Here is a 72,089-nt window from a genome sequence, read left to right on the forward strand (position 1 = left end):
GCTCATCATATACTCAGATGACCTTTGTGAAAGGTTAAAGTTTATTGTTTAGATCTTTTTAATAAACAGTTAATTATTTGACTGTTTATGTATGTCAAATATATGCTATGTATAATAATACAGTGGGTGATTTGTATCTATTTTTATCCCACAATGCTTTTATCCTATCAGTCATATTTAGTTTATTCTAATTAGTTTTTCAATTATGCAACCTTTAATATGAACTAAGATCAAGATAGGTAGAGGTTACAAGATATGAATAAATATGAGTTTGAGTATTGATATTACCTTGTTAACAAAAGTGTTCTAAAACTAAGCTTAATGACAAAGAGGAATGACATGATTTCTACTGCTCATTCAGATAACACTGAAGCTACTATTTAATTCTTTTATTTATAAATTGAACTAAGTGTAACAAATCTCTGAAATTTCACATCTAAAATATTATGGCAAAATAAATCATGGGACAGTTTTTCAAGTTTTGCTCATACTTTCAATTGAGAATACACTATTAACCTATATATTTAATTCATTACTTACCATCATTTTGTCAAAAAACTATTTATTTAGTTTGAAATGGTACACCTCAAATTTGACATAAGGAAACAAAAAAAAATCTGTTCTGGAGAAATTTCAATTTAAAATGAAGTTATTTTTTCTTAACTCCACTTAGCAACACCATCATAAAATATCATCATGTGATTTGCCTTTCTTGTCTTCTTTAATATACAAGTTTGAAGCATTTATTTTGGCAAGATACAATCACAACAAAACTTACAGAGTATAGCAGAGCATTCAAAGAAAAATTTATTTGTGCTTCTTCAATAAGGAAAGGCCAGAACTAAGTTCAAAAGTTCTACTGAAAGTTAGGGTAGCAAAGTTTTTAAAAATTGGAATGGTAGTATGATAGACCATCTCTGTTTACTAATTTGGAGTTCAATTAAAGATTGCAGTTACTGTCTCTTGATGACGTATGCTAACATTAATAATAAAAAACTGTATATTAACTTTTATTTCCAGAAATATTTTGGTTATTTTGTTATGTTATCTTTTTCGTCATTGTGACCCAAACACCTGAGAAGAACAATGTGGAGAAGGGAAGGTTTATTTTGGCTCACAGTTTCAGAGTTTTCAATTTATGGTTATCCAACTCTATGACCCTAGGCCTGAAGTGAATCAGCACATCATAGAGGAAGGATGTGATGAAGGAAAGCTACTCAGCTTATGGTAATGGAGAAGTCAAGAAGCAGAAAGAAGGACAGAGAGAAAGAAAGAGAAAGAGAGAAATGACCAGGGACAGATAGAATTCCCAAGGCTAGGTCCCAGTTGTATGTTTTCTTCAGTCTTGCCCTACCTGCTTACAGTTACCACCAAGTAGTTCATTCAAATTTTTAATCTATTAAATGAATTAATCCACTGAAGAGGTTGGCAGGTCTCATGAAGCATTAATTTCACTTTGGAACATGGCTGAATTGTCTAATACTGTGAACTTTTGTGGGGACTTTACAGATCCAAATTATAATATCCATATAGCTTTAATTTATATTTTTTTAACACATCCCAAACATAAAATCAATAATAACTTGAAATTGCTGGTGAACTTAAGTTCAGTAATGCAGGTATTAAAAAAAAGCATGACTCATATGCTGAGTCACATTACTCTTGAGTGTTGACCTTTCTTAATGGAAAACTTTCAAAAATGTTTGTGCTTGGCGTTATCTTTAGTACATGGTCAAACTGTGCATTGTATATGTTCAAAGAGATCTCCTCAGTGTGTATCAGACATTTCACATACATACAACTATACTTATTTTCTCCTAAGCACAAGTGCAATGCAAGAGGCAAAAGTATATGGAATTTACATTTGGATTTAATCTATAAAAAATGTCTATTTTTCTTGTTTATTCTTAACCAGAAATGAATCATATCAAAGTTTATAATTGCTGATTGTTCATAGCCTTATTCAGCCAATGTGGAGTGGAGATGAGATATTGATAAAAAGACAACTTACAAAAGAATTCTCAAAATTAATTGTAAAGGAGGTAAACATAACAGTAAAGACAAACACTTTAATAAAGACATAAAGTGCATGAGAATTGTTTTAAACATATGGGCAAATATAAAACATGTAAGGAAAACAATCTAAATATAACAATAGAATAGGAAAATGTAAATCAAATAAATTAACAAATAAAATAGCTGGTAGTTAAATTTCATTTCTTAAATTTTAGTAATATGATAAATAAAAGATAATAACAAAATCATAAAAAGTATAAAAAATGAAAATAACTAATGGAAGAAATATGTCAGATATGTTTTAACTGGAAAAGCTAAGCCACAAACAAAACTAATCCAGATAGACTGCAAAGAAAAATAAATTTGAGATAAATAGCAGTATTATGTAGAGTATATATTGATTACTACATGGTAATTATTTTTAAAAGAGATGTGTAGCACCAATTTCAATCACTCTCTCTCTTCCTTTCCCTATAACTATTCATAAAATAATAAATAATTAAAATATCAAATAAAAAATAATAAGAATTGATGGTTTGAATCACACAATGTGATTCAAACAAAATGTGATTTAATAGTCATTCATACAATGGTCATTCATAGAATACTATATGCAATTTTTTAAAAATGTAACTCTTTAGATCACATCTAGAATACTTGTGAATTAAGTAAATATTCTTAAAAAGGATATGTTATCTTTAATTATATCTGAAATACTTATGAAAAAAGAAATCATCTTAGCTCAAACACTAAGGCCTTTCAAAATTTCAAATACCAATTTATACAGCCGAACTGTTCTGAGCACAAAAACATAAAACATAATTCCTAGAAAATAATTCAAACTCTCCTGAAATGTAGAAATTTTAATAAATAATGATCTTGACAAAAGGAGGCTACAATGAAAATAAAAACTCATTGGAATTAACAACAATAAAACCGTATATAAATTTTAGAAACAGTCTATGTACTGTAGAAATGTGGATGTAAATACAAACAAGAGAAAAACCTAACTTTTAAACATACTGCAGAGTCCAGCTAGAAGAGTAAAGAAAGATTAAATAAATAGTAAAATAATAATAATAATAATTGGGAGAAATTGTCGAAGGAAATCACAAACCCATGATAAAAAGATGAAAGAATTACTTATTCTTTAAAAAATAAATATTTGGAATTTTAATGGAGAAAGAAAAGGAATGAAATGACACCAAGTGACAGTAGTATAGTAGTATTCACTTATTGGATAAAATAAAAGTAATAGTTATACTAAGAAAGTCATATATTCAATTATGTTGAAAATTTCAATATTTAAATAAAATATTTTATATAATATAAAACTTAAAAAACTCAAAAAGAAGTAAAATTCATATTTTCCTTGAATATTAATAAAACTAAAATAGTAAAAACTATGCTCATTAACCCATATCTTATAAAATCAAATCAAATGTATCATCAGATCTAAATAAATTTTAAGAAAAAAAGTAATTGAGATGTATACATTGTTAAGACTTGATGAAATTTCCCTTTTATCATAATGAAATATCCATCTTTACTTATGATATACTTTGACTGGAAGCCAGTTTTATGTGATATTAATAAAATTTTTGGCTTAAATTTTTAACTATGCATTTTCCTCATATTTACTTTCAACCCTTCAAATCATTATATTTAAAGGATACTTCTCTCAGGCAGCAAACTCTGATATAAAAATGGATTTTTAAAATAGGATGATTATGCACATAAATCTGAAGCTCAGTGGAGAATTTCAAACTAAAAAAAATCAATCTGGGACTCATATTTTCACAAATGATAAGTAAAAGCAACATAGAATAACTGAAAGAGAAGAAATAAAATAAAATAAAAGGTCAGGAACTGAGGACTCGGGGAAATTAAAGTGGGAGTGTTTTCGTGTAACTCTTGAGAATAAAGAGAGAAAATGACTGGCAATGTGGAGTGGTACTCCTTTGTTGCACAGGTCAGAAACATTACTTCCCATTTAAACAACATGAAATTAACTAATGACCATGTGATCAGCAGGTGCAGTGAAATGAACAGTGGAAACAGTGATTAGAAAGAAATAAAGTATGGCCAATATGTGTAAAAGTCACAAAATAAGTTGGCGCATTAAAAAAAAAAATGGAGGAAAAGACAAGTAGGATCTAAAAAACAGTAAACATCTCCAGGTTATGGCTTCAATTTCCTTGCCCATTTCTTATTTCTTAGTACTCTCTTGGCGACACTAAACTTCTCTACTTGCTTTGTGGCTTCCCTCGATCTGAATATTTCTAGATAAACACATACAGCTATATTGACTTGGCTAACTTTTAATTCTTAATCACTAGGCCCAAATGGACACTTAATGTCACTGGAAATTGCTGATAGTCTCCTATTCCATTTACTCACCCATGTTTCAAATAGAAATATATATATTATCTTTGCCAACTGATTTTTTTGTGGTGCTATTCATTCTCCCATGCTGCCTCTCATTCTGTGTGTGAGAGCTCTAGCTGCTTTGGGCTTTCCTGAAAAACAGCTCTATTCATCACCTCACCACTCTCTGACTCTGCACTGCAGCCTGGAAATTCAAGGCAGTCAACAGGAGCAGGAGTATGGCTTATCTCATTTGTTCCCCTTCTTTAAGGAAGTATTGTCTTCCATTCCCTCTTGTCCAGTGTCTTGCACTTCATTGTTTTATGTATTTTCTCTGTTTTCCAATTACTTCAAGTGGGAAATAAATCTAGTTTCTGTTTTTCCATCTTGTTTCAAAATGAAAGTGAAGGGAGCATGAATTTCTTGGCAAAGAATATTAATGCCTCTAAAACCCATGTGGATATGATGACTAATCTATTATTTAGAAGTAGAGAATAACCCCCTGTACTACATGGTACTCTGTACTACCTAATGAAGTAAAAAAAAAAAAAAAAAAAGAATGCCTGTTACCTAGTCCTACTTCAAACACTCTGGAATCCCAGGAAGATTTTTGGTTAATAGAGATCAATAAAAGTGGACAGGATCATTACCAGCACCACACAGCAATGCAGAAATTGACTTTCACTTATGAAAACTATGCTCTACTGTATTTTTAAAGAGTTTCCCAAATCAAAGAAAAAATTTTCTCTGCACCATTGTTTATAAATTATTATTTCTCATCATTATATTTAGTATAAGGTTTTGTTTATTAATTTAATTTTATATTTTTTTACTGGAGATTCAATATAAGGTAGCTTTACCATTGAGCTACATCCCAGACCTTCTGATTTATTTTTTATTTTATTTTATTTTAATTTTGAGATGGGGTATTGTTAAGTGGAATTACTGGGCTGAGCCACTATGCCCAGCCTAAAGTTTTCAAATGGATAAAATGTTGGAGCTGTATCAGAAAACTGAATGCATGAAGTTGAATTCAGCCATTAGTCAACTTCAGCGTTCCCTTCTACTTTTTTTTTTACTTTCTTTCCCACTTATTTTTATTTCTTTCCTGAATTTCTTCATAATACTAATAGAGAAAAGTTTTATCTAGTAAAACAGAGCATGGTCAATTAGAATTTAATTTCAACAGTTGTGGAAAGAAAAGAAGCCTGCATTGTAGAATATTAAATTGACAAAATCTCCAGAAAACTCTGTTCTGGGCTCACCTAGGTTACATAGTAATTAGTACTCTAGAATGACCATATGTGTAGAATTAATTTGTTTCAGTGTATGAAATCAAACTCAGTATAATGTCTGGTGGATCCTAGTCTAACATGTGTAAAGAGTCACATGGTAGAAATAAGGAAAACCTACATCACAATGATATGGTCAAGATAAATACCATTTACTAACTAATATCTATTAAATTCTATTAAACATACATATTACTTGGAATATATTAATGTTATTATATACCATCATGTTCTTTTGTTGTTGTTATTTTTGTTTACTACAATGGAATATGAAAAATGTTCATAGCAAAAAGTTATCTTTTATATAGCAATTTTCAAAGGTTTGGGAACTATTCAAAATTTTCCCTTTTAAAAAAAATATTTTGTATTGGGATTCAAACACAGGATCTCATCCCTGGTAGGCTAAAATGTTCCTTTTAAAATATATATACTATTTAGCCAAACTATACCCCATATGAATATCTTTGAGGCTTAAAAAATGAATGCTACAATGTATGTAAGATCCCACAGAAATTTTCTTCTCTTGGACACACTATTATGAACTTTTTCCATAGGTACTCCAAATTAATTTTTTTTTATTGACATCTCATCACTAACTATTGTATTTAGCTAATTTTAATATATTTTAAAATTAAATAATTTGTATGAAAATGTTTTTAAAAAAGAAAAAGTAACCAGAATGTTTAAGTACCCACACCAAAAATGAATTTTAAATAGTATCTCCAAATGTGCTCATGGATATTTGAATGCATACATATGAACCATAAATAAATGATAAGAATATCAGTTGTATAAGAATCATAAACCTAGTTTCTTGGTTGTATTATAATAGAAAAATACCGTATATAAAATAATTTTAATATAATGTACTTTAAAATGACAATTCTTTGTGTGTATGTATATCAACAGATTTAAAATTTTATCATTTTTTAATTTTTAAAAAGGTAAAATTATATATATATTGCATATTAGTAAAATATGAACAAAGTGAATATGCTTTTTTAAATATAACAGTCAATTCACAAGCATATATTTTAGCAACCACTATTTTTTCATATTAAAATAGGATTCAAGTCCATTGAGCCAACGTGTGTTGAGATATGGATGAATGTGTGATTGAATGTTGAGAAAGAGCCACATCCTGTAATGTAGCTCTGTCAGGCTGTGATAGGCTGATGGCAGGACAGGAGAAGTGAGGCAAAAGTGCTGTTTCTCTCATTAACTATAAATTGTTCACCTCATCCTCTATGTCAAGCAATAGTATCATCAAAAATAAGTATGACATAATGACATTTCAGACAGATCAAAGAATTCATTGTTAATAAATTTGAATGCCTTCAAGAGGTGTTCAAAAATAATTCTTGGAATGAAGCAAAACTATCCAGAGAGAAAACCATGGGAATCAGAAAAATCAGAGAGGGTGTTATATGAGTAAATATAAAGGTCTTTATAAGATTGAGATGTCACAGCTCTATAAAGGAGTATTGATTTATGAGATAAAATAATAATGCATTGTAGTTTCTATTTCAATCAATATATGAAAGTAAAATACTGGAAAACAGAGGCCAATGAACGTTAGAGATAACTGAAAGTGTATCTATAAAGTTCTTATATTATATGTAAGGTGGTAGAACATTTCTGAAGGTAGCACCACATATTGTGGTGCTGGGGATTTAACTCATGGGCAGCATTTGCCAATCACTCACTAAGCCCTAGGTTCAATCTTTGGTCCTGGGTGAGGGGAGCGAATGGGGAAGATGCATACTGTGATATTGAGAAACAATAAACAAAAATACAGATTTAGGCATAACTAAGTGAAAAGAGAAAAATGGATAAACAAATGATTACTTCATCAAAAAGAAGAAAGGGCATGAAAAGAGAGAAAGAAAGAGCATATGAGAATATTAAACTAAAAGTAACGTAAAGTTAAGCCCATGTGTTTCTATAAAGACATTAAATGCAATTCTGTTCTACACACCAATTGAAAAGCATATAAGTTAAAACTAGCTATATGATCTTGAATAGAAACCACTTTGTACATACAGGCAAACACAATGAGTGCAAATATGACAACAAAATGTATACAATGTAAAAGTGAATGATTTGAAAATTGTTTCTAATATTTATGTGATGCAAAATCAAACACCATTAAAAGAGATAAAGGCCATATCATCAAAAACAAACACCATTAAAAGAGATAAAGGCCATATTATGATATGAAAATGCTCCATATATTATAATCTTAAATGTGCAACCAATAACAAGACTTTCAAAGTTTAGACTCAGTATATTTCAGTTGTCTATATTACCAGTAAGAAAAGTACATAAAGATGAAAAAAATCTCATATTTCTCTCATTCACTAAAATTCAAATTTATTATCCACTCTGTTCTGGACTTAATGCCACCTAATCTTTTAGAGAAATAGATACTCAACTCTATAAAAATACATTATTCCCAATAGTGTACATGTAACATTTTCATTCCAGTTAATGGTATTTTTACAATTTTTCCAAGAAAACTTAATTTGAGGTATGTTTGGGAATCTATTAAATCCATTTTGAACATTTTACTATAAGAAAAAAAATTAAATAATATCTATTATCAAATGTTAATGAAGTCTTCATCATTAGACTCAGAAAACGTAATTAATTTATACCAAAGTCATCAGCCTCTTCTAGCTTTTACTTTATTCATTTTCATAATTTTTAAGATCTAATCAAAGGAAAAAAGTGTATTGTTATATATTTTCTACTTTCTTATCAATTTTTATATGTAATCTCTACCATATTTCCCATACTTGAGTATCATAATCTGATAATTTTGTTAATAGTCTGAGCTTCACCCCCCCACATTCAGATTTATCTGGTTTCTGATGGAATTTAAAACTGGTGTTTTTAAGAGTTTTCCTTGGAATTTGGTGCAAGTTAGCAAAAGCCATATTTTGAGAAATACTCTTCTAGTCTGTCTTTTCTAGACTAGAAATACTATATTACTCTACCATTTCCCATATTGCATATTCTCCAGAATTAATATCACTCTTCACCTTTCATTATCACCTCAATGTCTAGAGGCTCTGTATCTTTAAATAATAATTGCCTTTACTTTTCACTGGAAGAAGTTTTTATCCTATGTCTCAAATGTGACCCTTGTAGTAGTTCAGAAGAGAATTCTATAACCCTGAGGACATATAAGAGGAAAGGAGGGGTAAGACAAGATAATACAAATCGAAGAAATGATTTACAGTAGAAGGGGTAGAGAGAGAAAAGGGGAGGGGAGGGGAGGGGAGGGGAGGGGGGATAGTAGAGAATAGGACAGACAGCAGAATACATCAGACACTAGAAAGGCAATTTGTCAATCAATGGAAGGGTAACTGATGTGATTCAGCAATCTGTATATGGGGTATAATTGGGAGTTCATAACCCACTTGAATCAAATTGTGAAATATGATGTATTAAGAACTATGTAATGTTTTGAACGACCAACAATAAAAAAAATATCTGATAGCATCTCATTAGGAACAATATAATCAGAAGATAATGGAATAAAAAAAAAGAAGAGAATTCTAGAAAGTTCTAGAAAGGAAAAATATGATCAGATAACCATATCAATATACAGATTGTATAAAGATAATCATTACAGTTAGGCCATGCTTTAGAGTATTTGAATGCTATGTTAGAAGTAGCGAGAGATACTGAATTATGTGTAAGGAATCTATGAGAGATGTGTATATAGAGGATGAAAAGGAGAAGAAAGAGAGATCTCTTGCCTTTGTAGATGAGACTTCTTGAGGAAACACTGGGGTTAAAAATAGTATAGTTTATTTTCGTGATAATTTTATAGATGTTTATCCTAACTAAAAACTGTTGTGACTTGCTATCCTCATTAGTTATCTTGCTTTTGTGAACATCAGGGTCAAATTTTTCTATATGAGTAAAAGAGTCAGGACGGGGCACAAAGTATTCAATCATTCAAGTGTTTAATGGACTATGAATCTTAACTCTACTGTAGACTAGCTCAGAGGATCTGAATTTTAAAGTTGTATACTGTTCCTTAAACAAAATTCTAAATATTCATTTATTCTAGCTTATTTATAACCAATTAAGAAAACTTGGTTATATTAGACAGATTATTACCTTGAGTTTGTAACAGTACCATCAATATTTACTCTACACTCTCTTTTCACATTTACAAGAATGGAACTCTATAAAAAATTGATTTAGCAGGCCAGGAAAGCAATGTGGTATTATTTATTATCCACTCTGCTCTGGACTTAATGCCACCTAATCTTAAAGTGTTTTAAAACAGTTTTGCTAATGGTGGAAACATCAACTACACTCAAGGAAACACCCAGGATTGCGGCAGATGCAGTCCTTTTAATTCAAGGAGAATGGTCTCTATACCTTAATTATTTTGTAAGAAAAATTCATTAATTTTGATTAACTAATTCCATTTTGTCTTATATTATTTTTTCTTTCAATGTGTTTCTGTTAGTGTCCACATTCTTCTATCCTATAGGAAGATAGCCAGACACTTGCCTTTGCTTGAGCACTATTCATGAAATTTTGAAGTTTTTCCAAGAAGTCATATCATAAAATAGATATATGCAAAAAGGGAAATGCTATTTTAAATTGACTGATAAAATAATTATTGAAGTACATTCAATCAAAATGAAACTTTAAAGAGTATATTTGAATGCATTAAGAAACAAATGAGTAGGTAAGTTCAAGAAGGTAAAACAAAATTTTAGAAGTGATAATTTCAGAAGACCTACTATATACCACATGGGGACTATAGCATATATTAATGTATTGCACGCTTGAAAATTGTGTATAAAGTAGTTTTTAAATATCCTCATCTCTCATCTCTCTCTCTCTCTCACACACACACAGAAACACACACACACACACACACAAACACACGACAATTATGCGCTATGTTCCCACCAAAACTTAAATGTGAAACTTGGTGTTGAAAGGTACAGCTGCCTTTAAGAAGATAAACTGTGTAAGAAAGATTAATGCTTTTCTAGTGGTGGTGAGGTTTCTTCTGTTGGGAATGGCTTGTTTACCATAAAAATTGATTGTTATAAATAAGCCAGGCTCCCTTAATGAATGATTATTTTGTCTATATGCTTCACTGATGATATGTCCCAGCACCAGGCAATTAACAGAAGCTGAGCAGCTATTGGGCAATGCTCTTGGACAGCCCTGCCTCTAGAAATGTAAGCCAAAATAAACCTCTTTCCTTTTAAATTACTCAGCCTCGGGTATTCAGATACAGCAACATAAAATGGACAAAGACAGTATGTGATGTATTATATCTATTAATTTACTTAATTTAGCCATTGCACTATATATATATATATATATATATATATATATATAAACATATTGTACAGAATAAATACATACAGTTTTTATTTGTCAACTAAAATAATTTAAATAAATAAAAAAGTAACAAATGAGCAGTTAGTGAAGAAAAAATAAAATCATCATGAGGCAATAACAAAGTCTAACATTCAGCAGATGCATTTTATTGTTTTATAGATGCACCACTGGTTAGTAAAGAAAGAAAATGAATACTGGTATTAAAATGTAGGTTAATAACTGACATAAAAATATTGATATTTCTTTCAATGTTCCTCAAGGTGATTCTTGCTCATTCTGAGACTTACAATTATTTTACAAAGCTTTCAGAATTATTTATTAAAAGTAATTTTAATGCTGAAAAGTAATTTTCCCAGCAAAACAAATATTAAAATGATCAAATACAGTGATGACTTTTCCATTTTACCATTTTATTATTTGAGAAGTAAAACTATATTTACCTATTATGTGCTGTTTACAGAGAAATGGTAATAAATGGAAGCCTGAATCATTTCAGTTATCACAAACTTTTAAACATAAAACATAGAAATTATGAAGTGACACAGGGGACTTGTTAAAAATGCAGCATTCTGCTATTATATATAGTAGGCCCCGTATGCAGTTCATTTGTATTTCTGATGCTACAATTTTATAAGTAAATAGTAGCTCCCAAATGAAATATGACATGTTATGTCTACTTTCATACAAATCATATATTTTCACACATAAAATCATGAAATGGATTAAAACAAAATGGGTCTTTGCATGCAATTACTATAACCAAGTACAATGTTTAAAGGAATTGTATAATGATGTATTTAATAATATGCTGCTAAAATTATTTTCATATTTATAGTGGCCTTTTATTGGTACTGTTACATACAAATATGATTAAATAGCCTTTAAGTGGTTCAGGAAATTATACATTTCTGTGAAAAGGGTCAAAACTGGTCAGGAAAGCTATAGATATGACAATTATATTATGGTAACAAAACATTACCTGGGTATTTTCTGTGTAAATAGTTATGTTTTCCATTGTTGAGGATTTACTGTCAATTCATACAATGTTTTCCCTACCATTAGAAAGACAGAGATTATGAGAAATAGAACCATTGCACTTACTAGCATGTTCACTGATGAGATTGGAAACAGACTTCTCTTTGGAAGTACAGATGCAGAAGAGATGAACAAAATTGTTACATGGACTCTGTAATAAAAAATCATTTGTACCAGTTCTCATATTAATTATTCTACCTAACACATAAGGACATATTTTTTTTCAGTAACATGTCTCTGTAAATGTTCACATCACAAAAATACAACTTTGAACAATATTTTGTGTTTTTATACTTCATGTTAAATCAGAGTACCATTGTTCTGCTGTTTTGACCCTTCCGAGATTCCTCAGAAATAATGGAGAGGTTTGAGAACCAGTTAGGTTTTCAGTAAAAGGGTTTAATGAATGTTGCAAGAGGGTAATTTGCATGGAAATGCCTTTTTTTTTTGAAGTCTGGAAAATATAAAGAGAAAAGCAAGCAGCTTGTCTTAGTCCTGAGGACAATGTTTATAATGAGCTGAAAAATAGAAATTTTACTGTGGAATGGAATATCATAATCTTTTTCAATTTCTATGGGAGATTTTCAAGCAGATACATGTATAATAAAAGATACTTGAGATTCTTCTATTAAACTGAGAATTGGTGGGAAATATTTCATATGTTAATGGTATATGTAACCATTACTAATGACACAAATCTTTTGGTATCATCATATTAAAAAACAATACATTTACTATTAATTGAGACTATTTTCCTCTCATATTCTTACTCTCCATCTATATGTAAATGCACACATGCATGTAAGTATGTATTTTTGCACTGACAGATATGTAGGTAGATGACACAATGCTTCAGTTTAGGAAGAACATGTTTTGGGAAGTATTAGGAAGGCTAATTCATACAAATGAGATGTCTGGGAGAAATGTGAAATATTTCAAGTATTTCCAAAAATTGAAATATTATACAAGCACCTATTTCAAAAATATTATTAAATATTTGCTAGAAACAATAAATTTGTGATGTTCCTTGAATTTTCCAAATTTTAAACTTATGCTTTATTGTTTATCAATTTTTTTAGCCATGATGTATTTTTTGTATATTTTTAGGTTTGTATATTTTTTATTTATAAATGACAGCAGAATGCATTACAATTCTTATTTCATATATAGAGCACATTTTTTCATATCTCTAGTTGTTTACATAGTATATTCACACCAATTCATGTCTTCATACCTGTACTTTGGATAATAATGATCATCACATTCCACCATCATTAATTACCTCATGCCCCCTCCGTTCCCCTCCAACCCCTCTGCCCGATCTAGAATTCATCTATTCCTCCCACGCTCCCTATCCCAGTATGAATCAGCCTCCTTATATCAAAGAAAACATTCAGCTTTTGGGTTTTTTTTGTTTTTTTTTTTTTTGGGGGGGGGAATTTAGCCATGATGTATTTAATAGGTAAACCAAAGTATATTAATCTGTGCTATATATTAAAAGGTATCAATTGACATGATGGTATTCTTTCAATAAACTTTAGCTACTGCACACAAAACATACACACACACATGCACATTTTTGTATACAAACATGAAAAATCATGAATCTTTTTAGCTAAAGATTAAAAGTAAAAATAGAAGAATTGGTCATAAAACCCTTTGTTTTTAAGGTACTTGCCTGTTTATAACATCTGTTCTGAAATTTTACTATTGAAAATCTTCACATGATTTTACAGGCTAAAAAAAAAAGAAAAGAAAATCAGACTATTTGATATTTTTGTCATCTAGTTAGCAGAGGAACATTTGGAAGGATTAGTCCCCTTAGTATGTTGACACTCAGCCTACACTGCTTTTGATGTGACCTGGATGATGTTTTGCCAGCTGTTTGTTTTGTCTGTTAGGGGCATGAATTGAAACAAACTGACCAAGTTGTAGTCCAAACAAAGGACCAAAAAAAAAAAAAAAAAGAAAAAGAACTCAGACTGGCAGGAGGGATCATCTGGAGCATGTATAAAGAGCAGTCTTTCTCAGTTATTTTCAGACTCTGTTACTGAAGCCTATAGTCTAAGAATTCTTTGATCCACAGTACTTATCAGTTAACACCAGTGGTTAAAATCCAGTTTTACATGACTTATCATTTTCATGTATATTTTAAAGAAAATCCAGAGAGAAAACTCCATGGATATTTTGCTCTGCCAATAGAAAAGCCACCAGTAATAAGACAGTTAATGACTTAAGAATTTTATATCCTACTATGTTCTGCTATAAGAGTAAATTAAAAACAATGAAATGGTGAGCCCTTTGAATCACATGGTGCAAAGGATTAATTATTGTCTTCATTTCTTGGGCTTCTTTACCTCTCTCCCATAACCATGACCATGTGAAACTGCAAATACAAAGTCATCCCTGTTGGATCCTTTCTCTTATGAGCTCTAGGAGCCTTACATTCTCATCTGAATTTAGCTGTAATTATAATTGTGACTTGCCATCAATATCTTAAGCTTAAAACTTAGTTTGGACATGTGAAGAAAAAAAAATAGACAAGCTGATGCTCGAGGATCCTTTGTGGAACATTTTAGGGCAATATTTTATTCATTTCTATTTGCTTTCAAAGAATGTGTCTCTGCATAACTTTTTACAAGTAAACTTCTAAGATTTTAAAATTGAAATGAAGTTGTCTGCAGTTCTCCATATCCCACACTCATGAAAAGGATACAGATTAAATTCCAAATTGTTAGCTTTTTAGAATGGCAATGGACTAAACTTCAGGCAGACCTTTTTCTGACTTATGGACCCTTAACCTCTTTCTTAGAGCATTTACTTTAGAAAAGTTACATCATATTTACATATGTCTCTTTGAAATGTACGTAAATCTTTTCTCATCATCTTTCTAGATTTTCAATCCAAGAAATGTGTTTCTCACATACCTGGAAACCATGACTTTGAAGGGTAGCAATCTGGAGATAACACCAATATCTCTCAGTCAATATGGGGACCCCTTGGCAAATACAGATGGATGAATCACAGAGAACATTTACAAAATCAGCAATTACTCAATGCATTTGACACATCTCCTTGATTAACCAACTTCCTCCCTAAATCCTCCACTATTTTTCACTAGCTCGCCCTAAGGCTTACTCTCCCACCCTTCACTTTTGTTTCAACTGAATTGAATTTAATTTCACCTACTGCACTAGCTTCCATGTGAGATGGAAAGTAGAAGTTTCTGTATTTAATATTTTGAGTTAAATTTTGTTAACAGATGTAACTTTCTTCTGACATTAGGAATGTCTGAGGATTTAGCTCTTAGTTGAACCTTCCTGCAACATTCACTCAAGGATTGTTTAATTGTATTAAATCTAAAATAAATGAGGATTCTGCTGTAGTTAAGCACCAATCCAATGAATTTTGCCTGGTTAGAGATAATGCTTATTAAGGAACAGTAATAATACATAATCTGTAAGTGATGAGTTTCATATGTAGCTCTGTCTGAGAATGGGAGTTTTATTGCATACCATTTAGGGAGCACATGACTAGCAGACTAAAAAACTGAAGGAATCCTAGTGCTATGTGCTGCCACCCAAAGTACACTCTTGTGCCTAGTCTCTCATGTGGTTTCCAGTACAGTGTGATGCAGATTTTGGGAGACAAATCTGGGTGGCACAAGGGTTCTACCATGCCTTGCATGCATGTGGTATGACTGGGTGTCCTGTATCCTTGCTCATTAGTAAAACACTGTTTTGGCAGGACCTTTTAATCTCAGGAGTTTGTGAATTCAAATCCAGAGACCCTGCTGTTAAGGCAGTGTGAACATTGCTGGATAGGAACTTTCATCTAGTCCTCTCATTTATGGTATGATAACGCACTGTCACCCTCCATCTTGAACTTTGTGACATTATTTCAATGTTCCTTTCTTTTTCCTTCTTAAGAAAACAAAGCCATAGCTTCATTCAGGGTTGCTGTGAAATAGCCACAGGTTCCATGGAGCAGCAGAAGAGAGAAGCTGGCTCAACCTCTTCTTAAATGCTAACAGTTTTTTTTTTTTTTTTTTTTTCTGTTTAGTTGCATATTCACTCCACTTTTAGGAGCCAGCAACATGATCAATTCCTGAAACTGTGCGGAGAATTTGCTATACAAATTTAGTTTTTTTTCTTTGCTTTTTATTCTGCTGGTTCAGCATTTGGCTTGCTAAAAAGTCTTCTGTATTTGTCCACTAGCTTTCTAGTTTCCAAGATTCTGTTCTTGATATATTTTTACTTTTCTCACATTTTTTTTGAGTTTCAAATTATGTTGGAAGAAAACCTTTACTATTTTGAGTCATTAATCCTCATGCATTTATTTGTTCTGTAAGACTCAATGATAGGCTAGTTAAACCTATGGACTTTTTTTTTTTTTTTTTTTTTTTTTTTGGTAGGGCTACAGATTGAACCCAGGGCATTGTACATGCAAAGCAGGCACTCTATAAACTGAGCCATATCCACAGCTCAAACTATGGACTTTTTAAAATAATGTTTTTACTTATGAACTAAAACAGAGGATTAAGACAGAAAGCCACTGCATTAAACAGTTATAAAAGTACTTAAAATAGTATTTTATATAAGAATAAATGTGTGTCTCCACTCATGCATTGAATAAAAACATTGACTGGCAGATCTAATATCATAATTTCAATGTTGTGATCAATATAACATGAATTTACGTATATATATGTGTGTGTATATATATCCACATATAGAATAAAATGTTATATGAATCTACATATGAATTTTCATACAATATAAGCCAATATTTCTAATATGAGTAGAGTTTCTTTCCTGTGTATATAATTGAAGGAAAGATAATTTTGATTTAGAGCTTCTACGAAAACATATACATAAATGTGAGTTAAAATCTCTTCGAGGTCAGGTTCCCTGGTTATAAGCTTCCAATTAAGGGTGATCACAGATATAGGAATGAAATTGTGTTTCAGTGTTCCACCTTAAACTGGAAATATCCTAATTCTTCTTAAATCCGTGAAAATAAAAAAAAACATTTTCCCACAATATTTGTTGAATATACTCTCAAAACACTGAAAATAATTTGTAGTCACTGCATGAAATGTTTCCCCAGTATTATAAAGAAAAAAAGCTGCAGAATATAAATATATTTAATGGGTAATATGAATTATTTTGAATGTGTTCATGTAGGCAGAAGGCTACCAGAATAAAGATGCAGTGCTGATATTTAAACTGAATTGAAATATATTCTTGTTATTAAAAAAGGTCATGCTCCAGTTATTGAGGTAAGTGGGATGAGAAAAGATAACATGTTTTGAGGTTGTCATTACTCACATTGTGGAACTTCTAATGTAATACATTAGAAGACATGGAGCATGATTTGCTGGTGGATGGGATTTTCCAAATGTGTGGGAAGAGAGGCCTCTCTGAAAATTCTCTTACATTTATTTATTTTTTCTTTCAAACAGAATCATCCTGAACATATATGCTACAGTACTGTATTTATCATTGTCTGTCCCACATTTATATCATTCAAAAGAATATGCATATGTGTTTTAACAAAATATATTTTATTTATACATTTTAATTAAATATATACAGCTAAATATGTTTAATTAAAATAAATGTTTGAAATAATTTATTAAAACCTATAGGAATTTATTAAGAAGAATAAAAATACATAAGGACTTTGATACAGTCAAAATTATTCTTCCTCTATGCCACGTTTATCTAAACCTAGAAAATAATAGAAGAAATGAATGGATAAATTTCAGGCTAGGGTGAGGAAGTCAACTTGGTTTAGCAACATAAAACAGGAAAATGCTCAGTAGGGCCACTTACACCTCTAAGTACTTGGTCAGTGTTCTTGCAGACAACAGCCCAGAAAGCAAAGGCCATCTGGATAAGGTCATTTATCTTCTGGACCAAATGGGAGTTTTCCTAGCAATAGGTAAGTGTGACACAACTGGCCTTACGAAATATATAAAGCTAGGTAAAATGCTTTTCTTGTCTGCTAGTTCTCAAACCACCTTACCTGACTAAAAAAGAAGGCAGTAGCCAGCTGACAGTGGCAAGACTGCTACTCCATAATATTTGGTCCTTGCTTCCATGGATCTGAAGATCCATACACAATCCAGGGCATCCAGGATGGGCAAGAAGCATTGCTGGAGAGGATAACAACACAACAAGCTCCCACCAAGAAAGTGCTTCTCATCCCTTTATAATGACAGGGACTGGATGTGAAAATAAGTGTGGGAGATTGTACCACAGCAAATACCTAGCATGGGAGGTCTCTTTAATACTGAAATTTCTCTCCTCCATCTAGTTTCATATTGCTGCTATAACACAGAGCCATGCATTTAGTGGCTTAAACCATGCAAAATTTTTCTGGAAGTCAGATTTTTTAAGGTGTTGCCTGAACTTCTGTGTTAGTTGACTTTTTTTTTTTTTAATGGCTGTGACCAAATATCTGACAAGAACAATTTAGAAGAAGAAAAATATATTTTAACTTAACATTTAAGGTTTTCAGTTCCTGGTTGGTTGACTAAATTGTTCTGGGCCCAAGTGAGGCAGAACAACATGGCAGAAGGGTGTGATTCAAGAACAGTGTTCCACGTGTGGTGGAAAAGAAGCAGGGAGTTAGTTAGAGTGAGAGAGAAAGAGGAAGGGACCACAGAATAGAGGAACACTTCCAGAATATACTCCCAATGACCTACCTCCTGTAGCCATGACCCACCTGCCTACAGTTACCACCCATTTAACACATTCAAAATAGGATGGACTAATTAGGTTATATGTCTCGTAATCTAATAAATCGAACTCTGAATAGTCCTGTATTGACATGGGATATTTTAGGGGACATCTCATCTCCAAATCATAACAATTACTTTCCTTTGGAGGGTTGTAGAAGAGAAACCTTCACTTAACTTTTCAAGCTTCTTTAGGCTTCCTGAATTTTGTTTACTGTGTTCTCTTCCTTCAACTTCAAATTCCAAACTCTTTCTGTTAGCACATATCCTTTCCTGACATTTCATTGTCTTATAAAGTACCTATATTTATGGTAAATCCACCCAAATAATCCAGGATAATTCATTCATCTCATAATCCTTAACTTATCACATCAACTAAGTCCCTTTTGCTGAGTAATATATTTATAGATTCCTGGGATTAATTCTTGGACACTTTTGGGAGTTTATTGAGCATAGCCAGTTTTACTCTCAATTCTGAACCACAATATTTATGTCCATTTCACATGTAATAAAACATTAACCACATCTAAATATCACCAAAAGTCTTGACTCCAATCCCCAAATCTTAACAGAAAGTTCATCATCCAGAAAATCCTAAATATCATCATCTAATTCAGGTGTAGTGGAAAGTCTGACTGCAGCCCTTTCTCAGGCATGATTTTTCCATATCTATGAACCCACAGAATAGAAGAAACAAGTGAAATGTTCTTAAGATATAACAAAAACTACAAGAACAAAATAATAGTTGAAGGCATTTTCATTCACAAAATATAAAATGTCCATGTCTTTCAAAATATAGGTATCATTTTGCATTCCTATCAGTAATGAAAAACAGTTGCTCTTGCTCTAATTTCTTGCAAGATTTTGCCATTTCCAGGTCTTTTAATTATATTCATTCTAATAGGTATATAGTCACATCTTGTGGTTATAATGTACAGTCCCATAACAACACATGATATAGAGCATCTTTTTATATACTTCTTGACCATCTGCAGGTCTTTTTCTGAGAAGTACCTGGTCAAATGTTTTACATATTTTTAAATTGATTTGATTATTTTTAATTTATTGCTGAGTTAGAACACTATATTGCATTAATTTGTATTATTATTTATATATACAAGATGACTTATTTTCAGAAACCTCGTAATAGGTATTTGCAATTCTATATTTGAAATACTTTTGTGTATGGCAGGCTTCAAGATCAAACACACACACACACACACACACACAAATTAAGAAAACAAATTTTTCCTCCAAGGCTGTGACCATTCAGATTTAAAAAAAAAATCTTACATAATTATTTTTCACACATTATGACTTTGATTTTCTATCTAAAATCATATCACCAAAAAAATACTATAAATCTTCTAGAAGAAGACATAACTAGAAGGAGATACAACATTTTGTTAGTGAAATACTTGCTATATTTTTCATCTTTAATGTCTCCCAAAGAAGCTCATGCATCACACAATGTAGCTAAATGTTCTGGATTCTGAGAATCGTGGATTAATCCATTTGACAGATTAATGATTGGAATGGACTACAAAATGGTAACTATAGGCAGATGGGGCATGACTGGTGGAAGGAGGTCACCTGGGACCTGCGCTTGGGAACTATAATTTGTCTCTGAATCCTCTCTCTCTCTCTCTCTCTCTCTCTCTCTCTCTATCTGTGTGTGTGTGTGTGTGTGTGTGTGTGTGTGTGTGCTTCTTGCTTCCAATAAGCTATGCCCTTCCACCATGATGTTCTACCTCATCTAAGGCCTATATCATTAGAAGCAGCCAGCCATGGAATAAGACTACCAAAACTGTGAGCCCAAAATAAACTCTTCATGCTATGAAGTTTTCCTGTCAGGTATTTTGATCACATTGATGGAAAGCTGACTAACACAATGATAATTTGCAATTAATTCTCATGAAAGGTATAAGCTATATCATTTCTCTCTGGGTTGATTTTTTTTGACATATGATGTCTAATTTTCTGTCTGATTTGTTGGAAAAACTGTCATTTTTCCATCCAAGTATCTGCCTATTTTTTTTGGCCAAAGATCAGTTTACTATATTTGTGTAATTCTACTTGTGAACTTGGTATTTTGCTCCATTAAGCTGTGTGTCTATTCTTTCATTAATACCATGAAAGCTTAGTAATAGTAAGTTTATATAGCTAACCTAGTAGTCAGGTAATTTCAGTCCTTCAGTGTTACTTTCTTCTTGCTTTTCCATACAAACCTTTGAATCAGTGTGTTAGTATCCACAAAAAGTTTGTTTAGATTTTCATAGGAATTATCTTAAATCTATAAAGTAATTTTGGAATAACATTCATCCTATGACTATTGAATTCTTATTCTTCTATCTATAAACACAGAATAAATGACTAGTTTTATTTATTTAGATTTTCTTTGCTTTATTTCATCAGAATTAATACTGTATTCACATATAGATCTTGCAAATATTCTGTGAGAGATATACTTATGCAGTTTTTGATACCATTATAATTTACTGTGCTAATGCTAATTAAAATGTTTTGGAGTAACTATTTTGATTTCAGACAAAAAGACTTCAGAACAAAGAAAATTAGTAGGGATGTAGAGACACATTACAGATGTAGCAGAGTTAAGTCTCCAAAAAGATGCAATTACTTACCTTGAATTTTTTTGTAGTCTGGCTTTCCAATTATAAACTATCATAGATTTTATTCTAGAGTAATAACATGGTATATGAAGGATTACCAAAAGATTGCTGTATTGAGAATTTAATCTAATTTAAATTATTATTTTTATCATGTTATTAATTAAATCACCAGTATGTGTTAGTATATGATATTGTGTGGTTCAAAGCTAATTTTAATAGATCTTCAGAACAATAAATAGAAGATCTTGGATAGAATTTTTAAATTGGCTTGTAACTTAACACGTTGTCCATTGAATAAGTAAAATTTATATAAAATGAGTTGATTTTAAATGTTGTACATATAAGTTAGACATGGTAATTTTAAAGTAATATGTTGTACAGTAACTAAGTCAATTATGTTTAAACAAGCTTTAAGGAGTTTAAACAAGATTTTAGTCATGGCTTTTATTACAGTAGATATTACAAATAAAATGTAATGCTTAAAGATATGGCAATTAGAGATACAAGATGACTTATTTTCAGAAATATGATAATATATATTTGCAACTCTATATTTGCAATACTTTTGTGTGTGGCAGGCTTCAAGATCAAACACACACACACACACACTCACACACACATACACACACATTAAGAAAACAAGATCCATGAGAATGACAAGCATACTATCATCATTTATATCAAGCCAAACATATTATTTCCCCAAAATTCCAACTGAAATTCTTCACAACTTAATTTGAAACATGGAAACTCAGAACTTTGAGTTAAATTTTTACTCTCATCTAGATTTGCAAATACATATATAATTCAAATTTCAGACTTCAAGAAGTCAAAATTAACCAGGCCCGGTGGCATGCTCCTGTAATCCCATTGGGTCTGGAGGCAGAGCTAGGAGGATGGAGAATTCAAAGCCAGCCTCAGCAATTTAGTGAGGCACTAAGCAACTCAGCAAGACCCTATCTCTAAGAAAATACAAAATAGGGCTTGGGATGTGGCTCAGTGATCCAGTGCCCCTGAGATCAATCCCTGGTACATTCCACCCTCCAAAAAAAGAAGTCAAAATAGACAATGATGCTGCCATAATAAATTTAAAAATCCATGTGTAATCCTCTGTAATTTACAGTTAAAGTTCACATCTGTTATTGGAGGAATCCTTCAGATATGTGGACAAATGTTTTCTTTAACATTATTGTTTCTCTAATCAAAGTGAGGATAATCCTCAAAAATATTTTGAAGATTAAATTGCATGATATGTGTCAAATTTGTTAATTTAAATAGACCCACCTTAAAATAGATAGCAACTTTAAACAAAATTGAAAAGGAAGATAAAGAGAATTTAATAGTAATTTCAAAGATAGAAATTAGTGAAAAAAAGAGTAAAAAGAGAGCTGTGGGTTAGCAGTAATGTGACAGTAATAAACAATCTTCTTTCAGAACTAAAAAAAAACACTCTGGAAAATGCTGCATACTTTGAAGATTCTATGGCCATTTGGTGGTAGGTAGGAGCGAGTGGGCGGCTCTCCAGGTTTCTCTACACTGAAGTTGTAAAGGTGGTATATTTTTGGAATATGCAAGAAAATTCTCTTCTTAGCTGTACTGTTCATACTGTTAATCTTCTAAAGAAATCCAACTGTTACTTCTCTTACTGCCAACATACTTGATTATTATTGCATAGAGCAAAACAATGATAAGATCTTAACAAAACAGATGGCTCAGTATTGCCAAAAGAACTTATGTTTTTACCATGAAATTTTATGGTACAGAAAACAATTTTGTTGAAAATGTCCAAAATAAAACAGGAAACTATTATAATGCCTATATGCATTGTTGTGGCTAAAGTACTTTAACATCTTTTAGGACATTAATATCTTTTTATATTTCATAATATCTTTTCATATTTCATAAATATCTTACTTTTATGTTTAGGCAACTATAACAGATTAAATGGATCTTGTAGTTAGCTCTTAATAAAAATCATTTAAAGGATATATAAATCATTTCTAAAGGATGACATCATTAAGAATACTTGCTTAGTAATGGGTGTAGTCAACTTAATTGCATATATTTTCTTTACATGATTGCCTGCTGTATTTGAAAATCAACCTGTAAGCTGGCATTTCTATTCAATTAGTTTGGACTAGTTTGCAGGATTATTTGGGTTTATTGTCTCTATTTGTCATGCCAATTTCTGACATTTGATTAATAATTCAAAGAGAAATGATAATGTTACTCAAGATCATCTTTAGGCAAGATGTTAGCATTAGCAAGATTCAGATTGATAAGGCCTTGTTTTTCAGATTATCACCACCTAATGGGGGAGATTGATGTATTAGTTGAAAATGGAAATTTAATAACATGAGAATGAAGTCAAACATAAAATTTAGGAAGCTCAAAAACTGGGACTTGAAAGTCTAAATAATGGGAATAGAAAAGATTTTCACCTATGTACAGTGACAAATTAATATTTTAGAGAGAAAACTGTTATCAAAGCAGAGATAAGTGGAAAAGGAATTCCAGTCTGTGAGGCTTGCATAAGCAAAAGCACGAATACATTATAATGTGTGGCGAAGCCAGTCAGACACAAACATGCAGTACTTAAGGAGCAGAATGTTGGGAGATAAAATAGAAGAAGTATGTTGTGTTGAGTCACATTAGAACCTTGTTTGACATATAAACTGTTAAATGTTATTATCGGTGAGAGAGGTTAATGGTTGTTTATGGAAGAGTGAAATAAATTCCTTTTCTATAACATAAAACAAGATTTTAAGGGAGATATCATTGGAATCATAATGATTCCATGTTTGTCCATAGTGATATATGCCTGCTTCCATGATCAGTTAATGAAAGAATAATACCATATTAGGCATATGTATGATAAAGGGTTGTTGATAATCTTCATCTTAATTCTTCAAATTTTAAATTATTGCCATTATCTTTTTTTAAATGTAATTGAAAATGAAGCAAACATATTCAGACTTAAAATAAGAAATCTAAAATAAAAGTGTGGGTTATATATGCATCTTTTAATTCTTATTCATGTTATCATATTAGAAATTGCATTCAATTTGTGCTTTATTTTACTCCACACAGTTTTCTAAGATCAGTCATATTGCCAAGAGTCTTATTCAGGACCTATGTGTATGTCACATTTTGCCATCACAGGTGCCCAACTCATTGCTATGAATTTGCTTCAGAGTGAATGGCGGAGGTGTCATGATTTCCCTGGTCATAATTAAGGTCATGATGAAGACCAAGTATATATCCATATGGGAACTTGTGTAAAGTCTTGCTAAAGTAGATACCAAATGGAAGAACTGATTTTTTTAGGTAAGAAACATTGTAAAATTGTCTAAAAAGTATTGCCAGTTTGATCTCCAGATTGGCTGTACAAGCTTGATGAGGCCATAGCCAACTGTATATTTACAGACTTTGACATTATTTTACTTTTATGTTTAGGCAACTATAACAGATTAAATAGATCTTTTAGTTAGTTAGAATTATATTTCCCTTAATGCTACTGAGGCTAAGTGACAAAATTAATATTTGTGTTTGTGTGTGTGTTGTATGTATTTAATGTGTGTAGGCTTAGACACATATGTGCATTAGTCAATGTAAATTTTTTTATTAGTTGCTCAAAACATTACAATGATCATGACATATCATATATTTGATTCAAATAGGGTTTGAATTCTTATTTTTCCACGTGTACAGATTGCAGCATCACATTGGTTATACAGCCACGTTTATACATACAGCAATACTAGTGTCTGTAGTATTCTGCTTCCCTTCCTATCCCCCCTCCCCTCAGCTCCCCTCCCATCACATCTCTCTACCCCATCTATTGTAATACATTTCTCTCTCTCTTTTCCCCCCTCACACCATCTTATATGTAATTTTGTAAAACAATGAGCATCTCCTACATATTCCATGCAATTCCCCTTCTCTCCCATTCCCTCTCACCTCTTGTCCCTGTTTAATGATAATCTTCTTCTCATGCTCTTCCTCCCAGCTCTGTTTTGAGTCACCCCCCTTATATCAAAGAAGACATTCAGCATTTGTTTTTAGGGATTGGCTAACTTCACTTAGCATAATCTGCTCTAATGAAATCCATTTCCCTGCAAATGCCATGATTTTGTAATTTTTTAGTGCTGAGTAATATTCCATTGTGTATAAATGCCACATGTTTTTTATCCATTCATCTATTTTTAAAAAGTCAACCAGATTTTGTTTTGGCATTATTTTTCTGTACTTCTCTTAGTAATGTGTAAAATTACATATGATGCTATGTGGATTTCAGGTTACATATATATCTTTTCTATAATCTATGTTGTTTGTTTGTTAACTCCATCTATATTATTTTATGTTGAGCAGTTATGGTAGCTTTGAATGAATTCAAACCCATAGAATTTTAACTTATGGTTTGGGCTTTAAGTTCTTTTCTACTATGATTCTCCTTAAGATGACAGAAAAAGTTTTCTATTACATTTTAACTTTGTCTTTCCTATTTAGATATCATATTCACCTGAAGGACATGTTTTTACATGGCATAAAAACATTTATTTAATTCTATATAGTAGACCAGTTTTAAAGCAATAAAGTGACCTCTGACTTGTAATGTTTCATTGATCTCATATTTGGTTGTCGTAAGTGACTATATTGTTTGCTGAACACTTAACTGTATTCTTTTTTTAATTTTTTTTTTCAGATTTATTTTCATTTATTTAAAACAAATTGTTTGTTCTTTTAGTTATACATGACAATAGAATGTATTTTGACATCTTATACTTACATGGAGTATAACATCCCATTCTTTTTTATTAGTTGCTCAAGACAATACATTGATCTTGACATATCATACTTTTGATTCAAATGGGGTATGAATTCTCATTTTTCCACATGTACAGATTGCAGGATCACATTGGTTATACAGCCACAGCCACGTATATACATACAGCAATACTAGTGTCTGTGTATTTTGCTGTCCTCCCCATCCCCTCTACCCTGTATTCTAATATTCATTTATCTATTCCTTTCCTAGTATCACCTGTTTGTCAATGTGCTTATTCATGTATATCTATTATGTATGCATGGGTGTATATGTGTGTGTTCATTTATTTTCATTACTATTGGTTTTTAATCTGTTTTATCATATATATGGCAAACTTTCTTTCCTCATTTTTAAAAATTATAAATTGACACAAACTGCAAACTTTTTTCTTGAATCCTAAGTGTGAATTTCTTTAACTAAAATTAATGGACTGAAAATTGTAATTGTATTTCTAGATTACTCAGAAGAGTTGCATCTTTAATATGTTTATTCATTATAAAAATGAGAATACTAGATGTATATATGTATACTACATTTACTTTTTAACCACATTTTAAACCTATCTTCAAAAAGATAAATTTACCTTTAAAAAGACACTCATATTTGAACAATTACATATTCAGAAGATTACCTTTAAGTGAAAGGGATAACACATTGAAATTTTCTATTTCTGTCTCCCCATATCAATAAAAGTAAGTTCAAGTCATAAATTATGTTATTGAAATACTCTATATCATGACATAATTTGTGTATGTTGTGGTGTGGAAATAAAGTATTTCCTGAACAGTTCATGTATTGATAAAATGATCCCTAATGTAGCAATGTTTAGAGGTGAAAATATTAGATTATGAGAGTTATATACTCACCAACAGAGAAATTCATTAGATGGATTAGTAATGTGAATGAAGTACTGATGATAACCGTAGCAGGTAGAGCATGAATGGAGAAGGTGGGTCACTGAAGACATGGAATTGCACTATATCTTGTTCCTTGCTCCTTCTTGTCTCTCTAATTCCTGAAATCCATGAGCTGAACAGGTTTCCTCTATCACACCCTTCTGCTACAATGTTTCTGCCTTGGAGCCAGCCAATCATGCACTGAACCTCTCTGGAAACTTAGCCCCCAAATAGAAATTTCCTTTTCTAAACTGTTCTTTCCAACTATTTTTAACATACTGATGAAAAACTAACTAAAACATAATTTGATATCCAGAGGTGGAACTGTTGCTGTAATATATCTGACCATGGGATTCAGAAGTCTTTGGAACTGGTCTGAAGGAGCAGTTTGGGAATTTTAGAGATGAAAGCTGGGGAATCCTTGTATACTGTAAGCAGGGTTAATGTTTAATTCTGGTGGGAACTCAGAACACCAGAATGAGGACAATTATGTAGACAGTAAAGACTGTGCTCCTGAGGTTTCAGAGCATGAATGACAACTCTATTAGGAATTGGATTTGAGGCCATTCATGTTATATTGAAGCAAAGAAAATGTTAATGTTTATGTTTTCATTTTCCTGAGAATTTGTGTAAGGCTGAAATTAAAATTTAAAATTCTGAATTTAAAATTCTCCATCAATTGATCTGGTGAAGAAAAGGTAAAGGTGGTGTGGAATTCAGGAGATTTCATGGTAGCTTTTTTTTTTTTCCTTTTTTCTATTGGTTGTTCAAAACATTACAAAGCTCTTGACATATCATATTTCATACATTTGATAGCTTTTAATTAAGCCTATTGTGAGAACTGAGAGTAGAAAACACAGAGGAAAACTTTGAAATACTTGCAGTTTCAGCAAAAAAAAAAAAAAAGTATAAAATCTGGGCCCAAGAAATTCTGATTGTTAAAGATATTAGAGTCGCCAAGAAGAAACTAAGTATTTTGCAAAGGTACAATAGGAAAGACCCATGAAGCTATCTCAGGAATCATCAAGACCTCATCCATCCCCATGGCAAGCTCAAGGGTATAAAAGTGAGAGCTGGGGTAGTGGCTGAGAGTAGAGCATTCACCTACTATGCACAAGGCACTGGGTTAGATCCTCAGCACCACATAAAAATAAATAAATAAATAAATAAAATTAAGGTATTGTGTCCAACTGCAACTAGGGGTAGGGGGAGAAATTAAAAGAAAAAAAAAACAAAGGTGAAAGTTCCTTCTTGGGCTCATGGGGGACATTCTGCTCACACAGAGATGCCTAGGAAGCTGATTCTATACGATTTATTTTACTGTATTCAGCTACATTGATGCTCAGGTGACACTGCAGCAATGGTTTAAGGGAATCCAACTACTGGTAGAGCTGACAACAGACATTAGCCTGAGGTGCTAGTTCTGCAGGAATACAGAATTTTGGAGTTAGAAGATAACTGAGGATTCCAATAAGATTTTAAAGGGAGGCCTGGGAGGACAGACAATGTGAAGCAGTATGTGAATCCCTGTGGGCAGCTGTTTAGAGGGAAATGCATAAATTTGTGAAAATGAAGCCTGAGTGGCAATGGAAATCCTAGGAACTAGTAGCTTCCAGGAATGTGGAACGTCTTCCAAGAAAAGCTGTAAGCAGTGAGCAGAGTCAGGCTGAGAGAGAGGCCGTATGGGCTGAAGCCAGTGAGGTCAAAGAAATTGAGCTGCCCAATTCCTTTGGAGCTGTCATCTCAATACCATGTGCCACAGATGCTGGACAAGAAGTTATAGGACTTAATATTTGCTTGGCTGGATTTCAGACATGCTTTGGTCCTATTTATTCTTTCTATGTTCCTATTCCTCCCTTTTGGAATGCAAAATTTACTTTGTGCCATTGTATATTGGATGTGTAAAATTGCTTTTGATTTTTAAAGTCAAGAGTATGGCTTAAGTCTCCTAGGAGACTTTGGACTTGGAATTTAGGGCAATGCTGAACTCTTGAAAATGGACTGAACACATTTTGAATTATTAGATGGGCATAAACTTTTGGGTGCCTGGGGCAAAATCTTATGGTTTGGATATAAAAAGCTCATATGTTGGATAAATAATCCCCAGTGTAACAATGTTAGGAAGTAAAAAGTTTGGATTATGACAGTTAAAACCTCTTTGGTGGATTAATCCATTTGATGAATTAGTCATCTGAATGGACTACTGAATGGGAATTGTAAGTGGATGGGGCATGGATGGAGGAAGTATGTCTTTACAACCATGGCCTTCTGTTTAGTCAGCTATTTCATCACTATGACCAAAAGACACAGAAAACCACAGAGGACAAAAAGTTTATTTGGGGTTAACAGTTTCAGAGGGCTTAATCCATACAAGATAAACTGCATAGCTGGGGATTCAAGATGAGGCAGAAAATCATGGTGTAAGGGCAGGCAGAGGAAAGCAACTCATGACACAGCAACAAAAAAGAAGAGAGTCCTCTGTTCACCAGGACCAAAATGTAACCACAAAGTTGTACCCCAAGTGATTTACTTCTTCTAGCCACACACTACCTGCCTCCAGTTACCACCCAATTAACCCACATCAGTGAATCAATCCAGTGATTAGGTTAAGGCTAATAAGGGTTAATAACTCAATCACATCACATTTGAAAATTCTTACATTGTCTCACATTTAAGTTTTTGGGGGCCCCCTGTAGTCTTTCATTTCTCTTCCATTTTAATATTCTTGTACAGGAATATTAAACTGAAATTTCAACACTGAAATGATTTTATTTTTTAATATAAAAAGTAGTTAGTTTTCCTCTTTAAATACCCCCAGGTCTGTTTAAGTTCTGTTTCAATGCTTAATGCCCAATCAAAAATATCTATGAGGCAGTCTAAGAAGATTCATTTAAAATTGAAAATATGTACAAATGTGGCTGGAGTACTGGTAAAGAAAAATGTAATAACTATCTGAAGTAATTATAGGAATCATTGGTTATCCCCAGAAAATAACAATATGGACTTTCTTAAATACCTATGCTTTCGAAGCTGCTGAAACACTCAAGGTTATCAATGTATTTATAATTAAGCTTTCTGAGTCAACAATAAACCAGAAGCCTGACAAAGGAGACTGGAAAATGTAGTTTGCTAACTTCTAACCCCAGAAATATACTAAAGGATATAAAAGGACAGTGTGGCAATAAGATAAAATAATTCACTATTTTTTTCAGGTATAGTATTCAAGAATATTTTCTTTCAAAAGATGATCTTTGTATGGTATTTACATTATGAAGATTTGAATGCTTAAGAGTTATTATTTTTTATTTCGTTGGGCATAAAACCATGGTATACAGGTCTTTTATCAATGTTTTGGAAATATTAATTCGTTTTCTCAGATTTTGAATATTGCTTAATAAATTTGAGATCATTAATTTTTTTTACTGCTTTGTAGATAGAGACTAAGAAAACTTTTCAAATATTTTTAATTATAATGTAATTTAAGTTGTCTATGTGCTTAAATCCCCTGTCCCCAGTACGTTTTGGTTGCTTGATGTTTGCTTTTAACTAGAGATCTTACATTTTTATTTTTGAAAATTTAAAGCTTTACACCTGCAAGTTCTTCTGTAATTCTACTTTATTGTCTCCCCTGACTCTATTAATTTATTTGATTTGGGCATGTTTACACTACATTGCCAACTTGCTAACTTATTTCCTTGTTATTTTATTTTTATTTTACTTTGTGGGGCGGAGTCTCACTGCATTGCCCAGGCTGATCTTGATCTTCTGGGCTCAAGGTATTCCCTCTTCTTAGTCTCCCAATTAGCAGGGACTATAGCTCTGTGCTGCTATGCTCCATGCACCAGCTTATTTTTAAAAATTAACCATCTTTCTTTAGCTCAGCAATTTATTCTTTAGGAGAATTCACTTCCCTACTGAACACAGATTGGTGATTTGTTGTTCCTGTTATAGATACTGTTACTAAACTATTTAAGTATTATATTTTGTATTTTCTTTTTTCCTTTAATTTGTATATTCCATCTTTACATTCCCTTTTTCCCCTGTAATATTGTTTATTATGTGTATTGAAATTATTGTTCTATACCATTTACTTCTCTCTCTATTTTTATCATGCTGGTATTCTATGCTTGCATTATTTTGTAACACTTAGACTCATGTTTTACTGATTCTCTTCATTGTTTTCCACTGGGGTCATCAGTTAATTTGATTCAATGCTATTTGTCAAAGGTGCAATATCCTAGTTTATAATCTGTGCATTCCTCGATTAGGAGGGAGAGAGAAAGAGCAAGACACATGTGTGTTTCTGTGTGTGTGTGTGTGTGTGTGTGTGTGTGTATGTGTGTGTGTGTGTGATTTAGGAATAGATATATTCAAAGTAAAGAATCACTAAATGTTAAAGTCAGCACCTCACTAGTTTTTACTTTTCAAAGCCCTAAATCCATCCCTCCAGCATTTGGAAATTCTCTCTACCACTACTCTAACAATTGTTAGCTTTCCCCCAAAAGTGATGGTCCTAAGCAAGGTTGGAAAGGGAGACATTACAAATGGATATGACTCCATCAGTTGGTGGCCTTTGTTTCAACTCCCACCAAGCTGCACAATGTTGTGGTGTCGCTATCTCTTAAAACATGTTTTATTGTAATAAAAAGAGTGTCTCTGGTTTAATTCCTAGGTCCTTGATCCACTTTGAGTTGAGTTTTATGAATGGAGAGAGATAGGAGTTTAATTTCATTTTGTTGCATATGGATTTCAAGTTTTCCCAGCACGATTTGTTGAAGAAGCTATCTGTTCACCAGTGTACATTTTGGGCACCTTTGTCTAATATGAGATAACTGTAATTATGTGGGTTAGTCTCTGAGTCTTCTATTCTGTACCATTGGCCTAAAAATCTATGTTAGTGCAAATATCATGCAGTTTGTGTTACTATTGCTCTGTAGTATAGTTTAAGGTCTAGTATAGTGATGCCATCTGCTTCACTCCTTTTGCTAAGGATTTCTTTAGCTAATCAGGGTCTCTTATTTTTCCAGATGAATTTCATGACTGCTTTTTCTATTTCTATGAGAAATGCCATTGGGGTTTTAATTGGAATTGCATTCAATCTATATAGTGCTTTTGGTAGTATGGTCATTTTGACAATATTAATTCTGCCTATCTAAGAACAAAGGAGATCTTTCCATCTTATAAGGTCTACTTTAATTTATTTCTTTAGTGTTCTGTAGTTTTCATTGTAGAGGTCTTTCACCTCTTTCATTAATTTATTCCCAAGTATTTTATTTTATTTTATTGAGGCTATTGTAAATGGGTATTTTTCCTCATTTCCCTTTCAGAGGATTTGTCTCTGATATATAGAAATGCCTTTGATTTATGGGTGTTGATTTTGTATTCTGCTACTTTGCTGAATTCATTTACTAGTTCTAGAAGTTTTCTGGTGGAATTTTTGGGTCTTCTAGGTATAGAATAATATTGGCAGTGAATAGTACTACTTTGAGTTCTTCTTTACCTATCCATATCCCTTTAATTTCTTTTGTCTGTCTAATTGCTCTGTCCCACATGGAAACAAAGTATACAATGTCTTTCTTTTATTTACTATTTTAAAGGACCCTTATTAGAATAGGATTATATTTTCACCACTTGAAATATCTTTGTTACAAATCCTTCAATCTACTGGTAAAAGTGAAATACATAAGGATAAAATAAAAAAAAATTAGCAAGAAAGCAAACTAAGAACAAAGGGAAAGTTTTAGTGAGATCCTAGTTAATGTCCAGTGATGTGAATAAATTCTTGAACTTTTTTTTTTAGCTTTTTAAAATGTCTATTTTGTTACTCCAAATCTCAAGATTCCTAAACAATCGATTTATTTAAATTATTGTGAAATCAACTTCAAACTGGATGACTTAATAGAATTTATCCAGGGAAAGTCTTTTGAAAACAGATCAAAAGCATTTTTTTCCTCAACATGAGAGAATTCTATATTTTTCTAGATACAAATTGCATTCTTGTTAATTCTAAATTGTTAAAGATAATTTTTATTTTGCTTTTCTCTGCACTTTTTCTTTAGGAAATCTTCATTAAGTATAAAGTAACTGGTGTTGTATATTTTAAAAAAATACATGCAAACACTTTAGCTTGCTAATGCTATGTGTGAGTAGATAAGAGAATAACTGCTGTGAGATAAACTTGAACAGTAATACAAAAACAAGAAGGAGAAGAAAGGGTCGACTACAAAAACTGATTCTTTTCTTCCTTTCCTAGAGGGAGATCACACATAAAGAAACTTTTCTTTCGCTCTAACTAGTGGGGTTCCTCAGTGTGATGGATGTCTCCAATTCCAGACAATATTATAGCTAGTAGCTCAGCACCGCTCTGCTCAGCAGTGAAGGCAATGCAATGTGTTTTCAACTGGCACTGTAGGAAAGCTGAGATTTTTCTTTTTATATATCATTTATAAATTGATGCTGTAACTCCATCAAACAGTAGTCTTTTAAAACTTAATGAGGATGAAAAATTGTGTGTATGTTCACATGTATGTGTCTGTGAGAGAGCGTAAGCATATGCTTAACAATTTATGTTTCTGGGAAGTTGACAGGAGCAATAATTCAAGCACTTGAATATATTATATTTTGATGCTGTATTTCTTATTTCTTTGCAAATATTTTTATTTTAAAGTCTAGACTTATGATGAAATATTCACAAAAATATTTTAAAATCTTTATTTTAAATTATGAAATGCTATTACATCACAAGTATTTGAAATTTCAAGTAATCTGGCTATTGTCTTGGATTGCCAGATTTAGCATATAGAAATGTACATCATTAGTTCTTTTTTTAATTTCAGATAAGCAATGAATAAGCTTGAGTTTATGCCTGTCCCAACAATTGCAACTTATACTTAACAAATATTTTTTGTATATTTCAAATTCAAATTTAGCTATTGAATGCTATATTTTATCTGGCACTACTAATATTATATAACCTGGATTTTATTTTCATAAAACATCATTTTGAGGAAAATATGAATTGGTTTAACATTCATGTATGAATGCTGAACAAATACTTAGGTAGATTCAATAGGTTCTTGAGAATGCCAAAGCTGATGTTTTTTTCCTGTCTTTTTATTTCAGTAGAGCCAAGCAGTGCACAATGTTCCTAAAGGTCAATTGGCAACTCTACCATCTGCTCTGGGTCCCTAGAATAATCTCTTGCTGAGGCGCCAATACACACGAGCACATGTTGTTTTCACAAAGACCCAAATCTTATATTGTATTCTTATTTGATCCCCATTGTGAATGCCAGTAGAAAAGTGTCAGTAATGGGGCTTGTATATGAATTCTGTGTGGTCATTATGCTGAGTGCTGCCAATCTCAGAAAGAAAGATTCTTCTGTATTAAAATAAGATGAGATGAAATATGGGAATCCATGTGAAATGGAAAAAAATAGGCAATGCATCCAGATTATTTTTTCCCACCTGTTTTCCCAAGCTCCAGGTTCTGAGTGTGTTAGCTGCTAAAGTCTCCCAGATGCAACCTTCTCAGGAGAATATACCTGGGAAGGCAGACATGCCTAGAAGGATTGTGTTTCCTATCCTCTTAAGTTATTCACTGTCAATTACTGAACTATAGTAGGGTGCAAACTATCAAAGTGGGACAACTTTATATTATAATTAATATGTTTAAGCTAATAATTTTAACTTCAGGACAAACAGTGAATTCATGTGGTCTTTTCTCCTTATCTGTTCTCACAGGTTTTGCCAAAGTTCACTATCTCTACAAATAACTTGCTCATAGTTCTTCACCTCAAATTTTGGATTTGATAGATCTCAAGCATTTACAGATCTCAAGCCACTATACTATTATTATTAAAAAATTCATTTATCTAGATAAAATGAAATGAGAGAGTCCAAAGGATTATCTGTTGAGTGTAAAATTATATCAGTAATAAATATACCTACAAGCTCTTCATGGCATAACATAAAAGAATAACCCAGAATATCTATCACTGTGATAAACCTGAAAACCTAAGAGAAGCTAAGAGTGAACAACTATTCATCTTTGCTGTCTAAGCCAACACCTTTTTCATAGTATCTTACTTAACAAACAACTCTAAACTTCCAAATACATTGGTTTCTATGTTGCCAGAATTCTTGGAAGTGAGATAACCATTGTAATAGCATACTTTGTTTTTCAATCCAAAGATAGGATAAGTTAGTGTCATAAGTTAAATATATTTCAGGAGATATATATGAAAAAAGGTACTATATCAAGAAAAAACCTTCAGTCCTTAACAGAAAATACAGCAAGGAACCAATTACAAAAGACAAAATCACACTATCACTAAGATAAGACACACTTTTTATTAATTCTTTTTAAAATATACATAATAGTAGAATATATTCTGATATTATACATACATGTAGTATAGCTTATTTTAATTAGGATCCCATTCTTGTGGTTGTATATGATGTGGAGTTTCACTGGTGATATATTAATATATGATATAGGAAAGTTATGTCCAATTCATTCTATTGTTTTTCCTGTTCCAATTCATCTCCCTTCTGTTCAGTAATACATGCCTTTTTAGTTATAGATAATTGAATTCTGAATTGTAATCTAGTGCACAGTGTAATATGATGTATATTTATCTATTTGGTGTTTCTTTAGTATCCAGTCTCAGGCAGAACTGGTGAACCTCTGGAAACTGGCAACCTAGCAAGGCCATTAACTAGAGCCATTGCAACTGAGCACAACATAATACCAATACCCTCTTCAGACAATTCCTGATTGGCAAACCCACTCTTAACAGCTAATCTCACAAACCTGGACTGCAGCTACACATGGAGTCTAGCAGGGTCAAAGAATCCAAAGCATCAGCCTTTTCAGATTCACAAGGAGAACTGGACTATCTTTTTTAAATTTTTTTATTTTTTTAATTAGTTATACATGACAATAGAATGCACTTATATACTTTGATATATCATACATAGATGGGATTATAATTTCTCATTTTTCTGAGTATACATATTATAGAATCACATTGGTCACAGTCACATACATACATAAAGTGATACCTGTTTCATTCTACTATCTTTCTTATCCCCACATCCCCTGCCTTCCCCTTGGACTGTCTTATGTAGTTGTTTGATTCAGCCCAGATACTTGTTAACCATCAGCATCCCTTCCCCTGACAAACACATTCCTATCAGAAGCAATATTCTACATTGTTTAGGGGAGTGATGCTGTACATTGTGTTGAGTGTGCATGTTTTTTTTTGTTGTTGTTGTTTTGTTTTTGTCCTGAAAAACTAAATAGCACTTAGGGGCTATAAACACCAACTCTTCCAGAGAGATTGTTCTAAGAAGCCTATGGTCATTTAGTGCCAACTAACATCTTTGGACACTTATCCAGCAGCTTTTATGAAGATCCAGTGCCTTTTGGTGAGCACCAAGTGTCTAGCCTATTTTAAAAGGTCAGTTTTCCACTTAGTGTTTCTTGGCATCAGCATTTTATATTAAAGTTTTGAGCCTTACATTATGTTAACTATGATATTTTTTGAATTATTTCATAAATATGAGAGGATCCTGATTTTCTTGAAGTTGTTCTTTGGGGAAAACATTGTATGTATTCAAACACATTTGTGTCAACAATTCTCACAATAGAAAATGTAAACTGCATATCCAAACATTACTCTATTGTCAAAGGGACACAAATTCTAAATCTTCTAGTTGGTTCAGACTACAATATCACCCTCCAAATAAGATTTATGACTCCATTTGGGACTTGCATTACTGGGCAGTCAGGAAACTTTCCTTAGAAAGGGGAACATGTATCTAAGTCACCACAGAGTTCTGACAGATTTTCTTCTAGAAAGGATGGGAAGATTGAGAGTAACCTTAAATCCCCTTAAGACTCTTTTGATGGGAACCAGTGAAGCAAGTTTAAGGTAATGTCATTTTCTGCTGCTTTATCAGTACTATCTAAGACAAATTTCACCTTCTAAGCTGCAATATATCAGCATTTTTAGTGACAGTGCAACAAATCGTCCCAAATAGAAAGTTGTTCAAATTGCTTTACCAAAACGAATTGTTTTTTTGTGGTAGTATAAGAGACAGATAGGCTGTAATCATTCATTGTGATTTAAATACGAGTTTAATAGAAAAAGAAAACATTAAGAAGTCACAGATTGCTGAAATTTTAGCACATATATTCAGCTATAGCTATATATCCTGTAGGTGAATGATCAGCCTGTTTAAATACTCAGTGTACCATATCCTTCATATTAGATTCAGAAAAACCTTGTACTCCATGTACTCTTTCTGATTTCCTCCTGAGTATGATTCATGTTAATTACTAGCTTTAATATAGTTTAGGAGGGAATGTATAAGACATTAAATCGAACGTAAGACACAGTACTTTTACCCTTTTCTACACTCATTTTCTTTTTTATCTATTTTTACACTTTTGTTCTTTTGTGTTTTTAACTGGCTATGACAATGGTTCGGAATGTTAAAAAGGCATATCCTGGTTCAATGTCAGATAATTATAACCTTCTCTGCTAGTGATCAACATAAAATCTTAATATTAACCATTTTCATATTTTCTTTTTGACTTTGCTGGAGGTAATAAGATATCAATGTAAAAGTCTTGTTTAATATTAATGAACAGAGTTATATGAATATGCAAAGCCCTTCATGCTCCTAGTGCAGAACAACAAATAATATTAAGAAATTCTTACCTGGTATTATCTTTTCTGCAGTTAAAGGGTATTTCAAAATACAGTATTCTCCTGTGCATGAAATATCTAATACAGCTCCAAAATCTTTTACAATGGCTAAATGCAGTTGAATAAGTAATATATAATGCATTAACCTTCACAGTGAATGTTTTTGATTTTGAGTTTTGTCAAATGGGCTTTTTCAAGTAGGGAATATCTCTGCTTTAAAAAAGCATTTTATTCATAGTCATTGAAATATATATTCTAGGTTCCTCTTTTGTTTAAACAGAAGAATGACCATCATAAAATGTTTTCGAATCCCTCTCCCTTTCTGTTTGTGTTCTGTAATTTTAAAAATAATGATGTAATGGAGTTTAAAGTATTCCCACCAAATGATTCAAGCACTATGTTTCTTATCAGTAATTATTTCTTCAAGGTAAGAGATCACTCCCCTATTTTGCCAATAAACCCAATCTTGACATTTTGTGAAATGTAGGTATCAGATAATAGGATTATATCACAACCTATAATGCAAAATTCAAATTAAAATATTAGATTAAATCATTCTCTTTTTCCCCAAACATACTCCAAAATACGTTTTTTGGTAACAAGCTCTTCCATCTCTCTCTTAAATCTTTTAAAACCTAGTCTTTCCAAATAATTGCTAACACTCTTTTTGTCCTTTGAATCTGCTTCTCCTGCAAATTTTCAGTAAAATCTGTACTGTTCCATATTCATAGTCAGGATACTGCTGGTATCAGTGAATACAATTCTTCTCCAGATAGGTAAAACAAAATGGAACTTAATTAGCTCATATCTTTGAAATCCTGAAATAGAGCTGTGTGCAGGCACATATAGACCTTGCTATTCAAAACTTGTCTTTTCTTCAAAATTTTTGCTGTCTGATTTCTCTGGTCTAGAGATTTCCTATAATGAAGAGAATTATTCCTTTTGTCAGGAAATACTATATATATATATGTATATATATATATATACATATATATATATATATACATACACACACAAATATATATATATATATATATATGTATTACATACACATTATGCTATATATAAACCTTATATTTGGGATAGTAAATTAGTTACAAACAATGACAATATAAAATGTTATTATAATTTTATATGAAGTAATTACTTAGATTTTATGAAAGAGCTCCATGCTTTGTTTCATACGCCTTGAAGAAAAATCAGTTTAACATATTTTGAGAAGAGTTTTTCTTTGTCATAAGGAAAATGATCCTTGATCCTTCTATTTCTTTTTCTCAGTATGAGTATTTACCAATTTTATGATTCTATATAATGATTATTTTATTAAATGCTCCCTTATATATATATAAGCACTAGAAGTGGTATGCTTGGTGCAGACTACATAATTGTGTTCTCTGAATGAACATATTATAATGTCTAAATTTTCTCTAAACACTTATATATGAGTGAAACAATCAATTTTGCTTCATTTTATTTTGAATTACTTTCTCCTTTCTTCATTTTCTTTATCCCCTCATTCTTTCCTTCCTATTTCTTTTTAGATGAACATCAGGAGAACACAATCCACCCTTTTTAAACCCAGATGTACTTGAAGATTCCAAGATAATAATGATAAAAATATAAAGGGATTAAAGAAAGTAATGCCTATGACTATTTCAGAGTTTATTTCAGATATTTTATCTGAAACAGTGTCTTTTCACTATTCTCTTTTATAACTGATACAGAAATAGACCAATATTTGGAATATACTCTATCATATATATCTTGAAATCATGGTCAGAGGCAGAACACAGGTCTCTGTACAACCATGCATCTTCACAGCAGCTTAAAATACACATTTCCTAGGTACTTTCCATTTCTAGAAAAACATTTCAGCAAATGTGTGCTAAATATTTATTATACATCAGATACTGTTTGCAAAGTCAAATATTCTTGAAAATTTTGAAGTATGTCCTTGGCAATAACACAGAGTGAACACAGGAAACATATGTATATATATTTACATATACCAAGGTCTATCAGAAAGGTATGGAGTAGATAGGATTATAGATGGAAATACAGAGAATGCCTTCATTGGAAACAAGATATTTGGAAAACTACAAAGATACATAGTAGTTTACCATAATGCTAAAGTAAATCATTATTTTTAAATTTTTCATAATAAAAGTAGTAAAATAAATTTCCAAGTTTCCAATTAGTAGCATATAATTTTTATAACATTCTATACTGATGTAATCTTAATCATGTTGAGATGTAATATCTGGAAATAAGTTATTCTCTAACAAGGTATTTCTGGGTAATAAAACTAAAATAAAAAGAGACTTGACATGGGTATAAAACAATCCTGTGTACATCAGTATTTAAAACTAAAAACATCTTTATTTTCTCGATTTCTGTCACAAAGAAGTAGCTTTAGCATACAAAGAAATACAAAATGACTTTCTGAATCAAGAGTTGAAAGTTGCATATATTTATGGCCTCTGGAGTGTTTTTCTTCCCAAACTCAGTTAATGGAAAATGTTTGGAAAAATATAGACATATTTGTAAACTAATAGACAGATGGGTAGAGAGATAAAATAACTTAAAAATAAATGGAATATATTTAATCTATTTGATTTATTATTTGTAGTCCTTTGCAATATATGATCATTAATAACATTAATGGATTGATTTTTGTCACATAACATGATCATGAAGTTTTTTTTAAAAATTGTATACTTATGGTAATAATAATGGAAGACTATTGATAGAACAATATTATTTCTTTGTAATAATTTTCCTCTTAGAATATACATACATATGTGTGTTTTCTGTGGTCATTCTGTGTGATCATCAAGGATAAACTTCAAAATTTTCAAGACTTTTTGGGCTTTTAAAACAGTATATAATGTATAATGAATTATTAGAATTGTACAGTAAAAGCATATTTAAAGGTAACATGAAAATATTGCTTTATGGTGTGTTTATATTATCAAGTTAATATGCACTAATCAAATCTCAACATCAGATGTCATTATGAAACAGAATCATTTTTATGCCACTCTCAAGAGAATTTAACCTAAAAATATTTTAATTACTCAAAAAATATTTTCTTCAAAGGCCTGCTATTCTACAAAGTGAAAAAATCCCACCAATAATATTCTATTAGCTTTATGCATTGCTTAAGGTTTGCATTCTTATTGTTTTCTGATTTAATAAAAATGAATTCATTCTTATTAAATTTACTACTTCCTCCAACTCTAAAAGAAAGTTTCAGCCAGCATTGTACATATTTAGACACTTTTTTGTTCTGGCCAGAAAATAATTACAGTGTGATTTTTCTCATTGGGAGTGGCTTTGGTGAACTGTTTTTCTTTTTTATGGTTTCAGCACTTTTCATATATTTTATTTTCCTAATAGTTGCTTTTATTACACAAATAATTAAAAAACACTTTTTAAAGATTAAAGTAGATGTTGGGTATAAAATTGCTAATGTACTATCATTCCAATCAGCTTTTACAAAGATGAGGTAGGACAGAATCATATGTGTAAGGTAATGATTTCTGCCCTTGGAAACATGTGTGTAACTATGGAAATGTTGAAGTATAGCTTTATAAACTTATGGTTGGATTTGGACAAACCTTTTTAAAAAATATGCAATCAATTTTTTTTTGAAGTACAGACAGGTTTGTGTCTGTGTGTGTACACAAGAATAAAGTTTCATTTCAAAACACATACACAATTGTGTGTATATATGTGTATATATATGTGTGTGTAATACTACTTATATTTGTTTTCTGTAACATTTATGTTAAGTATATTTATTACTTTATATTAAGGAGGACTATTAACTAGCACTTTATCACAATTAAGATATAGTCACTTTGTTAGCAATGTTAAAATGCACTGGCAGTGAATGATTAGAAAAATAATTACACTGCCTACCCTCAGTTTTTTGAATTTATGGCAATACCAACATAGGAAAAAAGACAATATTGAGTGACTCACTAAGAATTCAGTATGAGGTTCAATGTGAATAATATAATTATCTTCTTTGCTTTCCTCATTCACCATTTTTGTGTGTATGCTCATAGTAGGATGGAATTAAATTGTATTTATATACTTTTTGATACTCTTTTTTCATAGGCCATGAGCCTATCCTCAAATGTGATGAGCAGACATTTTTTTTTTTTTTACCTCCACTTGACATTTGTTGCAAGTCTTATTTGTACAAATCATTAAGCATTTCTTCGTGGTCATAAAATATCCATTATTAGAACAAAAAGTAATATAGTTTTCCCTCTAAATAGATTGATAGCCCATAGCTGACTATGCTGTAAATAAACTCAATTGCATTTTTAAGAAGTAAATAAGAATAATATTTTTCTAAGAAAATGGACCTTTTGGGATACTAATAGTTGACTTGACAAATTACATTTGTATATTTAAAAGTTGTCTCCAGAGTATGTGTATTTTCTGTAGAATTTTTTAATGTATAAATAAACATGAAATCATGGAATATTGAAGGATGCTTTAGGAAAAAGATCACATAAATGATGCGAATAACAAAGTACAAACTATGAATTGACTAAAATACAAAATATTTGAGGACTGAACTTCTCTCCTTGATTTGAAGATACATATGAACTTAGATTTTAAGGGTGCTACTCTTGGCCTTAGTGCATCCTGATAAACAGGAAAAACCTAGGAAGTTAAAACCATTCCAAGACCTAGCTTTTCTTCTCTTGCCTATCTTTGCATTAGACAAATGGGAATGAAGGGAATGGAAGGGGAAAGGGAGTAGGAAATATAGGAGAGATAATTGAAAGTTACTAACTTATGTGCATATGATTACAAAACCAATGTAATTCTACATCATGTACAACCAGAAGAATGAGAAGTTATACTCCATATATCTATAATATGTCAGAGTACATTCTACTATCATGTATAGCTAATTAGAATAAATAAAAAATAAAGTTCACAATTTTAAAAAAGCATAATTCAGAATGAAGTGATTACAAATGCTTTCTTATCTTAGTATGTAACATTTTGCTTTCCTAAATCTTATTACTGCAGATCACAGATATAATAAATGCAAATCTATTTTTTGGGGGGGTACCAGGGACAGAAGTCAGGGGCACTCCATCACTGCACCACATTCACAGTCCTATTTTGCATTTTATTTAGAGACAGGGTCTCACTGAGTTGCTTAGTGCCTAGACATTGTTGAGACTGGATTTGAACTTTCAATTCTCCTGTCTTAGCCTCCAGAGCGGCTGGGATTGCAGGTGTGCATCACCTCACTCAGCTATAACTAAAAATCTTGAATATGAGTAAATAATGAGAACTGAAAAAAAAAGTTAAAGTAAGATTTGATCCTCAGAAAAACTTGCATTCTATTACTTTGATATTTGATATAGTATTTATATTACTTTATCTTCAAATACTATATTTTACCTAAAATAATCTGCTATTTATTTATATAATTTTCTCTGATAAACAGGGATTTGTAATTTTATTATTAATGAGTTGAAATTTATTATTAATGAGTTGCAAAATAATATAGTTATACTAAAAATTTATATCAAAATTCAGATATATTTTGGGAGAATGATAGTTTTAAATTCATTTAATGATTCTCTAGAGGTATAAACAGAGTGTTACTAATTTTGGCTTTATACTATTAACCCATAAATTTTTAAATAAAATCTCAAATAAGTTAATCGTGGTTACTTACTTTAATAATAATTGTCAAGCCTCATTCATCATTAAACAAAAGTGGCAAGCCTTCTTTATGGATCCCCTCTCTTCTTTATCAACCAGAGGGCATTATGGCAATCTTACCCTACTGAGGCTCAGAGTGCTAAAGCAATGAATATTTAAAATGAAAATATAGCTTGTCAAATAGAATAAGCACCTGATGCCATTTCTGAGGAACAGGTGGATGTTTATTCAGGCATGTTTGATGTAGCAGCAGGAATTACTTCAATTAAATATCAATGTCATTGCCATTAGAGTAGAATGAAACAAGAGCAAAACACACACACACACACACACACACACACACACACACACACACACTTAAATACTCTTATAATACGTAAATGCATGCAATGACGACAGAAATCTAAAGTATCTCAACTGAGCCAGATTTGCAGAACTGGCTTAATTTGTCTGGACAACCAAAGGAAATAGAAAGTAACTTTTAAATAGATCAAAAGAGTCTGATCTATGAGCTTGCTATGAAATCTGTTATTTTGAAGGTGCCATTTGCCATTACTCTTTGCCATTTCTCTGGGTCAATGGAAAATAACATGCGGTCTTAAGGGACTTGGTGAATAAAAATCAATGGGAATGTCTTTACTGTACGGTATCTGGAATTAAAGAGTTAAAACAAATTTTAATGGGAAAATATACAAAATAAATATTTGGGTGTAATCACAAGTGCAGATACATAAAATTAGAAAGGAAAGAGAGAGAGAGATTAAAAAAAGAGAAAGAAGAAGAAGAAGAATATGATTGACCCATTTAAATTTATTTTTGAAATATTCCAAACCTGTAAATATATGTGTGTATGTACACACACACACACACACACGCACGTGCACACACACACACACACACACACACAATGATGGCAACTTAATGTAGGCGAAATTAAGCGATTTTAATAGAAAATAGCATTCAACACACAGTAAATCAACAACGGTTCACACTGAATGATGTAGATAATTAATCTAATTTTCCCTCTGCTTCATTTTGTGTTCTATTAGCTTTCTTATTCAAACTTTCAAGTCACAAATCTAATTTAAAACCTCTTAACTGGTCTAACACATAATGTGTTCTATCTGCGTTCAGTGTCTAGCAGTGAGCAGCAAAGCCGGAATACTAATTTGCTTCAGAGTATGCAAAACATTCAATAATCAAATAATAAAATACTGGATCCAGCATTTCTTAATGATATGACCAAATGAGTCCAGTGGTTTCAAATAGGTTACAAAATAGAAGAAAGAAAGTATAATAATGTAAGTGGGAAAAAATCATTCTAACAAGAAAAACATTGACTATCATAGATGTCTCTTTAATATGTGCCCTATTCAGAATATGCAACTTTTAAATTAGCAAGACACATTTCAATTAACAACTTTATTTAGTAATGTTTCAACTTCACTATTTCCTGCTTTCATCTTCTGTCTTTCTTTTTCTGGCTCACATGCGTGCATGCACACACACACACACACACACACACACATACACACTTACTATTTATATTTAATATTATGTAAAATTTTTTCACAAACTCTCCATTAAAGTCTATCTCAAGTTTTTTTTTTTTAGATAGGAGGGACTTTTTTATTTCATTTCTTGTCTTGTCATGTTCCCACCCCCTTTGGTAAAATAATGCTTATTTCCATGGAGTCATTCAACTTGCTTGAATTCGAAGTAAATTTTAAAAATCATAAAATGAAGAAAAAGGGTATGTCAGAAAAATTAACCATGTACTGAGTGATTAAACTATTTTGTGTAGAAATGTCATTTCTATTTTGTTTAAATGTAATGCAATTTACCAGACCATAAAGAACTCCTTAGATGAAATGGCTGTTTTCCAGGCAATGCTACTCTGCTGCTGATTGCAATATATTCTGACATCTATGAGAGTTTTATAATTCTTCTCTTCTGTTCTCAGAAGTGTCCCTACTTTGCTGAAGGCTTTCTCTCAGGAAAGGACACTAAAGTTTTGTGGACTGAAAGGACCATAAAGAGCTTGATGGGAAAACAGTATCATCATGTGATAGGATCTTGTTGCAAATTTGTTTTATGGTAAGAAGGAGAATGTTTCAAAACACCTTTACATCAGGATTTAGAGGAGATTCTGTTACATATATAACTGCTTCAAGTAAAATATATGGGAAAAATCATGACAAAATAAATATTGACTCACAATATATTTGATAGACTCTTCTGTGCTTGGCCATTTAAATAAAAGCAGTAATATAAAAAATAAGTTCTTATTTAAAAAATCATTGTTTTAAATACCTTAAAGGAAACATGAGAAATGAGTGAAGCTGGCCTACAGTATCTATAGGATTAGAATCACAGGAGGTGAGTTTGTAAGTTATCAAAAAGGAAAAAAAATATGCACTCATGCACATATATGTTGTGTATATATCCATCCAATAGAGATATAAGCTACCAAAACTATGAGCATATTGCAAATAAACAAATTGGAATTGAAAATTGAAAATTGGTACAATCTCTTTGGAAAGCAGTATGGAGATTATTCAGGAAACCTGGAAAGAAACCACCATTTGACCCAGTTATCCCACTCCTCTGTTTATACACAAAGGACTTAAAATCAGCATACTACAGTGACACAGCCACAGCAAAGTTTAAGAACATGAAACATTAGATTGATGTCTTTTGCATTCAAGGAGTGTGAATTAATCACACAAACAATTTTTAAAACTAAGAGACCCAAACCATTACTTTGAATCAGGATTTCTTTTTTGTAGAAAATAAACAGCATATATGAACTCAGTGTAAGAGAAAGAATTACCATAATTTGTTTAATGATCTACAAATTTCAAATTTTGTATCTATTATTACACCTCTATTACATAAAATACTATGTAAATGAATTTTCTTTTAGTTTAGTGATAGACATTTTTGTGGGCAAAGGAAATACATTGAATAGGAGCTAACAACTTACAGGGAAGTTATAAATATGTAAATATTATAACTGGATATGGTTCTTTATTTGCATTTATCAAATTATAGCTTTTTTCTTATTTATTTAAATTATATTTTTAAAAGAGCGAGAAACTAACCGTAGCCATATATACAGAATTGACTAGTTTTCAGATTTGGTGATGTGAAATCCTTTTAGAGCTATAAGATAGGAGTTGCACTATAAATTTTATAGAGTAAAAATTATTTTTGCTATTTCCATAAATCAGTCATGTGTATTATTTCTGGATCTGTTTTAATTTGCTATTTATTTTTCTTTTTGTTTTACTGGTTATGAGCCATATCCTCTTAATTTTTTAAATATACCAAGTTTTGATTAGATATTGGACACAAGTTTTACATACCATATGACCCTCTGCATGCATTTCTAAAAGAAGCAAAATTTATTTAATGTAATAAAAAACAGATTATAGGTATCTAGAGCTGCTAGTTGGGCAACTGGTAAAGGACAAAAGAAAAATTTGAGGTAATTGATTGATTCTTTTAGTTTTTCCTATATTTACAAATATTATTAATTGTAAAAATAATGGGATTTTATGTGATAATTCAATACATGTGTACGTGTATTATTAAGCTTTACTCCTGACCATCCAAACGCTCAGTTCCCCTTCTTCCCTCAAGTGAAATATGTCATATAATCTCAAAAGATTAGAAGAATAAGAAGTGATTTTGAATGTTATCAAAGAGTTGAAAAGATAGACAAAAAGTCAAAAGAGAAAAGATAGACTCTTCAATAAATAGTGCTGGGAAAAATGGAAATCCATATGTACTAGAATAAAATTTAGCCTCTTTCTCTCACCCTGCACAAAACTCAAAGTGGATCAGGACCTAGACATTAGACCGGACACCTGGGTCTACTAAAAGAATATGTAGGCCTAAATCTCCATCATGTTGTCTCAGGAACTGACTTCTTCAACATGACTCATAAAGTGCAAGAAGTAAAATCAAGAATCAATAAATGGGTTGGAATCAAACTAAAAATCTTCTTCACAGGAAATGAAACAATCAAGAATGTGAAAGAAGAGCCTACAGAATGGGAGAAAAAAAAATCTTTGTTCCTCAAATAGAGCATTAATCTCTAGGATATACAAAAAAAAAAAAAAAAACAAAAACAACAACAAAAAAAAAACTTCAAAAACAACACCAAAAAAACCCCAAATAACCCAATCAATAAATGGGCACAGGAACTGAACAGGTATTCCACCGAAACGGAAGTACAAATATTTGAGACCCATATATGAAAACATGTTCAACATCTCTAGCAATTAAAGAAATGTTAATTAAAATTACACTGTGATTTCTTCTCACTCTTGTCAGAATGGGAATTATCAACAATACAAGGAACAATAAATACTGGTGAGTCTTTGGGGAAAAGGTACTCCTATACATTACTAGTGGAACTGAAAATTGATACAACCACTTTGGAAAGCAGTATGGAGATTCCTTAGGAAACCTGGAATGAAACCACCATTTGACCCAGTTATCCCACTCCTCTATTTATTAAAAAAAAGGACTTCAAATCAGCATACAACAGTGACATAGCCACATCAATGTTTATAGCATCTGAATTCAGAATAACTAAACTATAGGAACAACTTAGGTGCCATTTGACAGATAAATGGATAAAGGAAATGTGGTATATCTGCACAATGTAATATTGGTCAGCCATAATGAAGAATGAAATATGTTATTTGCCAGTAAATGAATGGAATTACAGACACTCATGATAAGTGAAATAAGCCAATCCCCCAAAATAAAAGGCTGGTGGAGTGAGTATGTGGATATTAACATAGAATAAGTGAATGTCATGGAGAAGAAAGAAGTTAATTGGATTAGGAAAAAGAGAATGAAGGGAACAGATGAGGATGTAGATAGGAAACACAGTAGAATGAATAGGATATTCTTTTCTATTGTTCAGTGAAACTCCAAATATGTATAATATGTCAAAATACATTCCACTGTCATGTATGTAAAAAGTACAAAAATTCCACTTTATTATTTGATGGTCAGTGTAAACAAATTAAAAATGTTTTCAATTGAAAACATCAATATAAATGCATCTATATATTCTTATAAAATGAAGAAATCTTGGTTCAGTTACTCAGGGCTATATATTTGTTTTATCTTAGTTATTGTCATCAGTACCTTTGGAACATATCAATAATGAACTGTTCTTTAGTTCTTCACTTTAAAAATCTGTGTAGAGCTCAATAGTAAATGTTGATGTGGATATTGCTGTGTCACATTTAATAAGTTATTGTATACCATATTTTAAATGTTTTAGCAAACATTTTCTAAGTAATTTTCATGATACAGTATAACACAATATAAATTCTGAAGTTGAATGTATTGTGGTTTTTTACAAACATAAATGTTATTAAAAATTCAGAATGCATAAAAATGTTTCTATTTGTGTAATCACTACAGAAATAAATTATCAAACACATTGACACATGCAAATCCGTGATATTTACTTACAGACTAATAAAAAGAATATCAGTCATGTCAAATAAACTTTTAAGTCATAATTATTTAACAAACATTTAATTTTTGTATTAAGATAATTATGCAGCAAAATTGAAAAACATAAAATATGAATTGATAATTATTTATTAAAGGAAAATTAATTAATATCAGAAATCATTTTTAAGTGAGTAGACAAACCAATCAATTCTTGAATCAGAAATTATTTTCTGAGATCCAACATGGCGGCTGGTGAGGAAGCAGCGATTCCAACGTCTCCACTTTAAGGGGATAAGAAAGACCCACCTGAACAGCTGCAGCCTACCTACGGAGGAACTTCTAGCATAATTCCCTTTAGAGGAGAGCAGCCGTGATCTGGTAGGTATATTGGAAGTGACAGTTTGTCCCAGAGAAGTGGATCTTGGACGGCCACTCGGGCACAGAGGTCTAGTCCCTCAGCCATTAGCCACTCCGGCAAGGGGCTCCCCCGGGAGGCCTAGCTCTCGCTTTGCGAGCAGCCACCTCACCTGTCCGGTTCCTAACCACGCGGCCACAGCTACCCGGCTCCACAGGTGGCACCGCGGCGGGTGCAGAAGTCAAGTCCCGGAGCCAGCAATCGCTTTTGCAAGCGGCGGTCACCCTGAGCGGCTTGGGCCGCCCCGCCCGAACCCGCAGTCGGCCTCCGCCATCCGGGCTCCCCCAGAAGGCATAGCACTCGCTCTGGGAGCAGCCACTTCTCCCGCCCGGTCCCTAACCACGCGGCCGCAGCTACCTGGCTCCATAGGTAGCACCGCGGCGGGTGCAGAAGTCAAGTCCCGGAGCCAGCAATCGCTTTTGCAAGCGGCGGTCACCCTGAGCGGCTTGGGCCGCCCCGCCCGAACCCGCAGTCGGCCTCCGCCATCCGGGCTCCCCCGGGAGGCATAGCACTCGCTCTGGGAGCAGCCGCTTCTACCGCCCAGTCCCTAACCACGCGGCCGCAGCTACGCGGCTCCACAGGTAGCACCGCGGCGGGTGCAGAAGTCAAGTCCTGAGGAGGGAAGATGGCAGCGAAGGGAGTGCATCACCCCAGTGCGCCGCGTCACTGAGCGGGAGAAAGATGATGTGAATTGCCTGAAGGCTATCTTGTAGGTTATTTCCAGCGAAATTGAGGTGCTCCAGAATCTACTGGACAGATTTCCATCATGCAAAGTTCGACTGCGGGAGCTCCTTTTCTCCGCATGGAGGGTCGCATAGCCTGATAGGCACTCGCCTTGCGGCTGGAGTCTGTGGCGCACACTGGGGAGCGGCAAGGTGTCGGAGCGGGGGAGCAAGGATACCTGCGGCCCACTGGAAAGACAGGCCAGGGGGTAAATTTCAAAAACACAACAGTTGCACCAAGCAGAAAGAAACGCAAGCAGTATGAAAAGACAAGGAAAGAAAGGACTACAAGCAATGCAGGTCAACTCAACATTAGAAGAGGTAATAGCTGCAACAGATGGAATGTCAGATAAAGAGTTCAAGATATACATGCTTCAGATTATCTGGAGTCTCAAGGAAGACATGAGACAGCAAAACCTACAATGAAAGATCACATTGACAAACAAATCCAGGAAGTAAAAGATCAATTTCACAGGGAAATAGAGGTAATAAAAAACAAACAAATAGAAATCCTAGAAATGCAGGAAACAATAAACCAACTTAAAAACTCAATTGAGAATACTACCAGCAGAGTAGATCACTTAGAAGAGAGAACGTCAGACAATGAAGACAAAGTATTTCAACTGGAAAAGAACATAGACAACTCAGCAAGTCTGCTAAGAAACCATGAGCAGAACATCCAAGAAATATGGGACAATATCAAAAGACCAAATTTAAGAGTCATTGGGATACAAGAAGGCACAGAGCTCCATACCAAAGGAATAAACAGTCTATTCAGTGAAATAATACGAGAAAACTTCCCAGACTTGAAGAATGAGACAGAATCCCAAATCCTAGAAGCCTACAGGACACCGAATGTGCAAAATCATAAGAGATCCACACCTAGACACATTATAATGAAGATGTCCAACATACAGAATAAGGAGAGAATTTTAAGAGCTGCAAGAGAAAGAAAGCAGATTACATTTAGGGGTAAACCAATCAGGATAACAGCTGATCTCTCAACACAGACTCTGAAAGCTAGAAGATCCTGGAATAACATATTTCAAACACTGAAAGAAAATGGGTTCCAACCAAGAATCGTGTATCTGGCGAAATTAAGCTTCAGGATAGAAGATGAAATTAAAACCTTCCACGATAAACAAAAGTTAAAAGAATTCGCAGCTAGAAAACCATCTCTTCAAAAAATCCTTGGCAAAACATTTCAGGAAGAGGAAATGGAAAATAACATTGAAAACCAACAATGGGAGGTAGGACAGTAAAGGGGGGAAAGTAGTCAAAGAGGATAACAAATCAGGTTTAGTAACATCAATAAATAAATATGGCTAGAAGAACAAACCATATCTCAATAATAACCCTAAATGTTAATGGCTTAAACTCACCAATCAAGAGACACAGGCTAGCAGAATGGATCACAAAACAAGACCCAACAATATGCTGCCTACAGGAGATGCATCTGATAGGAAAAGATATTCATAGACTGAAGGTGAAAGGTTGGGAAAAATCATACCACTCATATGGACTGCGGAAACAAGCAGGAGTGGCCATATTCATATCTAATAAAATAGATTTCAAGCCAAAGTTAATCAAAAGGGATAAAGAAGGACACGTCATACTGCTCAAGGGAACCATACACCAACAAGACATAACAATCATAAATATATATGGCGCAGCTGTGTTCATCAAGCAAACTCTTCTCAAGTTTAAGAGTCTAATAGACCACCATACAATAATCATGGGAGACTTCAACACAACTCTCTCACCATTGGACAGATCTTCCAAACAAATTTAAATAAGGAAACTATAGAACTTAATAACACAATTAACAACCTAGACTTAATTGACATATATAGACTATACCACCCAACATCAAGTAGTTACACTTTTTTCTCAGCAGCACATGGAACCTTCTCAAAAATAGACCATATATTATGTCACAGGGCAACTCTTAGACAATATAAAGGGGTAGAGATAACACCATGCATCTTATCTGATCACAATGGAATGAAACTGAAATTCAATGATAAAAGTAGGAAGGAAAAATCAAGCATCACTTGGGGAATGAACAATAGGTTGCTGAATGATCAATGGGTTTTAGAAGACATCAAGGAGGAAATTAAAAACTTCCTAGAGTTAAATGAAAACACAGACACAACATATCGGAACCTATGGGACATATTGAAAGCAGTTCTAAGAGGAAAATTCATTGCTTGGAGTTCATTCCTCAAAAACAGAAAAAAACAACAAATAAATGATCTCATACTTCATCTCAAAATCCTAGAAAAAGAAGAGCAAAACAACAGCAAAAGAAGTAGAAGGCAAGAAATAATTAAAATCAGAGCTGAAATTAATGAAATTGAAACAAAAGAAACAATTGAAAAAATTGACAAAACTAAAAGTTGGTTCTTTGAAAAAATAAATAAAATTGACAGACCCTTAGCCATGCTAACGAAGAGAAGAAGAGAGAGAACCCAAATTACTAGCATACGGGATGAAAAAGGCAATATCACAACAGATTCTTCAGAAATACAGAAGATAATCAGAAATTATTTTGAATCCTTATACTCCAATAAAATAGAAGATAGTGAAGGCATAGATAAATTCCTTAAGTCTTATGATCTGCCCAGATTGAGTCAGGAGGATATAGACAACCTAAACAGACCAATAACAATAGAGGAAATAGAAGAAACCATCAAAAGATTACCAACTAAGAAAAGCCCAGGACCGGACGGGTATACAGCAGAGTTTTACAAAACCTTTAAAGAGGAACTAACACCAATACTTTTCAAGCTATTTCAGGAAATAGAAAAAGAGGGAGAACTTCCAAATTCATTCTACGAGGCCAACATCACCCTGATTCCGAAACCAAACAAAGACACTTCAAAGAAAGAAAACTACAGACCAATATCTCTAATGATCCTTGATGCAAAAATCCTCAATAAAATTCTGGCGAATCGGATTCAAACACATATCAAAAAAATTATACACCATGATCAAGTAGGATTCATCCCTGGTATGCAAGGTTGGTTCAATATACGGAAATCAATAAATGTTATCCACCACATCAATAGACTTAAAAATAAGAACCATATGATCATCTGGATAGATGCAGAAAAAGCATTCGACAAAGTACAGCATCCCTTTATGTTCAAAACTCTAGAAAAATTAGGGATAACTGGATCATACCTCAACATTGTAAAAGCAATCTATGATAAGCCACAGGCCAGCATCATTCTGAATGGAGAAAAATTGAAGGCATTCCCTCTAATATCTGGTACAAGACAGGGATGCCCTCTCTCACCACTTCTGTTCAACATAGTCCTCGAAACACTGGCCAGAGCAATTAGACAGACGAAAGAAATTAAAGGCATAAAAATAGGAAAAGAAGAACTTAAATTATCACTATTTGCAGATGATATGATTCTATACCTAGCAGACCCAAAAGGGTCTACAAAGAAGCTATTAGAGCTAATAAATGAATTCAGCAAAGTGGCAGGATATAAGATCAACACGCATAAATCAAAGGCATTCCTGTACATCAGCGACAAATCCTCTGAAACGGAAATGAGGACAACTACTCCATTCACAATATCCCCCCAAAAAATAAAATACTTGGGAATCAACCTAACAAAAGAGGTGAAAGATTTATACAATGAAAATTACAGAACTCTAAAGAAAGACATAGAAGAAGACCTTAGAAGATGGAAAAATATACCCTGCTCATGGATAGGCAGAATTAACATCATCAAAATGGCGATATTACCAAAAGTTCTCTATAAGTTCAATGCAATGCCAATCAAAATCCCAACAGCATATCTTGTAGAAATCGATAAAAGAATCATGAAATTCATATGGAATAATAAAAGACCCAGAATAGGAAAAACAATACTAAGTAGGAAGTGTGAATCAGGCGGTATAGCAATACCAGACTTCAAACTATACTACAGAGCAATAGTAACAAAAACAGCATGGTACTGGTACCAAAACAGGCGGGTGGACCAATGGTACAGAATAGAGGACACAGTAACCAATCCACAAAACTACAACTATCTTATATTTGATAAAGGGGCTAAAAGCATGCAATGGAGGAAGGATAGCATCTTCAACAAATGGTGCTGGGAAAACTGGAAATCCATTTGCATCAAAAAGAAGCTGAATCCCTATCTCTCGCCTTGCACAAAAGTTAACTCAAAATGGATCAAGGAGCTTGATATTAAATCAGAGACATGGCATCTGATAGAAGAAAAAGTTGGTTATGATCTACACGCTGTGGGATCGGGCTCCAAATTCCTCAATAGGACACCCATAGCACTAGAGTTAACAAATAGAATCAACAAATGGGACTTACTCAAACTAAAAAGTTTTTTCTCAGCAAAAGAAACAATAAGAGAGATAAACAGGGAGCCTACATCCTGGGAACAAATCTTTACTCCACACACTTCAGATAGAGCCCTAATAACCAGAATATACAAAGAACTCAAAAAATTAGACAATAAGATAACAAATAACCCATTCAATAAATGGGCCAAGGACCTGAACAGACACTTCTCAGAGGAGGACATACAATCAATCAACAAGTACATGAAAAAATGCTCACCATCGCTAGCAGTCAGAGAAATGCAAATCAAAACTACCCTAAGATACCATCTCACTCCTGTAAGACTGGCAGCCATTAGGAAGTCAGACAACAATAAGTGCTGGAGAGGATGCGGGGAAAAGGGCACTCTTGTTCATTGCTGGTGGGACTGCAAATTGGTTCAGCCAATTTGGAAAGCAGTATGGAGATTTCTTGGAAAGCTGGGAATGGAACCACCATTTGACCCAGCTATTCCCCTTCTCGGTCTATTCCCTAAAGCCCTAACAAGAGCATGCTACAGGGACACTGCTACATCGATGTTCATAGCAGCTCAATTCACGATAGCAAGACTGTGGAACCAGCCTAGATGCCCTTCAATAGATGAATGGATAAAAAAATGTGGCATTTATATACTATGGAGTATTATTCTGCATTAAAAAATGACAAAATCATAGAATTTGGAGGGAAATGGATGGCATTAGAGAAGATTATGCTAAGTGAAGCTAGTCAATCTTTAAAAAACAAATACCAAATGACTCCTTTGATATAAGGGGAGTAAACAAGGACAGGGTAGGGACGAAGAGCTTGAGAAGAATATTTACATTAAACAGGGATGAGAGGTGGGAGGGAAAGGGAGTGAGAAGGGAAATTGCATGGAAATGGAAGGCGATCCTCAGGGTTATACAAAATGTCATATAAGAGGAAAGGAGGGGTAAGACAAGATAATACAAATGGAAGAAATGATTTACAGTAGAAGGGGTAGAGAGAGAAAAGGGGAGGGGAGGGGAGGGGAGGGGGGATAGTAGAGAATAATACAGACAGCAGAATGCATCAGACACTAGAAAGGCAATATGTCAATCAATGGAAGGGTAACTGATGTGATACAGCAATCTGTATACGGGGTAAAAGCGGGAGTTCATAATCCACTTGAATCAAACTGTGTAATATGATGTATTAAGAACTATGTAATGTTATGAATGACCAATACAAAAAAATAAATAAAAAAATTTAAAAAAAAAGAAATTATTTTCTACATAAATATTTTTTACATATATTTAGCTTAGTGATAAACATATTTTGGGGGGGCAGGAATGCTTCCCTGTTTTTTATAGTCCCTCTTAGCTTCTGTCTTTGCTCTTCTTCACCTTTTCTGACTTCTCTTCTGTTTCACTCATTTTGAAGATTGATGCACTGGTTTCCTTAAATCACTGAGAATATGGAAATCATTTCATGCTAGTAATTAAATGAGTACATCCATTTTTTCAAACTAAAAAGAAGATAAAGTCATTCACGAAGGTTACATTTTATTATATGCGATGTATGTATCAATAAAGTGAGTCTAGAAATGAAAAAAATGTAGACAAATTTGACCTTCAGTCAACAAACTTGGGAAGGCCTGCAGCATACTAAAAGAGGCAAGGCCTTGAAGTCATATATTCACAGGGATCCAGACTTTCCTTATTTGACAGTTAATCTTATCTCTGAGTCTTTATTATCTCACCACCAAAATAAGCAATGATGGTTATACCTCAGATTGACTGTGAATAACAATTTCATGTAGAATATCTTTCATATACACTGTTCTTAGGAATGAGTCTCGTTATCCTTCTGTGATATACGTTTTGATTCTATATGATGATTGGCATGATGTTGATTTTCTACTGATGACATTGGGAATTTTTCTCAATCAAAATAATGTTTCTCCATTAAGTATAAATTATGCTTTAATTAGTATATTTTAATATTTACCCATGCTAAAACTATAGTACCAAAATGGCCCAACCTTTGAATGATTTATTTGCTGTTTTGTTTTCAAGTAGGTTGGATGAGTCTTAATTCCCAAGACATTACTTGATATCCAGCATTCTGTACATTGGTTCATGGCAGAGATTTTGTTGGCTAATGATAACTAGCTTCTACTTACTCATTCATTACTTTAAACACGTTCATGTTTATGTCTTAGAATTGTATATCAAGGTGTCTCTCAAAGAGTTATACCATTCAACACATGAATATTGATGGAAGCAGAAAATACAGGCAAATATGCATGAATTCACACATGTGAGAGAATATTCGGGAATCTCACAATAAAATATTAATTAAAGTTGGAAATTGCTGCAGTCTTTAACATTTGAACAAAGTTTAATAAGACATTTAAGTATTCCATATAAATTGCATAGATTTTCATTTTCTTAGGCTATCCCATTTTCCAATAAAAATCATCACTGTGACCCATCTTGCATCATTAACTGACATCTAAAATTCATCTGCTGGTTCGATAATAAATAGCCTAGGGGAAGGCTATATGAGAGTGCATAGCACATTAAATTAGCTTCTGAACACAGAGAACTGATAATTTTATACTTTCTTAGAGAACAAATTGTTTTAAAGAAATAAACAAGTATAAAGGTAGGTAATGAAAACTATATCTGGGAAAGAATGATACTATGGAATACATTTTAGTGATGTTTTTTTGAAATATTACCTTATCCCTGACTATGTTTTTCTAAATTATTTCTTAGTACACTTTTTCCAAAGATACAAAATAAAAGAACCAAAAATGTTAAACAAAATAAGTACATGTTAAATTAGTATCTTATGAATATGCAAAGGTAACTTACAAATAGGATCCTTTTTTATGTTATTACTTTTTTTTTAAAAGAGGGCTTTTAAATAACTGTTGGACTAGGAGCCATGTGAATAGAATTTTTTTGAAAGATGATAAAAAATATGCTATTTTCAGTTCATGTGTGTTAATCAGAGAGTGAACACATTTTGGAAGTAAGAAGCTAAAGATAGAAAATAAAATATTTCTATCACTAAACTCTTAAAATTACATAAGGACGTTATTCTTGAGATGCCTAACATCTTGTATGCATTATTTTATTTCCTTAAACTCTTATACTGTCCACAGCCTACTTGTGCTAGGGCATTTGGAAAGATTCCATGAGACCAAAATGTACCTAAAGACAGCACAATAATAGAGAAGGTTTACTAAAAAACGCTATGTAAAAGGCCTAGCCGTGACAGTCTGGACAGAGAACACCTCCATGCACCACAGTGCTTCACCAAGTTAAAACCTCTGTTCCTTACAATATTACTCCAGAAAATGGCTTTTCCATCCTTCATGATACTGGTTCAGTGGCAACCAACTGGATGGGAGGTGATTATCACATTCACAGTGCCCTTAATTCTGTACCAACTACCACAAGATATGGCTTTTATAAATTGGGCTACAGATGCAATGATGTCACTAGCTTAGCTTGCTTTGTCCTACTCTATGACCAGAATCCCAAGGAACTTAAAATGCATACAAAAAAAATAAAGCTTTCTACAGATAGTACAAACTTGCCCCAATTCCTGGCATACATAAGAGTAAGCCTTGTCCCCTGAGCTATTATTTATCTGGGCATTCTGGTCCAGACATACTCTCATTGTTCCCATAACATGGTGAGGTTCTTGTGAATGGAGTGGGGCATTTTAGGGAGAGAGTGTTTTACTTTACTCCTTTTTTTTTTTTTTCAAAAATCACACGCCTTAGTTAGTTACTAATATTTCATTGTATAGACAATTTGCAGAAGGTCTTGAAGGTGTAAGTGGTAGAGCTATAAATAAAATCCAGAAACATATCACCAGAGTTTATATTATTAAACCTAGGAATTATCATATAATATTAATAATTGAAAGGGATGAAAATAAAATAAATTGAATAATTTGGCTGAAATAATCCAACCTGATATTTCTGTATAAGGATTTGTGAAAAAAGAAATTTTTGATTTTATGTTTATAAAATGTTTATAATGTTATTCATCATATATAGAGTATAAGAACATAAGTATAGAATATAAGCAGAGGACAGCAAGTTAAATCAATTTTTTCTATGCCGTACAGTGTTTGTATAAAAATTTAGAAATCTTACTATCCATCAAAATTCTTTTGTATCTGTATTTGTATGCTTCTTGTTTGAAACACTGAAATTGATTGGAATGTAATGTTGATGGAGAACAGGAAAGAAAGACAGAATATTGATTGAAAAACTTCATAGTATATCCTCACATGATTTTACTGATTAATGATAAATTCTTTTGTAAGTCTTTAAATCAATCACATTGTCCAGTTATACATCATATCCCATGGCAATCTATTCTACATACTATAAAATATTCTCTAGGAAAATAGTGGATATCATTTCAAAATGGATTATCTACTTTTAATTAAAAGAAAAAGACGTTTAATTAATTTAGTTGGGAATGATGCAATATTCACTATTCTCTAATTTGGAAAAAAATAAAACTTTCAAATGAACTATTTGCTTAAAATTTATATTTGTTCATGTAGTAGAAATTTTGAATGCAAAATATGAAACAGGATCCAAAGAGGATATATTTATTTAAGAAAGTACTATATCAGAGTTTTTTGCTTTTTAACATTCTTGAAAGTAAATATATAAAATATCTTACTAGAGTTTGCATTAGTTTGAGAACATTTGGGCAATCATATATATATAACCAAGTAATACTTATTTACTTATTTTAAGAATTATTCATTGTTTATTATTATTATTAAGAAATTGGCTTGTACAAAAGAGGGCACTGGGTGGCTAAACAAGTCCCAAGTATACAGGGCAGGACTTGTGTAAGAGATGATTATTAGCAGTTGGCAACCACACAGGAATAAGAGAAATCTAATGTGTTCTAGGAAAACCCAAACCCTCTTATAAAGATTTTCAACTGATTTAGCAATGTTTGCCAAAAATAATCTCCCAAATGATTCAGTTGAACACTCCCAGGATAATGCCCTTACTCAAAGTTAACTAATTAAAGAATTTAATTACATCAAAATCATTCTCCTTTGATCATACAACCACATCACAGAAGTAAATTCTATCATATCATACCCATGTTCAAACAGAGGGAAGTAATAAAGAGCACATTCGAAGGGAACAGGAATCTAAAGTGTCATTTGAATATCCATCTACACAGGATGCCAAGATTGTTCAGTGTTAGAGAACTTATCATTGTAATCAACTCTACTTTTAACCCAAAGAAGGAAAAAAATCATAAAATTTGTTCTTTAATTTTTAAGAATTTGAAACTTTTTGTTTCCTTGATTGAACCCAGAGATATTTTACCACTGAAGACACATCTCCAGGCCTGTTTATTTTCATTTTGAGAAAAATTCTGAATAAGCCTTATTTCTGTCTTTTTCAAAAGATTATCAAAATAAATTATACTTCATAATATTAAAATAACAGTGCAGCAATATTGAATTACTATAGTGCTATTTTTTGTCTTAATAATGAATTACTATTTTGAATATCTACTTATAATGATATTAAAATATATATTTCCTTAAAATAATCAATGTGCTTATTATTTTATTCCTATTATATAAACAAGTATAGGAAATCTTAGATATTAAGTGATTCTCAAAAATAAATAAAATTCCCCAAATTAGATAATGTGAATAGATGACAGGTGGGCCTAGAGTTCTTCATCTTCATGCACTGGGACATCTGGGCTGAATCTAGAGTAGCAATAGTCAGTCTTGGCAGAATACTATAGCATGCCATAACATTACTTTTATTTACTATATATCCCATTATATAAAAAAGATTAAAATGAATTACATTATTGCTATGCATATAACATATGAAAAATTAAAATCAAAGACAAAACAATCAAAATCATTCTTCTAGTCAAGTGTTTATATTCATAATGTCACTGCTAGCAAAAATAACTATGGACATAAAAAAGAAAAACTTTTAAATGGCTTAGGACTAATATCCTGTTGTCTGGATCATGTCTGAATTGTCTCTCTTTGTATTCCCCCAAATTTAAAGCAAAAATCGAACTTCTTCCCACATAGTGAATATTGGTTACCAAGGCTCCCTTGCAGCTATAGCAATGAAATGAGACTTAGATAACTCAGAAATGTCTGAAGGGGAACTGGAGACTCCTGACAGACAGTCAGAAAGGAGGGATGCGAAGATGTAGCAACCACATATATTTTTCATAGTCAAGACTTGTATTTGCATTGTCTGGTGTCCTGTCTCAGTAGGGTCAATGGGGACACAGAATTATCACCTAAAAAAGAAAGCAGTCTTGCTTTTATGAAGAAATTTGTTGTAAGCTATAAAACTAGTGATTTGGCCATTAGTTTCCTTTTTTGTTTCCTTTTTTACTGAAGCCTGAGTTGTAAAGAGGAGAAAGATAGTAGACACAATTGGAAACAGAAGATATAATGCAATGAAGATTTCTCTCTTAGTACAGTAGAAGTTACAGAGTCAGCAAATATCAGTTTCTGCCTTTCTGATTGCCTAATGGTTTCTGCCTCTCACATATTACCTTTGAAGCCTAAAGGGGCAGAGCAATTAGAAACATCACATGCAATCTTTTGCCATATCATTTTTATTCTTCTTTTATAAAAAATGTTGTCTTTTCTTTTATGTGTATCAGAATGAATTTTCTAATGATGAAAGCCTGTTTTAATAATCAAATCTTTCAAGCCAGTGATGATTCAAATGCTGACTATTTGATCTTGTCAGTTTGCCAGAATGTTTTAAAAAATGAACAGCACATTTTCAGATCATTATAGAGGAGATTTTAGGTTGATGGCATGATATTTTATCTTCAAATGGAGAAAATGCCCAAGAGTAAGCAATTTTCAAAATGTATAGCCCAACAAAGATAGGAACATATGAAAGGATTGTTACACTGAAGTATGATGAATAGTTTCTAGCTTTTCTGATTAATGGACTGTTCAGAAAGATGTGCATCTGGGAGCACTGAGTTTAAAATTAAATTCAAGGAATTCCTGAGTTCTAATTTCATATCTTCAAACAGTAGGACTCTGTAATTTATGCAAACTCTGATGGATTTTTTAAAAGCTGCATTTAAGATGAGCAGTGTCAATTTCACAAAAGAATAATAGTGAAATTTCCATGCACTCATTACTTCATAGAAGCAACTGAAAAGGGAAAATGAAGTCATCTACTCATTTCCTATTCCAAAAATACAGCATTTTAAAATTTTGAGTTATTTTTGTCCATCCTAAGATCTTTCCATATATAAGAAGTATTTTAATGCCATATTGTAACATTGCCAAATTTTTTCAAAATTTTACATAAGTAATTATACTTTATGATTTATTAATTGAATGTGATATTACTTAAATATCACATTTCTAATAATAGAGATTCACTAGGACATGATTAAAACATGCTTATGATGCTAACTACTCTGGAGTCTCAGGTGGGAGAATTACCTGAGCCCAGGAGTTGAAAGACCAGCCTGAGCAACACAGCAAAACTGCATATCAAAAAGTAAAGACATAGAAATAAAGGTTCATATAATCTTGGTTCTATTTATATTCTGTATATATCAATTTAGACATAGCAATGTAAAACAAAAATAAAATTGTCAAGAATTTTTCTCTTACAATTAATGTATTAGAAATCCTATAAAGACGTAAAAATTTAGAAAGAATGAACATAAATACATGCAAAAATTTAAAGAGTTTGGAGGAGATGAAAATATTAAGTAATGTATTGATTTTATGGGGCAAAAGAAGGAATTAAACAATAGAAAGCAATAACATCAACAAAAAGTCTGTCATGATGCATTATAAATTCAAGATTCATTCCTTCAGAAAATATAAGACAACTTCTTGACTAAGTTTTGATTGAGGAAAATTGTCATACATTATTATTCTGAAAGAGTAATTATGAAATATGAATGAAATCTAAAATAATAAAGTAAATATTTTTATCTATTTTAGTTTATTATTTACTGAAAAGTAAGTCATAGACTATTCATTAAACTCAATAGATTTGTAAATAAGAAAAAATATAGTGGGAAATTATATAGTCTTTTATTGCCAAGCACAAATATTAAACCAATAAGATTTTAATACATATATACAAACATACGAAGATAAAATGATCATATTGTGCAATACATTTTTATGGAAAAAATCATTACACTTATTAGACAGTAGAAATGATTTAGTTAATAACAGAAAAACAATCACAGTAATAATTGTTTTAGAAAAAAGAAAACTATGTAGTTTTTGGAAAGTTGCTGAGTTTGTTTCAATACAGTTTTACATTCTCCAAAATTCTCCAAAATTCTTCACCTAAAAACAGGCGGACCTATAATAAAAACCCAATTTGAACACAGTGTTAATCATAAACAAAGTAGCTTTTTGTTGCTGTAATATAATACTTTTGATAATTAACTTATAATGAGAAAACATTTATTTTGGCTCACAGTTTTGGAAGGTCTACTTCATTGTCATCTGGAAGCAATGCCTTTGGGTCTATCTATGACGGAAACCACAACATGGTAGGGAATGCATGCCATGATGCAAAACCATTCACCACCTGGCAGGGAAGTAAAAAACAAGAGAATGGGTGCAATTTTATTATCCTTTCTAGTGGCATGCCCCAGTGACTGGAAGACCTGCTTGTAGGCCCTGCTTTTTAAAGTTTCTACCTCTTCCTAATATTACTGTGCTGGAATCAAAGTCTTTAACACACATACCTTGGTGGAGAGTTCAGATCAAAAATGTAGCAGCAGACATCTAAAGTGACTTCCCAAAAGAGTGTGATGGAAACAAATAGATAGAAATCATACATGTATGTTATCTAGAACTGCACAAAAAGCAGAGGAAAATAAAAGTGCTTCACAGACTAGAAAGGAGGGAATCATGAATGTTTTTTTCTCTTAGAGCTGCCTCTGAGAGCCAAGTGTGCAGAAGAGACACATGGTACTGAATCACTGTAGTGCCTATGATCTCTTGAACCCAAGATGCTAGAGCTCTACCAACACACAGGAACTGAAAGTAAGAAGAAAGTGTTGGGCAGAAACATGAATATGAGAGAAAGTATAGAAGCAATACCCTGCAATGGAGGCAGAAAATATGAAAAAACAAGCTGATTGATTATAGAATGTTATATGGGGAAAACAAGACAGAAAATAACACTACAAAATTCAAAAGGTGTTTTGAAAATTTTTCAAACTAAACTCAAGAAAATTAATTTCATATGGAAAATGAACAACAAAAATATTGAGATAAAATATTTTGTAAAAGCAATATGTAGGTACAGGCATGGTGGCAGGAGAGACTGAGGCAGGAGGATCATGAGTTCAAACCTAGCCTCAGCAACTTAATGAGGCACTCAGCAACTGGGGAATTTAAAAAGCTAAAACTAATTTTTTTTTCAAAATCCCTTGTCTCTGAGTGAAGTTATACCAATTAGAGATACTAGTACAAGATTTGGATAACAGAAATTAAATAGAGAATTTTCCTTGTTCATGGCAGCTGATTCACAAATCCCCAAAATGAAAGTGTTTCCAGCAGTTAGATAATACATTTCTCTGTGCAGTCTTGTGGATTGCAGGTGTAGGGCAGTTCTGGCAGTGGCTGCAGTGGGAGTAGTAACAGGGGAGGCCCCCTGACTTTAGATCAAAGCTCATAAATCAGATATTGAAAGCAAATATTCAGTGTCTACCTTCTTAATTCTGATCTAGCCCTTCAAAAGGTTTTATAGTCATTGTATTTAATCCCTATACCTTAAAACAGAGGATTTTTCCTTATATTAAACCTTTCTCTAGTAGTGGGGATGTTAGATAAAATGTTAATATACATTTAGTTTTTGAAGATCCTCCAAACTATCTTCCACAATAGTTGTACTAATTTACAACATCACCAATTTGTAAGAGTTTTCCTTTCTCCACATCCTCTCCAGTACTTACTTTTTTGGTTATGGTTTTTTGTTTTTGTTTTATTTTTGATAATAGGCATTCTAAATGGATTGAGGATGTAGTTGTATATAATTTCCCTTATGATTAGTGAGTGATATTGAGCAGTTTTTCAAATATTTGTTAGTAATTGCATTTTATTTTGGGAAATGTTCATAGTTTTAGCCCAAGTTTTAACTAAGTTATCATAATTATTGTATTTTCTATTAAATGTTTGAGTTCCTTAGGTATTCTGAATATTAATTCCTTGTCAGGTATATAATCTGCATTTTTTACTCATTCTGGGTTTTGAACAATGTTAAAAAGATACTGAACACCTGTGTTTATTGAAGCACTATTCAAAAAAGCCAGTGTTGGGACAGGTGACTGAATTATGGTCCTTGAGCTGTCTTGTGACACATGTGATGCATATTCTGGGAACTTTCAGAGTGAGGGTGCTGATAGATTGTCCAGTTGCTATGACATTGCCCTGTTCAAAAGGAGGATCTATTCCAGCCACAAAATTATTAGTTCTTGACCTAAATTTCAAATACCAGTTATCCAGGGATAGAGAATTATGGGAACAAGCTGAGAATTACAATTGGGCTGCTAGTATCCAAACTTGTTTCTGTTTGCTTTGGAGAAACTTTCTCACAATAAATCCTTTCATGTTGAAACCTATATAATAAAGGCTACCAATCAAGAAAAAGTCTAGTACTGGATGGATATACAGCTGAGTTCTACAAGACCTTTAAAGAAGAACTAATACCAATACTCGTAAATTTAATTCAGGAAATAGAAAAAAAGGAAGCACTTCCAAACTCATTGTATGAGGCCAATATCACCCTGATTACAAAACCAGGCAGAGACACATCAAATGAACAAAACTTCATACCAATATCTCTAATGAACATAACTGCAAAAATTCTCCATAAAATTCTGGCTAATCAAATACAAAAACTTATCAAAAATATAGTGTACCATGTTCAAGTGAGGATCACCCCAGGGATGCAAAGTTGGTTACACATATGGAAATCAATAACTGTAAATTTATCAAATCAAGAGACTTAAAGATAATAAGCATATGATCATCTCAATAGACGCAGAAAAAATATTCCACAAAATACAGCACCCCTTTATGTTTAAAAGACTAAAAGAAGCTAAAGATAACAGGAACCTATTTCAACATCCTAAAAGCTATCTATGTTAGCCCAAGGCCAACATCATTTTAAATAGAGAAAAATTGAAGGCATTCCCTCTAAATACTGGAAAAAGGCAAGGATGCCCTCTTTCACCACTTATATTTAACATAGTTCTTGAAACACGGGACAGAGCAATTAGACAGATGAAAGAAATTAAAGGGATACAAATAGGTAAAGAAAAACTCAAATTAGCACTATTTTCTGTTGATATGATTCTATACCTAAAGACCCAAAAATTTCATCAGAAACCATTTAGAACTAGTAAATGAATACAGCAAAATAGCAGGATATAAAATCAACACCCATAAATCAAAGGCATTTCTGTATATTGGTGACAAGTGCTCTGAAAGAGAAATGAGGAAAAACACTGCATTTACATAGCCTCAAAAAAAAAATACAATACTTGGGATTCAACCTAATGAAGGAGGTGAAAATGAAAACTACATAACACTAAAGAAAGAAATTAAATAAGACCTTAGAAGATGGAAAGATCTCCCTTGTTCTTGGATAGGCAGAATTAATATTGTCAAAATGACAATTCTACCAAAAGAAATATACAGATTTAATGTGCAATTCCAATCAAAATCCCAGTGGAATTCTTCATAGATATAGAAAAACCAGTCATGAAATTCATCTGGGAAAAATAGGAGACCCCTGTTAGCTAAAGCAATCCTCAGCAAGAAGAGTGAAGCAGGTGGCATCACTATACCAGACCTTAAACTATACAATAAAGCAATAGTAACACAAACAGCACGGTATTGGCACCAAAGTAGACTTGTAGACCAATGGTACAGAATAGAGGACACAGAGATTAACACACATAATTACAGTTATCTTATATTTGACAAAGTTAACAATAGCATACATTGGAGAAAAGATAGCTTTTTCAATAAATGATGATGGGAAAACTGGAAATCCATATACAACAAAATGAAATTAAACCCTTATATTTCACCATGCACGAGACTCAGCTCAAAGTGGATCAAAAACCTAGGAATTAAACCGGAGACACTGACTCTATGAGAAGAAAAAGTAGGCCCAAATTTCCATTATGTCAAATTAGGCCCCAAATTCTTTAATATGACATCTATAGTGTAAGGATTAATATCAAGTATCAATAAATGGGATAGATTCAAACTCAAAAGCTTCTTCTCAGAAAAAGAAATAATCAGTGAGGTAAAAAGGGAGTCTACATATTGGGAATAAAGTTTTACCACATGCACATCAGAGAGAGCACTAATCTGTAGGATATATAAAGAACTCAAAAATCTTAACACCAAAAAAATAAATAACCCAATCAATAAATGGATCAAGGAACTGAATTCTCAGAAGATAATATACAATCAATCAACAAATACATGAAAAATGTTCATCATCACTAGCAATTAGAGAAATGCAAATTGAAACTAAGATTTCATCTCACTTCAGTCAGAATAACAGCTATTATTAATACAAACAACAATAAGTGTTGGAGAGTATGTGGGGAAAAAGGCACACTCATACATTGCTGTTGGGTCTGCAAATTACTGCAGCCAATATGGAAAGCGGTGTGGAGATTCTTAGAAAACTTGGAATGAAATCACCATTTGATCTAGCTATCCCACTCCTTGAATATACCCAAAGGACTTAAAAGCAGAATACTACAGGGACACAGCCATATCAATGTTTACTCAGCACAATTCACAATAACTAAACTGTGGAACCAACCTACATGCCCTTCAGTAGATGAATGGATAAAAAAATGTAGTACATGTACAATGGCATATTACTCAGCAATAAAATAGAATAAAATCATGGCATTTGCAGGTAAATGGATGGAGTTGGAGAATATTATGCTAAGTGAAGTTAGCTAATCCCCAAAACACAAATGCCAGACTTTTTCTATGATTTAAGGATGAAGTTTCATAATGTGGTTGGAATGTGTGGCATGGGAGGATTAGATGAACTCTAGACAGGGCAAGGGGAAAGAGAGGAAGGGAGGGGATATGGGGATAGGAAACATGGTGGAATGAGATGGACACCATTACCCTAAGTACATGTATGAAGACATGAATGGTGTGGCTCTCTTTGTGTACAATCAGAGATATGAAAAATTGTGCTCTGTATGTGTAATATGAATTGTAAACCATTCTGTTGTCATATATTACAAATTACAATATAAAAAATAAGGATTAAAATAATTAAAAAAAAACTATATATTAAGCATGCTGGGCTGATTCAGGTCACTATCTCCCTACCAAGGTGTAATAGACCTCTGAGCCCCAGATTTTCTCTATTTGTGCATCTGTTTGTCTTTTATTCATTCCCTCATTTCCCCATAAGTTTTCCTGAATTAATGGCTATGCAGGTTGTGGCAAGCCAGGATATGTAATAAACCTAAATCTCTATCAACAAGAAACATGGATAAAGGGAATATGGTATATAAGGACAATGTAATTCTATTTAGCTCCAAGAAAAGCATAATATCCTATCATTTGCAGCACATGGTGGTTAAGTGAACTAAGTCAGGCATATAAAAACAAACATCACATGACCTCATTCAAAAAATGGAATTTTAAAAAAGTGTATGTCATTAAAATTTAGAGCAACATTTTTACCAGAGACATGGGCAGGGAAGTGGGACAGGAAGACTTTGGTCAAAGGATACAAATTTACCTTTAGATAGGAGAAATATATTCTGGTGTTCTATGGCACAACAGGGTAAATGTAATGAGCAACGATGACTTATGTATTTCAAAACAGAAAAGAGGATTTTAAACGTACTCACCATAAAAAACAATACAAGTATAAAGCGATGACTATGCTAAGTACAATGACTTGAATGCTACCAGATATCTCTCTCTCTCTCTCTCTCTCTCTCTCTCTCTATATATATATATATATATATATATATATATATATAATTAAAATACCACAAGGAAGCTCAAATATGTGCATATATTGTATATCAATAAAAAATTTAGCTGGGCACCTGCCTGTAATCTCAGTGACTGGAGAGTTTGAGGCAGGAGGATTGCAATATAGAGGCTAGGCTCATCAACTTAGTGAGAACCTCTTTCAAAGTACAAATTTTTTAAAAGGGCAGGAGTTATAGTTCATAGATTCAATTCTAAGTACCACACACCACACACACACACACACACACACACACACACACACACACGCAAATTAACTTTCTCTGACAAAATTGATCATTCATAACATTATATTAATGGTACACAGAGATCTAAACTGTACTTTCTTCAAGGGATGACTCTTTGAAAATTAAGTAGCCAGTTTGACAATAACGTATAAATATTCTTAAATACAAAGAATTATTTGATAGAATTAGGGGTGTTCAGTTTTATTATAGCAAAATATAGGTTTATCAGAGCGACACATTGTAATTTTTTTCTAGAAACATTTAGAAATCGTGAGTTAATTATGGATGACAGATTTTTTTTTCTATTAACCACTATTGGTGAATCACACCTGTAAATTATTTTTATTTGCTGTTGTATAGTATCTAATAATTTAAATCTTGTAAATCTTGTAAAATTAGTTCTATGAAATTAGCTATATGATAAAGCAGTTTGAACTGATTAAATTAATTTTGAAAAAGAAGTGATCCAAAGCATAGGTACTGGGTAAATAAAATTAAATAAACAATTGAGTAAATTAATTACACAAATGTTTTTATTGTTAAAAAAAGATAAATACTTTTATGTCATCTATTGAACTTTTATTTTTGCTCAGCTATTCAAAAAGTATCCTCAAAACTAATTTTATTTTGTATATTCTGATACATATTATATACCATAAATATCCTTAGAGAATACCTTCAGAGGCTTTCAAAAATTCTGAAATTTAATTCTTATTTAAGCATATTTCTTAGTATTTGAATGATAATAAATATAAAAAACATAAAATTGAAAATATATGAGAAATTAGTTAGGAGACCCCCAAAAGAGGCTAAAAACAATGTGAAAAGTGATTAAAGTCTACACATTTAATCAATTCAAATTATCTTTATAATTTTGTTAACAAGATATATGGAGAATTTATTGTACAATAATAATTGTATAATGAATCCCTCTCTCTTCCCATTCAGAGATGAATGAATGAATATCTTCATGATATAAGATCACATCATTGCATCTTATTCAGCATTGGATTAAAAAGAAAGAAGGAAGGAAGGAAGGAAGGAAGGAAGGAAGGAAGGAAGGAAGGAAGGAGGGAAGGAAAGAAGGAAGGAAGGAAGGAAGGAAGGAAGGAAGGAAGAAAGGAAGAAAGAAAGAAAGAAAGAAAGAAAGAAGATGACAGGCAAGCAAATATTAATAAAGATGTGTAACATTCAAACTTCTGACAACTTTCTTGGGTAGATGTTTTATTTTTAAAAAGAAATAACCCAAATGAAATGGACATAAATTTAAGATATAATTACTTTGAATTTTAGATATAACTTAAATTATTCTTACTTAAAGCATTGTGATTTTCCAAAGAAAAATATTCAATATATCATGTTTTATTTATTGATACAAAATTATATAAAATTATATATTAATGGTAAAATCTATATATTATTCATTTTTAGCTTTTGTTATGTTAAAAAACTTATTGATAAACCTACATATTATTGTTTAAGATTTTGATATAAAGATAGTAAAGTAATTGTTAAATACAGTTCTAAAAATTTCTTTCTTTTTTCTTTTTCTTTTTTTGGAGGGGTACCGAGGATTGAAATCAGGGGAACTCTATCACAGAGCCATATCCTTAGCCCTATTTTATATTTTATTTTTATTTTTTAATTTAAATATGACAGTGGGATACAGTACAAACCTTATTACACATATAGAGCACAATTTTTTATATATCTGGTTCTATACAAACTATATTCACACCAATTCGTCTCTTCATACCTGTACTTTGAATAATAATCATCCTCACATTCCACCATCATTAATAACCCCATGCCCCCTCCTTTCCCTTCCAGCCACTCTGCCCTGTCTAGAGTTTGTCTTTTCCTCCCATGCTCCTGCTCCCTGTCCCACTATGATTCAGCCTCCTTATATCAAAGAAAACATTCAGGATTTGTATTTGGGGGAATTGGCTAACTTCACTTAGCATTATCTTTTCCAACTCTATCCATTTACCTGCAAATGACATGATTTTATTCTCTTTCATTGCTGAGTAAAATTTGATTGTGTATATATGCTACATTTTTTTTATCTATTCATCCACCAAAGGGCATGTAGGTTTTTTCCACAGTTTATCTACTGTGAATTGTGCTGCTATAAACGTTGAAGTGGCTGTGTTTAAGCATGCTGTTTTTAAGACCTTTGGGTATAGACTGAGGAGAGGGATAGCTGAGTCAACTGCTAGTTCCATTCCCAATTTTCCAAAAAAATATCTAGAGAAATGTAAATCAAAACCACTCTAAGATTTCATCTCATTCCAGTCAAAATGGCAGCTATTATGGATACAAATAACAATAAGTGTTGGTGAGGCTGCGGGGGAAAAAGGTACACTCATCCACAGCTGGTGGGACTGCAAATTGGTGCAGCCTATTTTATATTTTCTTTAGAGACAGGATCTCACTGAGTTGCTTAGTGCCTTGCTTTTGCTGAGGGTGGCTTTGAACTTATTATTCTCCTGCCTCAGCCTTGTGAGCAGCTGGGATTACATGAATGGGCCACCCTGCCTGGCTAAAAAACTCTACAATTTATTTACAATGTGGGAGAAAATTATAACAATCATTATACAAAGTATAGGTTGCATAAAAATAATTTAAAACACAAAGATCATGAGTCACCAATGTCTTGTGGTACAAATACTGTAAATTTTATTTCTGATTACGAATGGAACAGATGAGGGTTTAAAGTATATGGTTTTCTTTTGTCAGTAGAAAATGTACTTATAATTTAACCGATTAATAATCTAGTTTCTAAAAATATGAAATATATTAAATGAACTTACATGGAGACATATCATACACAGTGACACATGTGCATTCACGTATTTAATCATTTTTCTCCTTTGTTTAAAACTGGCCTCAGAAAATGAATTGGGTAGATAACTGTAGGTACTTAATTAAACACATGAATAAAAACAGTATTCGTTTATTTTAAGCAGCAACTTTCATTTATTCACAAATACACAGAAGGTCCATCTTTTAGGTAAAATGTGGAGACTTGTATAAGCAACCCAGAATTTATTCTTGAATTGTAAGTGATGTGCCTTTAGATGTGCTTGTGAAACATAACATAAATTATGGACAAAGTAGCCACATAGTACACATGAAACTATTACTCCCCCTCCCCCCAAAGCAAAAGCTATCCTTTCTTA

Source organism: Urocitellus parryii, chromosome 2 (assembly GCF_045843805.1).
Source record: "Urocitellus parryii isolate mUroPar1 chromosome 2, mUroPar1.hap1, whole genome shotgun sequence".
Taxonomy (NCBI): Eukaryota; Metazoa; Chordata; class Mammalia; order Rodentia; family Sciuridae; genus Urocitellus; species Urocitellus parryii.